At 41.3% G+C, this 67056-nt stretch overlaps 1 protein-coding gene across 1 annotated transcript; it reads left to right on the top strand.

The window, feature by feature from the left end:
• The first annotated feature begins 6682 nt into the window (after positions 1 to 6682).
• LOC120052627 (beta-1,4-galactosyltransferase 6-like) lies at positions 6683 to 48423 on the top strand. The gene is made up of 9 exons (XM_038999653.1): positions 6683 to 7481; positions 28943 to 29059; positions 36976 to 37089; positions 40444 to 40568; positions 40826 to 40942; positions 44305 to 44492; positions 45252 to 45374; positions 45472 to 45573; positions 47578 to 48423. Exons 1-9 carry the CDS (start codon positions 7367 to 7369, stop codon positions 47723 to 47725), a joined length of 1149 nt encoding a protein of 382 aa, XP_038855581.1. The 5' UTR covers positions 6683 to 7366; the 3' UTR covers positions 47726 to 48423.
• The last annotated feature ends 18633 nt before the right edge of the window (positions 48424 to 67056 follow it).

Here is a 67056-nt window from a genome sequence, read left to right as displayed (position 1 = left end):
GGGTAACGACGCTTCGTGGGTGACCGTTGTTGATGTGTGCAGAGGGTCCCTGGTTCGCGCCCGAGGTCGGGGCGAGGGGACGTACTAAAGTTATACTGTTACACGTACTCGATGAAGGAATAGAGGAGAACAAGGAGATGGAAATGTTAGATTCTTCAAAGTAGCCACACTTTGCCATGACGACAGCTTTGCGCACTCTTGGCATTCTCTCAACCAGCTTCATGAAGTAGTCACCTGGAATGCATTTCAATTAACAGGTGTGCCTTGTTAATTTGTGGAATTTATTTTCTTCTTAATGCGTTTGAGCCAATTAGTTGTATTGTGCCAATGTAGGGGTGGTATAGAGAAGATAGCCCTATTTTGTAAAAGACCATGTCCAGTTTATGGCAAGAATAGCTCAAAAAGGCAAAGAGAAATGACAGTACATCATTATTTCAAGACATGAAGGTCAGTCAATCTGGAAAACTTCAAGAACTTTCTTCAAGTGCAGTCGCAAAAACCATCAAGCGCTATGATGAAACTGGCTCTTATGAGGGCCACCAAAGGAAAGGAAGACCCAGAGTTACCTCTGCTGCAGAGGATAAGTTCATTCGAGTTACCAGCCTCAGAAACAGGCAATTAACTGCACCTCCAGATTGCAGCCCAAATAAATGCTTCACAGAGTTCGAGTAACAACATCAACTGATCAGAGAGACTGCTCCAACCCTACTGTAACACACCTAAATCAGCAAATCAAGATTCTGATATGCAGCTGATTAGATAGATCACACATTCATATTCACTGAGTAAGCTGTCGGTGTAATGATGGACAATCTTTCCATGAAAACTGTCATGGAAAGATGCCAGACTGCCAGTCTCGTTATAGCATCTGCCTGCCTGTGTGTCATAATATGAGTATGTGTGCTCGTCTCATGTATGCATCGTGCTGCATGCGCGAGCTGGAATGAGCCGGAGGCAGATGAAAGCGATGAAGAAGACACAAACTCATGTGGGTTTAAAGGAAACCAAGCTGTTTTTCTTTATATATAAAAAATAAATGGATGGATCAGGTTTAATATTGCAAATAGATTGCGGCTTCTATCAATGTAATTGTCTGCATAATTTCCAATCCTCCATATGTTCGTTTTTATAAATATAATTATTTTATTTTTTAAATATATTTTACTTTATTTTCCCCTAACCCAACCACCCCTCCCCTAATTGGAGTAAACTTATGGACAATAACACTTATGCTTCTACTTCCAACTTATACATACTATATACATTTTATGGACACAGTATATTTTACATTCGTTGTCTTTTTTTATCCCATCCTTCAGCTACACTCAACCCCTCCCATCTACCTCTGAAGACCCTCCAGTTTTGATTTTTATTTGACACAGTATATTTTTCAACTGCGCTGTGATGTTTAACAAAGTTCTGAACCTTTCTATTCTCAGATTCTACAGATTGTAAATTAAAGATCACAGTAGCAGTGCTACATGCAGAGTTAACAGGTAAATGTTGCAATTCTTCAGCCATTGCTGAACCTGCGACCAAAAACAAGCTTCATATGGACCAAAACAAAACAAATGATCTTATGATTCTGTCTCTTCGCAGCAAAATCTACAGAGCTGGGATGATTGTATCCCCCATATATATAACATTATATTGGTTGCAAGAATTTAGCATGATTTAAATAGAAAAACTCTGTTTTGAATCAGCCTTTGTTTTGTGTATGAGTTAATAAACCATGTGCCATGGGATAGGTATATCGAAAATCTATTTTGCAATCTGTATGGCACAGCTGTCAATTTTTTGGTCCTTAAATGAAACTAGTATACTTTTTTATTCATCACAGTTGTTTTTTAAAACAAATTTTGGTCTGTAATGCAGTGCCAAAAGACAAGTTTCTTACTTTCTGTCCTTCATACTTGCCTCTTCCATTTTTGCGGTAATGCTTCAATTATACTGAACAAAAATATAAACGCAATATGCCAAGTGTTCATCCCATGTTTCATGAGCTGAAATAAAATATCCCTGAAATGTTCTCTGTGCAAAAAAAGCTTATTTCTCTCAAATTTAGTGCACAAATTTGTTTACATCCCTGTTAGTGAACATTTCTCCTTTACCAAGATAATCCATCCACTTGACAAATATGTCATATCAAGAATCTGATTAAACAGCATGATTGTTACACTGGTGCACCTTGTGCTGGGGACAATAAAAGGCCATTCTAAATTGTGCAGTTTTGTCACACAACACAATGCCACAGATGTCTCAAGTTTTGAGGGAGCGTGCAATTGGCTTGCTGACTACAGGAATGTCCACCAGAGTTGTTACCAGAGAATTTAATGTTAATTTCTCTACCCTAAGCTGCCTCCCAATGTCATTTTAGAGAATTTGGCAGTACATCCAACCGGCCTCACAACCACAGGCCACGTGTATTGCATCGTGTGGGCGAGCAGTTTGCTGATGGCAATGTTGTGAACAGAGTGCCCCATGGTAGCAGTGGGGTTATGGTATGGGCAGGCATAAGCAACGGACAACAAACACAATTGCATTTTATTGATGGCACCTTGAATACACAGAAATACCATGACGAGTACCCGAGGCCCGTTGTGAGGCCCATTTCTTATAAGGTATTTTGTGACCAACAGATGCATATCTGTATTTCCAGTTATGTGAAATCCATTGTTAGGGCGTAATTTATTTATTTAAATGGATTGATTTCCTTGTATGAACTTATAACTCAGTGAAATCTGACAAATTGTTCTATGTTCCGTTTATATTTTTATTTAGTATAGTTGGTTGTAATTTTGAATAGAGCGGACATTTCCATATACAGTGGGGAGAACAAGTATTTGATACACTGCCGATTTTGCCTGTTTACCTGTATAAAAGACACCTGTCCACACACTCAAACAAACAGACTCCAACCTCTCCACAATGGCCAAGACCAGAGAGCTGTGTAAGGACATCAGGGATAAAATTGTAGACCTGCACAAGGCTGGGATGGGCTACAGGACAATAGGCAAGCAGCTTGGTGAGAAGAAAAAAAACTTTTGGTGCCAGCGAGAATGACATAAGAAAGTAGTCAAGATGACTAGCTTGACTGAGCCTCCGCTATGTACAGTTGAAGTAGGAAGTTTACATACACTTAGGTTGGAGTCATTAAAACTCGTTTTTCAACCACTCCACAAATTTCTTGTTAACAAACTATAGTTTTGGCAAGTCGGTTAGGACATCTACTTTGTTGGAAAATTCCAGAAAAAAAGCTTGGAAAATTCCAGAAAATGATGTCATGGCTTTAGAATCTTCTGATAGGCTAATTGACATAATTTGAGTCAATTTGAGGTGTACCTGTGGATGTATTTCAAGGCCTACCATCAAACTCAGTGTCTCTTTGATTGACATCATGGGGAAATCTAAAGAAATAAGCCAAGACCTCAGAAAAAAATTGTAGACCTCCACAAGTCTGGTTCATACTTGGGAGCAATTTCCAAATGCCTGAAGGTACCACGTTCATCTGTACAAACAATAGTGCGCAAGTATAAACACCATGGGACCACGCAGCTTTCATACAGCTCAGGAAGGAGATGCGTTCTGTCTCCTAGAGATGAACGTACTTCGGTGCAAAAAGGGCAAATCAATCCCAGAACAACAGCAAAGGACCTTGTGAAGATGCTGGAGGAAACGGGTACAAAAGTATCTATATCCACAGTAAAACGAGTCCTATATCGACATAACCTGAAAGGCCGCTCAGCAAGGAAGAAGCGACTGCTCCAAAACCGCCATAAAAAACGCAGACTACGTTTTGCAACCTCACATGGGGACAAAGATCGTACTTTTTGGAGAAATGTCCTCTTGTCTGAGGAAACAAAAATAGAACTGTTTGGCCATAATGACCATCGTTAAGTTTGGAGAAAAAATGGGGATGCTTGCAAGCCGAAGAACACCATCCCAACCGTAAAGCACGGGGGTGGCAACAACATGTTGTGGCGGTGCTTTGCTGCAGGAAGGACTGGTGCACTTCACAAAATAGATGGCATCATGAGGCAGGTAAATTACGTGGATATATTGAAGCAACATCTCAAGACATCAGTCAGGAAGTTAAAGCTTGGTCGCAAATGGGTCTTCCAAATGGACAATGACCCCAAGCATACTTCCAAAGTTGTGGCAAAATGGCTTAAGGACAACAAAGTCAAGGTATTGGAATGGCCATCACAAAGCCCTGACCTCAATCCTATACAAACCTGACTCAGTTACACCAGCTCTGTCAGGAGGAATGGGACAAAATTCACCCAACTTATTGTGGGAAGCTTGTGGAAGGCTACCCGAAACATTTGACCCAAGTTAAACAATTTAAAGGCAATGCTACCAAATACTAATTGAGTGTATGTAAACTTCTGATCCACTGGGAATGTGATGAAATAAAAGCTGAAATAAATCATTCTCTCTTCTATTATTCTGACAGTTCACATTCTTAAAATAAAGTGGTGATCCTAACTGACCTTAGACAGTGAATTTTTACTAGGATTAAATGTCAAGAATTGTGAAAAACTGAGTTTAAATGTATTTGGCTAAGGTGTATGTATACTTAAGACTTCAACTGTATTTCTCAGGATATTTAAGCCTCCATATATCCACTAGTTCCAATTCATCCATTATATTCGTGATTTCCTTAAGTGCATGAGGGGGATAGTTTGTAATGTGATTTCCTTTGCGATCCATTGAGGTATTTAAAACCGTATTATACAATGGGTGGGTCTAATCCTGAATGTTTAAAACCGCATTCCAGCCGATATCTATTCCACAAGTTACCACCGGCTAAATCTATGACATTAAAATGCCTATTTACTCAGTTCCATCTGACTGCGCAATCCACTGTCTCATCAGCCCAGTCAAGCAATTTATAAACTATAGACATTATCTCACATTTCTTTTAGACTAAAATTTAGTTTTCAACAGCAGAGATTTGTTTAAACCTTGCTGCCAGGACACTTCCCGAAAATCGGTCTTCTCACAAAAACGTCTGTAGCGTCCGAACGGTTTCGGCTAGACACAATGGTGTTCTCCGTTTTGCTCTACAACCCCCACAAGTGTCACGGGACTTGTCTGAAGGTAACCCAAGTTAAACAATTTAAAGGCAATGCTACCAAATACTAATTGAGTGCATGTAAACTTTTGACCCACTGGGAATGTGATGAAAGAAATAAAAAGCTGAAATAAATCATTCTCTCTACTATTATTCTGACATTTCACATTCTTAAAATAAAGTGGTGATCCTAACTGACCTAAGACAGGGAATTTGTACTAGGATTAAATATCAGAAATTGTGAAAAACTGAGTTTAAATGTATTTGGCTAAGGTGTATGTGTAACAGTATAAATCCGGGTCACGGCACCAATGTAACAGTATAACTTTAGACCGTCCCCTCGTCCCGACCCGGGCGCGAACCAGGGACCTTCTGAACACATCAACAACAGTCACCCACGAAGCATCGTTACCCATCGCTCCACAAAAGCCACGGCCCTTGCAGAGCAAGGGGAACCACTACTTCAACGTCTCAAAGCAAGTGATGTAACCGATTGAAACGCTATTAGCGCGCACCACCGCTAACTAGCTAGCCGTTTCACATCCGTTACATATGTAAACTTCCGACTTCAACTGTAGGTCTGCTGTTAGAACCAGTAAAGGCCGCTTTATCACTCTTGGGTAGTGGAGTTACTTTTTAAAATACAACATTGCCCATTTTGGACAAAAAAAGCTCTTTACCTGACTCGCTTTTCAAAGATGTCTGGAAATGCACACATTTCGTAGGAAGCAATCACTCCCGCATTGCTGACTACAAATGATCTATAACTGGGCTAACAACTCACTATCTAGTAAAAGATATGAACAAATGTAAAAATGTGCACAAATCCAGGCTGTATCACATCTGGCCGTGATTGGGAGTCCCATAGGGTGGTGCACAATTGGCCCAGCATCGTCTGGGTTTGGCCGGAGTAGACTGTCATTGTAAATAAGAATTTGTTCTTAACTGACTTGCCTAGTTAAATTAAATAAAAAATACAACAAAATCTCTTGCATAGTTCGTTTTGTTTCGGTATGTTGCATTTAAAGTGGCTAATATGGTGTTGATTTGATCACAATTCTCAGTAAATTTAAACATTGATAGTGTTAACTAATGGGGAAAAAGCTAGATAGTTGAGTGAAGTTCAATCGGGGGGGGGCATCGCACCCTGCAGCTTAGAGGGAACATTGGTTATAGGCCTAATAATTATGATTTATTGGTAATAAAAAAAATGTGGTAGACTATTAAGTAGGCTATAAGTGAGTTGTTAGTGTGTTTTGTTAACATTCAAATGGCACGGTATGATTCTCTATCAAGACCTGAGCTAGTGCTTTTAGCACTCTCTTATTTCACACGGTAGGGAATTTAACAACAACAACGTGATAAGAAATGAAAAACAACACGCTCAATCAAAACCGTCTAACCAATTACAGAGCGCTGGTGTAACACCTATCGCTGTTGATCCTCCCACTTCTGTTGACCCACCTACTTTCAGACACACACATAATAAATTATTTGAGAGAAGCAGCGACCCCATGAACCCAAAGGCCCTTACTGCAGCCCCACGGTGTCCATGGCGACAAAATATAAGGGGGTTGGGCGGACGGAAAGAGACCACTTACACCCACCGGAAACCATGTCTGCAGCACCAGCAGAAATGAAATTGAACGAATCCAAATTTATTTATGTGATCACTCTAAAACCCCCGCACAAATGTATATTTGGTGCAATGAGAATCGCCCGATATACCTGCTAAACCGCTCGCCGTTATTGGATTCCGTTCAGCGATTTGGTGAAGTAGGTAGCTAAGTGTGAGTGTTTTAGAAACATCGTTGAGATTTGTATGAGAGGCAGCGGTGCAGACCCGCTCCCATGGTCTTTTTTTTTTAAACCTTCGTCGCCGGGCGAGAAAATACATATCTAACTAGCAAGCTAAACATGGATCAGTATCACGAGTATTCTTAAGAAATTAGCCAGTATTATTTGTCTACTCATGTCAGTAACTACAGTAGTTAACGGTTTCAGTATGAGTATGCCCGATCGATGGTTTCGTTGAGGCTTGACAGTGCCTGATGCAGGCCTGCTTTTTTCTATCTGGAAATTTCTTGACTGGGGAAAGCCGCCCATACGGGATTTCATGACTTCCTAGCATTAGCCTTTTTCGCTGCATCCCCGACTCAAATGATGCGTGTTGTGTCGTTGCATTGATTTTGGATGATAATATCATCTACTTTTAGCATATCAATTTAATATTTTTTTTTTATCCAAACGGTATATTTTTATGGGATTATCGGTAAATTCGAAGCAAATATGGTGAATTGGAAGCGGCTCCTGCGGGTGTCGAACCGCTCATTTTTGGCCTTCATTTTTTTCTTCTCCATGTCTACGACTGGTCTCTACTTCATATATGTGGCTCCTGGAATAGGTGAGTTTATTATCTTAACATGAACACCTAATTTTATGTTACTATCCAAGCTTGTGCCAAGCAAGCTACATTGACATCAACAGAGATGCCATAGACAGTACAGTGTGAAACTGTGGGGATGCTTCCTGCCGGTTAATACTACGGTAGCTTCCTGCTAGCCTAGTTAGGTTAGCCATTTAACGTTAGCTATTTAACTCACGTTAGTTAGCTGGATAGCTAGCCATCCGATCCGCTTGCCTACAGCTGCAGTATTCCTGTGTATATTAAGACACAGCGGAGCCGGCGGGAGATATGGCTAGGAAAACGTCCCTCAATCCAGGGATGAGAAATGCCTTGTACTCCGAACTGTCCCATTATATCAACTGTCACACCGATTAGATTGAACGACTAATTTAACTAGCAGTCTTTCAATCTTCGTGGTGTATCAGTTGTGATAATGGGAAAATTCGGAGTATAACGTATTTCTCATCCTTGAGTTGAGGTAGGTTTGTTCTACAAGCCATATCTCGCGTCGTGTCCCCGGTCTCTTAATATACACGGGAATGTTGTCTGACCCTAGTTAAGATGTAAGGAAGCTGGTTGGATCTGCTGGCTAGCTAACTAAATAAACTAGCTAATCGTCCAGGGATCAGTTTACAACCTATTAGGCTTAACTAGTGAACCGATTATTTATCTTCTCGATATAGCTAGATAATCATTTGGATGATTGCATGATAAATTACCTACTTTGGCCGCCTTTCCTTCCAGTTCTCCGCTGCCAATGACTGGAACGAATTGCAAAAATCGCTGAAGACTTGTATTTCCCTCACTAACTTTAAATATCTGCTACCTGAACAGCTAACTGATCGCTGCAGCTGTACATAGCTCATCTGTAAATAGCCCATCCAATCTTACTACCTCATCCCCATATTGTTTTTATTTACTTTTCTGCTCTTTTGCACACCAGTATTTCTACTTGCACATCATCATCTGCACATCTATCACTCCAGTGTTAATTTGCTAAATTGTAATTACTTGCTACTATGGCCTATTTATTGCCTTACCACCTCATGCCATTTGCACACAATGTATATATACTTTTTTTTCCTCTATTGTGTTATTGACTGTACCCTTGTTTATTCCATGTGTAACTCTGTGTTGTTGGTGGGTCACACTGCTTTGCTTTATCTTGGCCAGGTTGCAGTTGTAAATGAGAACTTGTTCTCAACTAGCCTACCTGGTTAAATAAAGGTGATATTATTTTTTAAATGTAAGGTAACTAGGCAGCTCAATATAACGTCATCTGGTTGCTGTAACGTTAGTCAACATTGAACAATCATGCGCTGTCTCTTCTACAAAGTGTGCTTGCTCAGAAACAAGCTAGTTTAACTAATTGAGTTATTCATTTTCTTACACGGATTTCAGAAAGGAACATTTAACTAATTATTCACTAGGTCTAACTTAGTAACTTAACACATAGCAGCATTCTCGTATGAATATCTGCCATGCTGTTGAACCATGCCATGGTGGGAAGGGATATGGAGTTGCTGACAGAGCCAGCAAGTAGAGCCACATGACCAACACTGCTAACTACCTAGTTGTGTGGTTTAGTAGCTAGGTAGTGTACATCTGATAGGCCTATATGTATTTCACATGAACAGAGTGAGCAAGGTAACCTAGAATAAGATCCATGTTTATGCCATTAATCCAATCAGCCAATGTTTAGTAAGATGGCAAATATGTCAGCTTTTCCCAAGTAAGTCATGTCTTGAAACAGTTTGTTTCTTTGATGAGCATATTAGTGGTCCCAGGGGTAAAATCCCTACAGCATATCAGTAGCTAAAAATAATTGGGCCTTTGTCTGAAGCAACACAGGAAAAGGGTGTTAGCTTTTATTTACACATGGGTAACCAGCTGGTTGGTTTATATCTGTAGTTACAACACTGTCACTATGAATGGTACAGTGTTTTGGCTACTGCTAGGCCATAAGGATCACGCTATGGACATAGTGCTGATCAAAGGAGGCTGGTGGGATCAGTTATAGGAGGATGGGCTCATTGTAATGGCTGGAATATAATCAATGGAACAGTATCAAACATGTAAACCACATGTTTGACTCCGGTCCAATGATTTTAGTCCAGCCATTACAATGAGGAAGTCCTCCTATAGCTCCTCCCACCAGCTGCCACTGGTGCTGATATAATATACAATATTCTGCAGCACTATTTTGAACAGGATAACACAGACAGCCAGGCGACTATCCTGGTCCCAGATTTGTTTGTGCTGTTAAGTCAACTCATATGTCCTACAATGATAACGGTAAGACTGTAATAATAATTTATTGAATGTATTAACAGAAATTACCGTTACCAAACAAACATTGTATATTAGAAAATGTAAATATACTGGTGTAACATCCCCGCGGCCTCTGCAATGGATTAGTCCACTCAGACAGGTGTGAATCAGACAAAATCATAAATAATTTTTATATATTTTCCACTGCTCCAAAAAAAATAAAAAAATCTAGGTTGACCAAAAGCCTATCGATCAAACAATCGACTAAATGGGGTCAGCCCTACTGTATATACAATAGTATGTGGACACCCCTGTAAATTAGTGTATAAAATCGAACACACCGCCATGCAATCTCCATTGACAAACATTTGCAGTAGAATGGCCTTACTGAAGAGCTCAGTGACTTTCAACGTGGCACCGTCATAGGATGCCTCCTTTACAACAAGTCAGTTCGTCACATTTCTGCCATGCTAGAGCTACCCCGTTCAACTGTAAGTGCTGTTATTGTAACGTGGAAACGTCTAGGAGCACCAACTGCTCAGCCGCAAAGTGGTAGGCCACACAAGCTCACAGAACTGGACCGTCAGGTGCTGAAGCGAGTATCAGATAAAAATAGTTGGTCCTCGGTGGCAACACTCCCTACCAAGTTCCAAACTGCCTCTGGAAGCAATGTCAGCACAATAACTGTTAGTTGGGATCTTCATGAAATGGGTTTCCATGGCCGAGTAGCCGCACACAAACCTAAGATCACCATGCACAATGCCAAGCGTTGGCTGGAGTGGTGTAAAGCTCGCTGCCATTGGACTCTGGAGCATTGGAAACAATTTCTCTAGAGTGATGAATCACGCTTCACAATTTGGCAGTCCGAAGGATGAATCTGGGTTTGGAGGATGCCAGGAGAATGCTACCTGTCTGAATGCATAGTGTAAACTCTGAAGATTAGTGGAGGAATACAATTCTGGAGCTGTTTTTCATGGTTCGGGCTAGGCCCTTTAGTTCCAGTGAAGGGAAATCTTAACGCTACAGCATACAATGTCATTTTAAATGATTCTGTGATTCCAACTTTTGTGGCAACAGTTTGGAGAAGGCCCTTTCCTGTTTCAGCATGACAATACCCCTGTGCGAGGTCCATACAGAAATGGTTTGTCTAGATCTATTTGGAAGAACTTGCCTAACCTCAACCCAATCGAACACCTTTGGGATGAATTGGAAAGCCGACTGCGAGCCAGGCCTAATTGCTCGACCACACTAATGCTATTGTGACTGAATGGAAGGAAGTCCCTGCATCAATGTTCCAACATCCAGTGGAAAGCCTTTCCAGAAGAGTAGTCGCTGTTATAGCTCCAAAGTGGGGACCAAATCCATAATAATGCCCATTATTTAATTCTCTTATGAGATGTTCGACAAACATGTGTCCTCATACTTTTGGTCATTTAGTGTATTTATGTAGTTGGTGCTGTGTATTAACAAATATATTGGTTTTAACTAGGGATGCAAGATATATATCGGTGAGCATATTTAGGAATCGGACGATTTTAGCTAAAAATGCCAAAATCGCATCGGCCCGATGTGTAGTTTAACGCTGATGCGCAAAACCGATGTCAAAGCTGACGTGCATACGTATATGACGTAATGACGCCACGTAAAATACAGCGCTACACAGAACAAAAGCAGAAAAATACTAAGCGCAGTCTTCCAACAACTAAACAAGTTGAGCAGTCATTTGAAAGAGTAAGAACATTTCAGCAAGGCAACTCGAAGGCGAAATACATTAACGCCAAGATAATGGAATTCATTATGCTATGGGCGTCACGACTGACATTTGGACCAGCGATGTCAGCCCCATAAGCATGCCGAGTCTGACGGCACAGTGGGTTGACGAGGATTTCGTACTGAGGAAAGCCGTATTGCATGCTCAAGAATGTGCTGGTTCTCATACTGCTGCTGCCATTTCAATGGCATTTGAGAGCATGTTTGAAACTTGGAGACATGAACACACTCCTAGCGCCATTCGAACAACTGACTTGAGAAATAAGCTAATCAACTGCATCTGCAGCAGACTTGATTCCGTTTGTCATGGCATTGAAACGCCTGCTCAACCAAACTGCCCGACACTTCGAAATGTACTCGAGGCTGTGAACAAGCGATTCGGTGGTATTCTCTCTGAGCCTCTTTACTGTGCTCGATGCTAGGTACAAGGACCGCTACTTCGATGCAGACAAGAAACACGGTTTACGTGAAATGTTACATACACAGCTGGACAAGATGGAAACGGACACAGTGCTCACCGAGGAAGAGAGGCCACGGACAGACAGAGCTGAAACTTCACTGCTTGACAGGTATGATGAAATCCTGGTTGAGAATGAAACGACGAAACCGCACAGCAAGTAAGTGAAAGAAATAGGTTTTGATTATGTTTTACTGGTATTTGGTATTTTATTAGGATCCCCATTTAGCTGTTGCAAAAGCAGCAGCTACTCTTCCTGTGGTCCACACAAAACATGAAACATAATACAGAATATCATTAGACAAGAACAGCTCAAGGACAGAACTACATTTTTAAAAAGGCACACGTAGCCTACATATCAATGCACACACAAACTATCTAGGTCAAATAGGGGGGAGGCGTTGTGCCACGAGGTGTTGCTTTCTCTGTTTTTTGAATCTAGGTTTGCTGTTTATTTGAGCAATATGAGATGGAAGGAAGTTCCATGCAATAAGGGCTCTATATAATGCTGTACGTTTTCTTGAATTTGTTCTGGACTTGGGGACTATGAAAAGACCACTTGTGGCATGTCTTGTGGGATAAGTGTGTCAGTTGTCTGTAAGTTGACTATGCAAACAATTTGGGGTTTTCAACATATTAGTTTCTTGCAGTCAGTCTCTCCTCAACTCTTAGCCAAGAGAGACTGGCATGCATAGTATTAATATTAGCCCTCTGATTACAATTAAGAGCAAAACGTGCCGCTCTGTTCTGGGCCAGCTGCAGCTTAACTAGGTCTTTCCTTGCAGCACTGGACCACACGACTGGACAATAATCATGCTTTGTTTAATGCCAGTGGCAGGTCATTGGTACAAATAGAAAAGAGGGCCTAGAGAGCTGCCCTCCGGTACACCACACTTTACATGTTTGACATTAGAGACGCTTCCATTAAAGAAAACCCTTTGAGTTATATTAGATGGATAGCTCTGAATCCACAATATGGCAGAGGTTGAAAACCCATAACATGTTTTTTCAACAGCAGTTTATGGTCAAGAATATCAAAGGCTGCACTGAAATCTAACAGTACAGCTCCCACAATCTTCTTCTTATCAATTTCTTTCAACCAATCATCAGTCATTTGTGTCAGTGCAGTACATGTTGAGTGCCCTTCTCTATAAGCATTCTGAAAGTCTTGTTAATTTTTTTACAGAGAAATAGCATTGTATTTGGTCAAACACAATTTTCCCCAACACTTTGCTAAGAGCTGGCAGCAAGTTTATTGGTCTGCTGTTAGAACCAATAAAGGCCACTTTACCACTCTTGGTTAGCAGAATTACTTTGGCTTCCCTCCAGTCCCGAGGACAAAGATTTTCCTCTAGGCTCAGATAAAAAATATGACAGATAGGAGTGGCTGTAGAGTCGGCCACCAACCTCAGTAGCTTTCCTTCTAAGTTGTCAATGCCAGGAGGTTTGTCATTATTGATCGTTAACAATAATTGTTCCACCTCTCCCACACTAACTTTACAAAATTCAAACTTGCAATATTATTATTTTTTATACATGATATAAATGCTCACTGTTTGTCATGGGCATTTCCTGCCTACGTTTGCCCACTTTGCCACTGAAATCATCATTAAAATAATTGGCAACATCAAATGGTTTTGTGATGAATTATCCATCTGATTCGATGAAAGATGGAATTAAATTTGCCTTTCTGCCCATAATTTTATTTAAAGTACTGAAGTTTCTTTTCTCCATTATTCTTGATATCATTGATCTTGGCTTCATAATTAAGTTTCTTCTTTTTGTTGAGTTTAGTCACATAATTTCTCAATTTGCGTTAAGCCAGTCAGATGTACAGCCAGATTTATTAGCCAATCCTTTTGCCCCATCTCTTTCAACCATACAGTTTTTAATTTCCTCAAATCCATGGAGCCTTAACAGTTATAACAATCAGTTTCTTAACATGTGCATGTTTATTCATAATTGGAAGAAGACATTTCATAAATTCATCATGTGCAGCGTCTCGATGCTCCTCATTAATCACATCAGACCAACAAATATTTTTAACATCCACGTAAAAGTCACAGCAAAATCTTTTGTATGATCTCTTGTACACTATTTTAGGCCCAGCTGTTGGAACTTTGGCTTTCCTGGATATAGCCACTATATTGTGATCACTGCATCCAATGGGTACGGATATACAGTTGAAGTCGGAAGTTTACATACACTTAGGTTGGAGTCATTAAAACTCGTTTTTCAACCACAACACATTTCTTGTTATCAAACTATAGTTTTGGCAAGTCGGTTAGGACATCTACTTTGTGCACGTGTAACCGATGTGAAATGGCTAGCTAGTTAGCGGTGGTGCGCGCTAATAGCCTTTCAAACGGTGACGTCACTCTTTGAGACCTTGAAGTAGTGGTTCCCCTTGCTCTGCAAGAGCCGCGGACTTTGTGGAGAGATGGGTAACGATGCTTCGTGGGTGACTGTTGTTGATATGTGCAGAGGGTCCCTGGTTCGCGCACGGGTCGGGGCGAGGGGACGGACTAAAGTTAAACTGTTACACACGACACAAGGCATTTTTCCAACAATTGTTTACAGATTATTTCACTTACAATGATTTATATCACAATTCCAGTGGGTAAGAAGTTTACATACACTAAGTTGACTGTGCCTTTAAACAGCTTGGAAGATTCCAGAAAATGTCATGACTTTAGAAGCTTCTGATAGGCTAATTGACACAATTTGTGTCAATTGGAGGTGAACCTGTGGATGTATTTCAAGGCCTACCTTCCAACTCAGTGCCTCTTTACTTGACATCATGGGAAAATCCAAAGAAATCAGCCAGGACCTCAGAAAACAATGGTAGACCTCCACAAGTCTGGTTCGTTTTTGGGAGCAATTAACAAACGTCTGAAGGTACCACGTTCATCTGTACAAACAATAGTACGCAAGTATAAACACCATGGGACCACACAGCCATCATACAGCTCAGGAAGGAGATGCGTTCTGTCTTCTAGAGATGAACGTACTTTGGTGCGTAAAGTGCAAATCAATCCCAGAACAACAGCAAAGGACATTGTGAAGTTGCTGGAGGAAACGGGTACAAAAGTATCTATATCCACAGTAAAACGAGTCCTATATCGACATAACCTGAAAGGCCGCTTGGCAAGGAAGAAGCGACTGCTCCAAAACCGCCATAAAAAAAAGCCAGACTGGTTTACTTTTTGGAGAAATGTCCTCTGGTCTGATGAAACAAAAATAAACACTGTTTGGCCATAATGACCATTGTTTTGTTTGGAGGAAAAAGGGGTGATCTTGCAAGCCGAAGAACACCATCCCAACCGTGAAGCACGGGGGTGGCAGAATCATGTTGTGGGGGTGCTTTGCTGCAGGAGGGACTGGTGCACTTCACAAAATAGATGGCATCATGGAATAGGAAAATGGTGGATATGTTGAAGCAACATCTCAAGACATCAGTCAGGAAGTTAAAGCTTGGTCGCAAAGGGGTCTTCCAAATGGACAATGACCCCAAGCATACTTCCAAAGTTGTGGCAAAATGGCTTAACTTTTTATGGCTGCAGGGGCAGTATTGAGTAGCTCTGTTTAAGGTGCCCATTTCAAACGGCCTCGTACTCAATTCTTGCTCGTACAATATGCATATTATTGTTATTATTGGATAGAAAACACTCTCTAGTTTCTATAGCCGTTTGAATTATGTCTCTGAGTGGAACAGAACTCATTCTACAGCACTTTTCCTGATATGGTGTGAGATTTCAGACATCTTGGCCCCTGCTCCCAGGTCAGTTCATAGGTCCCTGTGAAGGCTATGATGCTACAAACACTGCCTACGCCTTCCTCTAGATGTCAGTAAGAGGTGACAATTTGAATGGAGTCGATTGCACAATCAGGGCCTGTATAAAACGACAAAGACCGGATGTACCGTTCTTTTCCTGCTGCGCCTGACGCACGATGTACATTGGACCTGCTCTCTTTCCAAGCTTGGGTTTAGCCAGTAATATTTCGCCGGTCATGTTTTTACTCGTTATAGGTGTTAAAGACATCATAAGGTAGTTAATTTAAACCGTTTTATAGCAATTTATATCCGTTTAGTGCGATTTTGAGGCAATTCTTGGTGATGCACTTTGAAGCTTTGGGCACGTTTCCAGTACCGGTCGAACGTTAGTGGGCATTTCGACGGACAAGCGGACATCTTTCGACCAAAAGAAGATTAGACCCAAGAAAGGATACATTGCCCAAGATTCTGATGGAAGATCACCTCATAGTAAGAAATATTTAAGATGATAAATCGTTGTTCTGTCGAGAAATTTTAAACGCATATTCCGCCATTTTGTTTGGTATAGCTTCGCTTGGCGAACCCTGTATTGCACAGTAAGGATAATTTTAGAAATGTAATTCAGCGATTGCATTAAGAACTAATTTGTCTTTCGATAGCTGTCCAACTTATATTTTTTTAGTCAAGTTTATGAATAGTTATCCATGAGACAAGATCACTGTGAAAGATGGCGTCCGACATTTTCAGGCTAGTTTTGCTAGTATTGTCATTGTATAACCACGGTTGTTTGTGGCTAAATATGCACATTTTCGAACAAACTCTATATGTATGTTGTAATATGATGTTACAGGAGTGTCATCGGAAGAATTCTGAGAAGGTTAGTGAAAAAATTAATATATTTTGGCGATGATAACGATATCGCTCTCTTTGGCTTGAATCAATGGTCGGGTAACGTTTGCATATGTGGTATGCTAATATAACGATTTATTGTGTTTTCGCTGTAAAACACTTAGAACATCTGAAATATTGTCTGAATTCACAAGATCTGTGTCTGTCCATTGCTGTGAGCTGTGTATTTTTAAGAAATGTTTTATGATTAGTAATTAGGTAATACACGTTGCTCTGTGTATTTATTCTAGTCGAGTTGTGATGGTTGGTGCAATTGTAAACTATGATTTATACCTGAAATATGCACATTTTTCTAACAAAACCTATCCTATACAATAAATATGTTATCAGACTGTCATCTGATGAGGTTTTTTCTTGGTTAGTGGCTATCAATATCTTTATTTGGCCGAATTGGTGATAGCTGCTGGTGGAGAGAAAAAATGGTGGACAAAGAAAAATGGTGTCTTTTGCTAACGTGGTTAGCTAATAGATTTACATATTTTGTCTTCCCTGTAAAACATTTAAAAAATCTGATGGTGGCTTTATTCACAAGATCTGTATCTTTCATTTGGTGTCTTGGACTTGTGATTTAATGATATTTAGATGCTACTATTTTAATTGTGACGCTATGCTAGCGATGCTAATCAGTGTGGGGGGGGTGGGGGATGTTGTCATAGGTGTACCGACCTCGGGCTTGCAGCCATAAGAGGTTTTTAAGGACAAAGTCAAGGTATTGGAGTGACCTTCACAAAGCTCTGACCTCAAGCCTATAGAAAATTTGTGGGCAGAACTGAAAAAGCGTGTACGAGCAAGGAGGCCTACAAACCGGACTCAGTTACACCAGCTCTGTCAGGAGGAATGGGACAAAATTCATCCAACTTATTGTGGGAAGCTTGTGGAAGGCTACCCAAAACGTTTGACCCAAGTTAAACAATTTAATGGTAATGCTACCAAATACTAATTGAGTGTATGTAAACTTCTGACTTCAACTGTCGCTTTAGAACGAAGTTCTACAGTATTAGTAAAAATGTGATCGACTCATGTGAATGATCTTGTTCCTGTTGTGTTTGTAAACACCCTGGTAGGTTGATTTAATAACCTGAACCTGATTACAGACGCTTGGGACATACGTACATGCCAACAAAATAATTTTGGGTGTGTGTAACCTTTTTTTTAACTAGGCAAGTCAGTTAAGAACAAATTCTTATTTACCATTACGGCCTACCCCGGCCAAACCCTGACGATGCTGGGCCAATTGTGCACCGCCCTATGGGACTCCCAATCACGGCCCGGATGTGACATTGCATCTCAGTGCCTTAGACCGCTGTATGTGTGTGTAACTATTTAACTGTACTCGAATGCTTAAGGCCTAAGGTTTTATTTATTTTTGGCAAGAAAATATCGGTATTGGGGTAAAAATGTCATCGGTGCATCCCTAGTTTTAACTTGGACAATTTATGCTCCCCACATAACAACCACAGAGTGATGGAATGCCTCGAACGCAAGATCATAATTTCTGTCCCGCAATGTGGAGGAACATATTGCCTCTAGCCTACTGCACATGGTAAGCTGTAAGTGGCACTTCACTTTTTTAGTATGGTAAATGGCTGTGAGGATTTTTATACAATTTTCACAACATATTGACACAATTAGTCTTTATAGAATAAAAATCGAATTTCATCAATTACATGTGGTAATATGTATTTGTGTGAATATTTAGCTAGCAAGCGAGCAGTAAATTAAACAAAGTGAATTATCTCCTCCCTCTCTCCCCGGTTTTAGCTTACGGCTATCAGTTTAGCTGGCTAGGTTTAGGATACTAATACTAGCTCTCAAGTGATAAACTTTGCTAGCTACAGTGCTTTTAGAATGTATTCATACCCCTAGACCTATTCCACATTTTGTTACAGCCTGATTCAATAAAATAAAACATGTATAAAAAAAATTCTCACCCATTGACACACAGTACCCCCTAATGACAATGTAAAAACATGTTTTTAGACATTTTTACAAATTTACTGATAATGGGAACTAATTTACATAAGTATTCACAACCCTTAGTCAATACATGTTACAATCACCTTTGGCAGCGATTACAGCTATGAGTCTTTCTGGGTAAGTCTCGAAGAGCTTTCCACACAAGACCTTTCAACATTCTTCAAGCTCTGTCAAGTTGGTTGTTGATCATTGCTAGACAGCCATTTTTAAGTCTTGCCATAGATTTTCAAGTAGATTTTAAGTCAAAATTTACTAGACCAATATTCAATATCATCTTGGTTAGCAGCTCCAGTGTATATTTGGCCACATGTTTTAGGTTATTGTCCTGCTGAAAAGTGAATTGGTCTCCCATTGTCTGTCAGAAAGCAGACTGAACCAGGTTTTCCTCTAGAATTTTGCCTGTGCTTAGCTCCATTCCGTTGATGTATATATTTTTATGACGTGGTACTCGGTGTGTGGTTGGATTTGCCCCAAACATAACGCTTTGAGTTCAGGACATGAAGCTAAACAGTTTTGTCACATTTTTAGCACTTTCACTTTAGCGCCTCATTGCAAACAGGATGCATGTATTCTGGTAAGGCTTGCTTCTTTTCACTGTCATTTAGGTAGTCATACACCATCCAAGTGTAATGAATAACTTCTCCATCCTCAAAGAGATATTTCATGTTTTACCAATCTACCAGAAGATGCCCTTCTTTGCGAGGCATTAGAGAACTTCCCTGGTCTTTGTGGTCGAGTCTGTGTTTTAAATTCAGTGCTTGACTAAAGGGCCTTACAGAACATTGTATGTGTGGGTTACAGAAATGAGGTAGTCATTAAAAAAAAATCATGTTAAAGACTTTTGTTGCACACAGTGAGTCCATGCAACTTATGTGACTTGGTAAGCACATTTTTACTCCTGAACTTATTTAGGCTTGCAATACCGAAGGGGTTGAATACTTACACCTTCAATATATTTCAGCTTTTTAATTAATTAGTAAAAAATTCTAAAAACCACTGACATTGTGTGTAGACCACAACATCTGTTTAATCCTTTTTAAAATTCAAGCTGTAACACAACACAAGGTGGAAAAGTGTAAATACTTTCTGAAGGCACCTTATGCTATTGACATACACAAACAAAATCAATCTAGTTGACTTATTTTGCTAGCTAGAAATAAATTGCCACATTAATTCAGAAAGGAAGAGGATAGCTAGCTATATAGCAAGAAGGTTAGCAGCTGCATCATCAGCAAGAAGCAACTGTGACAACATTGATCCTAAGATCACAGAATAAACTTTCCAATTGAGCAAAATCCACAATCCACCCCTCCAAAGAAAGCATGGCTCTGGGGCTTCTCCGATATGTCCCCAGCCTGGCCGCAAAGCGCAGCCCCTTAAACTTGCTCTATACAGTGACCTCTGTTGCAGCCAGGCTTGGAATTTCATGATTTGAGGGGCATGGCCATTTGGCCTTTAAGAAGTGCCCAGTCTGTCCATTTAACAAAAATAGGCCATCTTAAATTGATTTGAAATCTGAAAAAAAAGCAATTCTGTTAAGGGAAAAACATCAGTATATGTGAATGTACATGAATAATTGACCTACATGTCGAGTTGTAGGTGATAGCCGATGCTGACATGAAGAAGGTGCCTGAAAATCCACACTTTAATGAGACTTAATTACACGTGTGTGTATACATTTGAAGTCGGAAGTTTACATTCACCTTAGCCAAATACCTTTAAACTCAGTGTTTCACAATTCCTGACATTTAATCCTAGTAAAAAGTCCCTGTCAGTTAGGATCACCACTTTATTTTAAGAAAGTGAAATGTCAGAATAATAGTAGAGTGATTTATTTCATCACATTCCCAGTGGGTAAGAAGTTTACATACTCAATTAGTATTTGGTAGCATTGCCTTTTTAACTTGGGTCAAAAGTTTCGGGTAGCCTTCCACAAGCTTCCCACAATAAGTTGGGTGAATTTTGGCCCATTCCTCCTGACAGAGCTGGTGTAACTGAGTCAGGTGTATAGGCCTCCTTGCTCGCAAACGCTTTTCAGTTCTGCCCACACATTTTCTATAGGTTTGAGGTCAGGGCTTTGTGATGGCCACTCCAGTACCTTGACTTTGTTGTCCTTAAGCCATTTTGCCACAACTTTGGAAGTATGCTTGGGGTCATTGTCCATTTGGAAGACCCCTTTGCGACCAAGCTTTAACTTTCTGACTGATGTCTTGAGATGTTGCTTCAATATATCCACATAATTTTCCACCTTCATGATGCCATCTATCTTGTGAAGTGCACCAGTCCCTCTTGCACCAAAGCACCCCCACAACATGATGCTGCAACCCCTGTGCTTCACGGTTGGGATGGTGTTCTTCGGCTTGCAAGCCTCCCCCTCTTTCCTCCAAACATAACGTTGGGCATTATGGCCAAACAGTTCTATTTTTGTTTCATCAGACCAGAGGACATTTCTCCAAAAAGTACAATATTTGTCCCCATGTGCAGTTGCAAACCGTAGTCTGGCTTTTTTATGGAGGTTTTGGAGCAGTCGCTTCTTCTTTGCTGAGCGGCCTTTCAGGTTATGTCGATATAGGACTCATTTTGCTGTGGATATAGATACCTTTGTGCCTGTTTCCTCCAGCATCTTCACAAGGTCCTTTGCTGTTGTTCTGGGATTGATTTGTCCTTTTCGCACCAAAGTACATTCATCTCTAGGAGACAGAATGCGTCTCCTTCCTGAGCGGTATGACGGCTGCATGGTCCCATGGTGTTTATACTTGCGTACTATTGTTTGTACAGGTGAACGTGGTACCTTCAGGCATTTGGAAATTGCTCACAAGGATGAACCTGACTTGTGTACCATTTCTGAGGTCTTGGCTGATTTATTTTGATTTTCCCATGATGTCAAGCAAAGAGGCACTGATTTTTGATGGTAGGCCTTGAAATACATCCACAGGTACACCGCCAATAGGCTAATTGACATAATTTGAGTCAATCAGAAGCTTCTAAAGTCATGGTATTATTTTCTGGAATCTTCCAAGCTGTTTAAAGGCACAGTCAACTTAGTGTATGTAAACTTCTGACCCACCGGAATTGTGATAATTGTTGGAAAAATTACTTGTCATGCACTAAGTAGATGTCCTAACCGACTTGCCGAAACTTTAGTTGTTTGAAAAAACAAGTGTTGAAAAACAAGTTTTAATGACTCCAACCTAAGTGTATGTAAACTTCCTACTTCAACTGTATATGTATCTCTATCTCAGGGAGAATTCTTTTTTGGGGCCAGAAACAAAGCACTTTCTTCTGAAACTCGTCAGTCTATTCTTGTTCTGAGAAATTAAGGCTATTCCATGTGAGAAATTGCCAAGAAACTGAAGATCTCGTACAACACTGTGTACTACTCCCCTTACAGAACAACACATACTGACTCTAACCAGAATAGAAAAGAGTGGGAGGCCCCGGGGCACAACTGAGCAAGAGGACAAGTACATTAGAGTCTAGTTTGAGAAACAGATGCCTCACAAGTCCTCAACTGGCACCTTCATTAAATAGTAACCATAGACAGGTTCCAAACTGTCTCAACGTCAACAGTGAAGAGGCGACTCCGGGATACTGGCCTTCTAGGCAGAGTTGCAAAGAAAAAGCCATATCTCGGACTGTCCAATAAAAAGAAAACACTAAGATGGGCAAAAGAACAGACACTGGACAGAGGATCTCTGCCTAGAAGGCCAGCATCCCGGAGTCGCCTCTTCACTGTTGACGTTGAGACAGTTTGGAACCTGTCTATGTTTAGGGGGGTAATAGCCTAGTCTAACCACTTTTTAAACGGCACTAGCAGGTCGCAAAGTAGCTTAAGCGACAGGTTTACTGGACGCAATTTTTCCAAAACGGCAGCTCGTTGTTGGAACATATATTTTCCTACTTCAATCAGTCCATTTTGAATTTGTGATAAAATTGTCGTCATTTTGCAAGGAATGTAAATTGTGTATCCCACCGTTTTTATAGTCTGTTATTTTTGTAGGTCTAACAGGAGCTTGTGTGTGCACTCAGCACGGGTGTGTAGAGGGAGCGGCAGAACACAATTTAGTGTGTGGCATGGGGAATTTAGGGAAAAGTGATGCTTTGTTTCTTTTTTGTTGTGCCCCGCAAAAGAACATGTAATGGAACAATCAAAAAAAAAAAAATTCAGGACAAGCCACAAAACACATCTACCAAATAGTTTTACAGTATTTGGTTAAAAATTTAGTTTTGAGTACTCGAACAGACATTTATTTGCATTCTGTACGTTTAATTAACATTGCCTTGTGCCTTGTAATTCCGTTACCAAAAGCCCACGTATCTTTATGATATTTTCTCATTTCTCTTTGTCATGAGGGACGATACTGAAAGTTCACAGAAGTAGCAAGTAAAGGTAGACCTACCAATTTAGTGTTTTTACTGATATCAAGTTTGTTTATTAAGTGATGATTAAAACCTGTAATTCTGTTACCGTAATTGAATTATGGAAAACTGCAATGTAATTACTGCAATTAAGCTACAATGGGAAATCCTAGTACTGACAAAACAGTTGGGTCACCTGCTACTGTCCTCCACTGGCATACTGTTATGTTCAGCTCATAATGTTTTTTTTCTCTTTTTGTGGTCAAAGCAAGACTGATAGTCTGGACAACCCCTCACGCTTCCTCTCTCTCTTTGACGCTTTCTCTCGAATGTCTCCTGGCTCTTACTGACTCATACCACCTATCCTCTTTCCATTTACTGTAACAAGCATCCTCAACCACTGAGCACTGACCAACATCAAATTATATTAGTCACATGCGCTGAATACAACAGGTGTAGACCTTACAGTGAAATGCTTACTTACGAGCCCCTAACCAACAATTCAGTTAAAAAAAGAAAATACGAATAAGAAAAAGAAGTAACAGGTAACTAACAATAGCGAGACTATTTACAGGGAGGTACCGGTACAGAGTCAATGTGCGGGGGAACCTGTTAGTTGAGGTAATATGTACATGTAGGTAGAGTTATTAAAGTGACTGCATAGATGAAAACAACAGAGTAGCAGTGGTTTAAAAGAGGGGGGTGGGCAATAGTCTGGGTGGCCATTTGATTAGATGTTCAGGAGTCTTATGGCTTTGGGGGTAGAAGCTGTTTAGAAGCCTCTTGGACCTAGACTTGGTGCTCCGGTACCGCTTGCCGTGCGGTAGCAGAGAGAACAGTCTATAACTAGGGTAGCTGGAGTCTTTGACAATTTTTAGGGCCTTCCTTTGACACCACCTGGTGTAGAGATCCTGGATGGCAGGAAGCTTGGCCCCAGTGATGTACTGGACCGTTCACTCTACCCTCTGTAGTGCCTTGCCGTCGGAGGCCGAGCAGTTGCCATTCCAGGCAGTGATGCAACCAGTCAGGATGCTCAACGTCCATGGATGTTGAAATTTGGTCAGTCCGCCCTGGCAGGACCAAATCTGAACCAATCATAGATGTCTGTTTTGCAAGTTTGGAAAGTACAATACAGTAAAGCACACGAGTGCAGTATAATGCACTGTGTGTTCAAACTTGTGAAACATAGACGTCCATGATTGGTTTCAGATTTGGTCTGGTCCAGACCAAACAAATGTGATCTTTTGTATATTTCTACCTTTGTGTAGCTATTCAGGATGCATCACAATGAAGATTTTTTTAATTCATATCAATAATAATGCTTTTCTCTATAGTACTGATCAGGGACACATGATGTAATTCCGTTACCGGATGTAAGTCCACTTCATATAATGTAGTTCAATAACCAAAACACCACATTCTTTCTGCAGATATCTTTGAATCTTAATTCAGAGCAGATTTTCTTTGGAAAATGTGATCTCATAAATAATTTTATCATAATTCTGTTACCCGACTTTGCATATGCGCAGTTCTTCCAGTAGAGATTTCTGTGTGAAATTTTCTGTTGAGATTGTTCAAAGCAGTCCTCATGCATAGAGTTGTATGGTTTGTTAAGCTTTTAAATCAATCAGTGAAATATCTGAGTCAAAGCGCAGTTCCGTTAGCATGAATTGCCCTTATGCAACGACTATTTTATAAAATGTTTATTTATTAGTAAACATTTGTAGGCTTTTCAATTCACTTTGACATTATGGAGCATTTTGTGTAGATCGATGACCCCAAAAAATCTCAAATCGATCTTATTTCAATCTGACTTTGTAATACAACCAAATGTGGGAAAAATTCAGGGGGTGAATACTTATGACACCCACTGTACAAATAAACACATTTCAAAGTGCTTGAAAAGCAAAACAAACATCAGTTGAAGTATGAATGACATGTGTATAGGTTTGGACTTAAGAAGTTTTGAGTAGTGTAGTCCTCCAACAGATGACACGACAGTCAAGCACAAGGCTTGAGCAGAGGGAGGTTCAGGTGGTCAACAGGGGGAGCTGAGCAGCCAGAGCAGGTCTTCTGGGCGCGGGCAGGTACAGAACTACCAAACACCAACATTATGTCTGAATAGGGTATTGGGCCACCACGAACCAGAACAGCTTCAATGCACCGTGGCATAGATTCTACAAGTGTCTGGAACTCTATTGGAGGGATGCGACACCATTCTTCCACGAGAAATTCCATAATTTGGTGTTTTGTTGATGGTGGTGGAAAACACTGTCTCGGGCACCGCTCCAGAATCTCCCATAAGTGTTCAATTTGGTTGATATCTGGGGACTGAGACGGCCATTGCATATGGTTTACATTGTTTTTGTGCTCATCAAACCGTTCATTGACCACTCGTGCCCTGTGGATGGGGGCATTGTCATCCTATGGGGGTATAGCCACTATAGCCAAAATAATGGCCTGCCGAGCATTTTATACATGACCCTAAGCATGATGGGATGTTAATTGCTTAATTTACTCAGGAACCACATCTGTGTGAAGCACCTGCTTTCAATACACTTTGTATCCCTCATTTACTCAAGTGTTTCCCTTATTTTGGCAGTTACCTGTCGCTCAAGGCATCTCGCTGTCCACATCTCCACAGCGTAGCTATGTGACACAACTGTCTGGTTGAGAACAAAAACAAATTTCAAATGTATGTTCTTCAACCAGTACTAGAAAGATTAGGCCTAGATTGTTTTGATAGCATCAAAAAGGTACACTGCCAGCTAATATGTATAGTAGACAGACATTGGAAAATACCATTTAATATAGGCCTAGTAATATCTGAAAAGGTCAGTAGGTCTGGAGAATGCGTTTTCATCCTCTGAGCCATCGAACACCAGCTTTCTTTTTCATATCCTATGGAAGTCCCATAGGTTATCCGCTATGTTCTGTTTAATATCACATCTTATTCCTGAGTTCTTTTAAATATCAGATGTGTATGTCCAGTCAGGGATTACTGTGTGTACATTATCTGAGACAGTGTCAGGATGTAGGCTAACAAGATGATAATGCTGGATTATATGGTCAATTGGTCAGTCATTATTAGTCAGATATGGTCAGCACAGAGAGTGTGGTGTATGATGGCACACACACACTGTCGTGGCAATTTCCTGTATTACCAAATGAGGAGAGTTACAAACCACACACCAGTCAGAGTTATACTTAAACTTCACCTTTTAATAATAATTAAGCTTTGCAATAGCATTTGACTTTCAACAATTCACTATCTCCAATGAATAGTTGAGTCTCAACATAATGGCAACTGAGATCTTTTATAGCAAAGATACACCCCTCTCAACTTACATGACGAACCACATATCTTAGGAAAACTTCACAAAGGGCTTTTTACTTGAGAAAGGAGTATCCCATAGCCAGATAGCATTAGCTATAAATTATCGTTCAGTTTGGTCTCTAAGACGAGGTTCTAATCTCGTTCCTGGTTCTTCATAGTACCAAAACATTACCTCATTCAAGGCATAACTCAATTGTCAACTCTATATTCTCCTATCTCAAGTAAACCCCCTCTTCTCCCCACTCCTGGACAAGCTCACTGAGGGGAGTGACTTGCGCTGGACATGGTTTAACAGATACATTCACATATGAAGACAATGTTCCATTCTGACCTCCCTCTCTGGGCCCCAAGTGACTTTTCCCTAGCTGAGAAGGGAAAAGTGCAACTGCCAACAGTGTAGTCCAAAGGGAGACATTCTAATGACAAGTATCTCACAAGCATATTATGTAAATAAAACATCTTATTTATCTATGTTACCCAACTAATTCTGATTCATCCTCCACAACACACACACCTTCTCATCGGGAGTGTGTGTCACAGTGGACTGTGCTTTTGCGTTGCTTTACATAAGTGTGGTACCACCCAAGTTGTGGTGAAAGGGCACAGCACTGACCCTGATATGCAAATGTTTGGTGATTCAGACTCTGAGATTGGCCTACCTGTCCAATCTAATGATTTAATTATATTGTAATACTCTCTTGATAAACCTGAATCAGTCTCTAATAACAATAACAGGTGATATTTGCTTTATGCTGTTGCTGGGATACAGGCTAGTCAGATATGTTGGTTGAAATCTGGTTATTTAGCCTCAGAAGGCTTCTCAAAACTAGGCTTCTTTGAATTAGTTGGTAGAGCTGGGCAATATGGACATATCATATTACAATTTGTTTACACATGTTTGACAGTATGACACTATTTAGTTGTTAAATAACACAATTTATAAATATGCTTTGAGTAGTTCATGTCCCTAGGGTGGCAACGCACATTATGTGATTTCAATTAGGGCTTTCTCCATTTATACTCCCAACAAAAATAATTTTCTTATCATTTCCACACTGTGCCACTCATCATGATATGGGCAAACTCTAGTCCTAGTTTAATTGGTGAACTGTTGGAATCATAACAATTCTAATTATATAGTTGGAATATAGTGGGCAGGACCTAAAATACATTGTTGTTTGACATGACAATTAATTAATAAGCCAGGAAGGAATTGACAGGGTAGGAACCAAATAGTTGGTCAGTGTTTCCAGGGGACCCTAATTAGATGTTAGATCACAAGTTTTGTTGGCTCGCTAGCTAGACAACATAATCATGCTTTGCCTATTCCTCTCAGATAAGCATGTTTGTGCAATGGTATCTTATCTAGGTAATGGTACCAGGCAGTATTAGCTAGCTAGTTACGGCTACTCTGACTCTTAGCTGGCTAGCTAGCTTGCTAAATGTACTAACTAGCGATTAGCATTAGCGGCTAACTAAGTTATTTTAGCAACACATTGCTAAGAAAAAACAAAACTAGCAGACACTAGTTACACAAACGAATAGTGTAATTATATAAGACTTGTGGAAGCAGCATGTCATCAACATCGTTGCATCCATCTGACCATTCAGAGTGAAAGGCAAGTGGCCGAGCAACTACTATCTCCTTGAGTGTCAGGGCTTGGTGTGGTTAGCGGCATGCAGGAGGATAGGGAGAGAGATTACTCATAGAAAACGGGGTGAACTATAAAAAAAAATGTATTATACACGCCGATGTTGCACATCACATTTAACAAAGCAAACATTAAATACCATTATAGAAGGTAAAGTAAAAACTCATACCGGTCTGTGCATCAGTACCGGTATATAGTAAAATGCGGTATACCGCCCAGACCTATTAGTTGGTGTTTCAGAGTAAAGGACTCTTAGTGCTTGACCGGTCCTCTGTAATGGGTGATAGATCAGATGGAGTGCGGGGCTGGGAGTGTGTGGTGTCTGTGTGAGTTGGTAATTTATTTGGTGCCTGTGTTCGTAATTGATGAGATGGGTGTGTAAGTTGATGAGATGCGTGAGTGTGTAAACTGATGAGGTGTGTAACCTTAGCTGATGAAGTGTGTGTGTGCCCTGGCTGTTTTGCTGCATTAGTGGTAAATGTTAAATGATTCAGAGCCCCTAGCAGCCTCTAGGCTGGGAGTGGGACTGCGACTGCGTTCCGAATAGACGCACTACTTTTGACTGGGGCCTATAGGGTGAGGTGCACTATATAAGGAATAGGTCTCTATTTAGGATGTAGCCAGGGACAGGGATTTCCTGCCACTTATCTCGCCACCCTGTGTCTCATCACTGTTAGCTGCTGGTACAGAGTTAAACTGTGGCATTGGGTGACCGCTGAGGTTCTTCCTTTATGGCCAAGAGACTGGGGGAGGGAAAGCTTTTACGCAGGCGACTTAAGCAGTCAGGAAATTTACTGTCGTGGACTGGTACGTGAGTGGGGTGTAATTGAACCAGTCAGACTAAAGTGATTGCACTCTTTCCTTTTGTCCCTCTTTCCTATGTCTCTCTCCCTCCTTTTCCTCACCCTCCCCTCCCGCTCTCCCTCTCCCTGTCTCAATCCCTCTCTCTAGCCAACACCTACTTCTTCATGGTGCAAGCCCAGGGCATCATGTTGAGGGATAATGTGAGGACCATTGGTCAGATGATCAGACTCTACACCAATAAGAACAGTACTCTCAACGGCACAGGTGAGTTTGATAGGAGGTGAGCCAGACGGGGTCTCCAATCTTAGGAGGGTAGTAGACCAGACCAACATGACACGATGGGCAGCCAAAAATCACAAGATTGGCCCTCGCTCAAATTCTGAAAATAAAATAAAATGTTATTGTTCACATACACATGGTTAGCAGATGTTAATGCGAGTGTAGCGAAATGCTTGTGCTTCTAGTTCCGACAGTGCATTAATATCTAACAAGTCATCTTAACAATTCCACAACAACTACCTAATACACACAAATCTAAAGGGATGAAATAAGAATATGTACATATAAATATATGGATGATTGATGGCTGAACGGCATAGGCAAGATGCAATAGATGGTATAACATACATTACTCATCTGTATATGAGAATATACTGTAAGATGCATTGTTAAAGTGGCATTATTTAAAGTGACTAGTGATCCATTTATTAAAGTGGCCAATGATTTGAGTCTGTAGCAGCCTCTGAGTTAGTGATGGCCGTTTAACAGTCTAATGCCCTTGAGATGGAAGCTGTTTTTCAGTCTCTCGGTCCCAGCTTTGATGCACCTGTACTGACCTCACCTTCTGGATGGCAGCGGGGTGAACAGGGAGTGGCTCGGGAGGTTGTTGTCCTTGATGATCTTTTTGGCCTTCCTGTGACATCGGGTGCTGTAGGTGTCCTGGAAGGCAGGTAGTTTGCCCCAGTGATGCGTTGTGCAGACCGCACCACCCTCTGGAGAGCCTTGCAGTTGAGGGCGGTGCAGTTGCCGTACCAGGCTGTGATACAGCCCGACAGAATGTCCTCAATTGTGCATCTGTCAAAGTTTCAGGTTTTTAGGTGACAAGCCACATTTCTTCAGCCTCATGAGGTTGAAGAGGCACTGTTGCGCCTTCTTCACCACACAGTCTGTGTGGGTGGACCATTTGTTTGTCTGTAATGTGTACGCTGAGGAACTTAACTTTCCACTGCTGTCCCGTCGATGTGGATAGTGAGGTGCTTCCTCTGCTGTCCACTGTCATCTCCTTTGTTTTGTTGACGTTGAGTGAGCGGTTGTTTTCCTGACCCCACACTCCGTGTGCCCTCACCTCCTCTCTATAGGCTGTCTCGTTGTTGATGGTAATCAAGCCCACTACTGTAGTGTCGTCTGCAAACTTGATGATTGAGTTGGAGGCGTGCATGGCCACGCAGTATTTGGTGAACAGGGAGTACACTCGGGGCCTGAGCACGCACCCTTGTGGGGCCCCAGTGTTGAGGATCATCGAAGTGGAGATGTTGTTTCCTACCTTCACTACCTGGGGGTGGCCCGTCAAAGTCAAGGAACCAATTGCACAGGGCGGGTTTGAGACCCATGGCCTCAAGCTGAATGATGAGCTTTGAGGGTATTATGGTGTTGAATGCTGAGCTGTAGTCAATTAACAGCATTCTAACATAGGTATTCCTCTTATCCAGATGGGATAGGGCAGTGTGCTGTGATGGCGATTGCATCGTCTGTGGAACTATTGGGGCAGTAAGCAAATTGAAGTGGGTCTAGGGTGGCCGGTAAGGTGGAGGTGATATGATCCTTGACTAGCCTCTCAAAGCAATTAATGATGACAGAAGGGAGTGCTACGGGGCGATGGTGGCCATCTTGAAGCATGTGGGGACAGCAGACTTGGATAGGGAGCGATTTGAATATGTCCGTAAACACACCAGCCAGCTTGTCTGTGCATGCTCTGAGGACGTGGCTAGGGATGCCTTCTGGGCCGGCAGCCTTGTCAGGGTTAACACGTTTAAATGTCTTACTCACATCGACCACGGAGAAGGAGAGTGGCACTGTATTATTCTCAAAGCGGGCAAAGAAGGTGTTTAGTTTTTCTGGAAGCAAGACGTGGCTGGTTGTCTTTTTGTTGCTTGTAAACCCTGCCACATACGTCTTGTATTTGACCCTTTGAATTACGACTCCACTTTGTCCCTATACTGACATTTCGCTTGTTTGATTGCCTTGCAGAGGGTAGAACTACACTGTTGATATTTGGCCATATTCCCAGTCATCTTTCCATGGTTAAATGCTGTGGTTTGCGCTTCCAGTTTTGCGCTAATGTCGCCATCTATCCACGGTTTCTGGTTAGGGTAGGTTTTAATAGACACAGTGGGTACAACATCTCCAATGCACTTCCTTATAAACTCACCGAGTCAGCGTATAAATCAATTTTATTCTCTAAGGCTGCCCAGAACATTTCAGTCTGCGTGATCAAAACAATCTTGAAGCGTGGATTCCGATTGGTCAGACCAGCGTTGAATAGTTCTAGTCACGGGTACATCCTGTTTGAGTTTCTGCCTATAGGACGGCAGGAGCAAAATGGGGTCGTGGTTGGACTTGCCGAAGGGAGGGCGGGGGAGGGCATTGTATGCATCGCGGAAGTTAGAGTAGCAGTGGTCCAGTGTACTACCCACACGAGTGCTGCAATCATTATGTTGATAGAATTTAGGTAGCCTTGTTCTCAAATTTGCTTTGTTAAAATCCCAAGCTACAATAAATGCAGTATCAGGATATATGTTTTCCAATTTACATAGAGTCCAGTGATGTTCCTTGAGGGCCGTCGTGGTATCTGCGTGAGTGGGGGATATGCACAGCTGGGATTATAACTGACAATAATTATCTTTGGAGATAATGGTCGGCATTTGATTGTAAGGAATTCTAGGTCAGGTGAACAGAAATACTTGAATACCTGTATGTTATTTGTATGTATTATGGATCCCCATTAGCTTCTGCCAAAGCAGCAGCTACTCTTCCTAGGGTCCAGCAAAATTAAGGCAGTTTATGATTACACCATGAGTTGTTAATCATGAAGCATACACCCCCGCCCTTCTTCTTACCAGAGAGATGTTTATTTCTGTTGGCGTGACGCATGAAGCTGTACCGATTCAAACAACATATTGAAAGTGAGACATGTTTCCGTGAAACAGAGAATGCTACAATCTCTGTCTCTGGAAGGCAACCCATGCCCTAATTTCGTCCACCTTGTTGCCTGGAGACTGGACATTGGCGAGTAATATACTCGAAAGCGGTGGGTGGTGTGCACGCCTTCGAAGTCTGACGAGGAGGCCGCTCCGTCTACTTCTTCTGCGGCGATGTTGTTTTGGGTCGCCCTCTGGTATTAGATCCAATGTCCAGGGTGGAGGTCCGAACAAAGGATCTGCTTCGGGAAAGTTGTATTCCTGGTTGTAATGTTGGTAAGTTGACGTCGCTCTTATATCCAATAGTTCTTCCTGGCTGTATGTAATAACACTTAAGATTTTCTGGGCTAACAATGTAAGTAATAATACATAAAACACTACTGCATAGTTTCCTAAGGACTCGAAGCGAGGTGACCATCTCTGTCGGCTCCGTCTTGCCAAATACTAAAGGGACTGCAGGTGCTGCTATTTTCCTTCTGAGGTTCTTGTGATTTTTGGCTGCACTTTGTCACGTTGGTCTAACTGCTGTCTACTCCCCTCCACCTCCTATCTTAACCAGCATTCCTCTCTTACCAAAAAATGGAAAGTCAATGTCCATTAAATACCCTACTAATTTATTCGGACAGTGAAGCTAAAACTTTTAATTTGGCTCTATTCACCAGCATTTTGGATTTGAGATCAAGTGTTTCATTTGAGGCAACATTACAGAATGTCACCTTTTATTTGAGGGTATTTTCACATCTGTTTTACTGTTTTAGAAATGAAAGCACTATATCTAATCCCCCCCATTTCAAGGTGTCATATGTATACTGAACAAAAATTATAAACGCAACATGCAACCATTTCAAATAATTTACTGAGTTACAGTACATATAAGGAAATCAGTCAGTTGAAATAAATTAATTTGGCCCTAATCTATGGATTTCACATGACTGGGTAGGGGTGCAGCCACAAAAGGGCTTTATTACAGAAAATACTCCTCTGTAGGCTACATCAAGCTTGTGACGACAAACTTGTTGGATGCAAAAAAAAGATGTTTAACCTGGCAAGTCAGTTAAGAGCTAATTCTTATTTACATTGACGGCATACCCCGGCCCAACCCGGACGACGCTGGGCCAATTGTGCGCCGCCCTGTGGGACTCCCAATCACTGCCGGATGTGATGCAGCCTGGATTCGAACCAGGTACTGCAGTGAAGCCTCTGCACTGAGATGTGGTCTTGGACCACTGCGCCACTCGGGAGCAATATAAATGAATGGAAAATAATATATTGTCATTTTGGAGACACTGTTATTGTAAATAAGAATAGAATGTGTTTCTGAGCACTTCTATATTGTGGATGCTACCATGCTAATCATTAATGAATTGTGGAGTGAGAAAGTCAGTGGCATAAATATAATACCCCCCCCAGAAAAATTATTTCTACACTCCCATGTTTTTGGTAATCGTGGGAGGTTAAGATGTCTTGGGGGTATGATCTTTGTACCTCTAACTTTCTCACTCATCATTCAAGATTATATGTAATAATGGTAGCATCCACATTAATGTAGAAATGTTCAGAAACATTATATTCTTATTTACAATAGAAATGACTCCAAAATGACAAAATACATGATTTTAACATTCATTTATATTGGCCACAACATAATCTTAAATACAACCAAAACAATCTGTAAATGCACCCAACAAGATTGTAGAGTCACAAGCTTGATGTAATCATTGTGCTAGGTATCCTGGATTCGAACCAGGTACTGCAGTGAAGCCTCTGCACTGAGATGTGGTCTTAGACCACTGCGCCACTCGGGAGCAATATAAATGAATGGAAAATAATATATTGTCATTTTGGAGACACTGTTATTGTAAATAAGAATAGAATGTGTTTCTGAGCACTTCTATATTGTGGATGCTACCATGCTAATCATTAATGAATTGTGGAGTGAGAAAGTCAGTGGCATAAATATAATACCCCCCCCAGAAAAATTATTTCTACACTCCCATGTTTTTGGTAATCGTGGGAGGTTAAGATGTCTTGGGGGTATGATCTTTGTACCTCTAACTTTCTCACTCATCATTCAAGATTATATGTAATAATGGTAGCATCCACATTAATGTAGAAATGTTCAGAAACATTATATTCTTATTTACAATAGAAATGACTCCAAAATGACAAAATACATGATTTTAACATTCATTTATATTGGCCACAACATAATCTTAAATACAACCAAAACAATCTGTAAATGCACCCAACAAGATTGTAGAGTCACAAGCTTGATGTAATCATTGTGCTAGGTATCCTGGATTCGAACCAGGTACTGCAGTGAAGCCTCTGCACTGAGATGTGGTCTTAGACCACTGCGCCACTCGGGAGCAATATAAATGAATGGAAAATAATATATTGTCATTTTGGAGACACTGTTATTGTAAATAAGAATAGAATGTGTTTCTGAGCACTTCTATATTGTGGATGCTACCATGCTAATCATTAATGAATTGTGGAGTGAGAAAGTCAGTGGCATAAATATAATACCCCCCCCAGAAAAATTATTTCTACACTCCCATGTTTTTGGTAATCGTGGGAGGTTAAGATGTCTTGGGGGTATGATCTTTGTACCTCTAACTTTCTCACTCATCATTCAAGATTATATGTAATAATGGTAGCATCCACATTAATGTAGAAATGTTCAGAAACATTATATTCTTATTTACAATAGAAATGACTCCAAAATGACAAAATACATGATTTAACATTCATTTATATTGGCCACAACATAATCTTAAATACAACCAAAACAATCTGTAAATGAACCCAACAAGATTGTAGAGTCACAAGCTTGATGTAATCATTGTGCTAGGTATTTGGGATCAAATACAATACTTTTGACTACTTAAACACACAAACAGTGCCTTCGGAAAGTATTCAGACCCCTTGACTTTTTCAACTTGTTACGTTATAGCCTTATTCTAAATTGGGTTAAATCAAGGTGTCTGAATTCTTTCCGAAGGAAATGAATAATTTAATTTGTCCAAATACTTAGTGCCTTCCTGAAATATCGGCACCCTAGGTAAATATGATCCAAAAAGGCTGCGAAAAAAAATTACTTGTTTATCAGCTTGATCTTACACTCAAAATATCATATGAATTTCACCTTTTTGAGTTAAAATTGTTCAGAAATAATAGTCATCAAGAAAAAAACATTTTATTCCAAAACATGCGTGTCACACTTGTTGGCACCCCTAGAAATTCTGATGAACAAAATCGAATTGATGTATATTCCGATTGATTTTACCTTTTGTTTTATTCTTTAGGAACTCTTAAGTGGTCAACCATGACTTCCTGTTTCACTGGGGTATAAATATGAGTTGACACACATGCTAAACTTCCTTAGTCATATCCATGAACATGGGAAAGGCCAGAGAACAAACGCATGAAATTAGACAAAAGTTTGACCTTCACAAGTCAAGCAATTGCTATAAAAAGATAGGTACATGCCTGAAAATACCCATCTCCACTATTAGGGAAATAATTAAGAAATGTACAAAAAAAATGGAACTGTGATGAACTTGCCTGGAAGGGAACTCAAGTGTATTTTGCCTCCACACAGTGAGAAGGATGGTTCAAGTGGCAAAAAAATCTCTAATGATTAGTTGGAGAATTGCAGAAGTTGGTTACATCTTGCGGTCCCAAAGTCTCCAAAACTACAATTAGACGCCACCTCCATGCCAACAAGTTATTTGGATGGGTTGCCAGAAAGCCTCTGCTGTCACCAAACCACAAATGTAAGTGCCTGGAGTTTGCTAAATGACATTGGAACGTTGATTGGAACCAGGTTCTATTGTCTGATGAGACTAAAATAGAGCTTTTTGGCAACAAACACCTGAGGTGTGTTTGGTGTAAAAAGAGCCATGGTCATACAGAAAATAACTTAATCCCCACTGTGAATTATGGTGGTGGGGCTGTTTTACTTCCAGAGGCCCTGGGAACCTTGTTAGGATACATAGGATCACGGACTCCATCAAATACCAGGAGATTTTAGGACAAAACCTATCAGCCTCTGCCAGGAGGCTAAAACTGGGTCGTTGTTGGATCTTCCAGCAGGATAACGATCCAAAGCATACCTCCAAATCCACACACAAATGGTTCACTGACCATAGAATCAAGCTTTTGCAATGGCCATCCCGGTGAGCTGAAGAGGAGAGTCTACAAGTGAGGACCAATGACTGTGAAGGACCTGGAGAGTTTCTGTATGGAGGAACGGTCTCAAATATCTTCCTATGTGTTCTCCCACCTCATCAAACATTATAGGAGATGACTCAGAGCTGTTATCTTGGCAAAGGGAGGGTGCACAAAGTACTAAATGCTGGGGTGCCAATAATTGTGTTATTTACAATTTTAAATCAAAGGTAAGATTCATATGACATTTTTCTATGACATTTTTGTTCATCTTTACCTAGGGTGCACAAATTCCGTAGGGCACTGTTTGACAAGGGGGGACTAGATACGTAAATCGCTAAACTTTAAAACGTATCTATGAAATTGTTGCATGATGTACTGTCGCCTTATGAAACATTTTGTATAGCCTAATTAAAAGTTGTAGCTTCATTGTCCAATTATTTATGTAGGGGAGTGTATAAATGACATCTCAATCATCTCCCTTTTAGGTAGATCTTACTGATTTGAATAGGTAGTGGAGGGGAGTAGGCAGTGCTTCAGCCAATATAAGACGAGGGGCAGCCAAAAATCCCAAGAATGACCCTCACTCTAGCTGCAAGAGAGCTAGAGTCGGTCAGGCTTAGGCCTATTTTTCTTCCAATATGTTTGTGATTTTTGGCTTTACTTCGTCTAATGTTGGTTGAGACACCGTCTACTCCCCTCCACTACCTATTAATCAGCATGATCCAGCTCTAAGCTACCTACAAGGGGAATATAGAAAAGTAATTTATACAATCAATCAAAAAATAAATGTCTTGTGTGTTCCTGTAGATTACCCAGATGGCAGTAACTCCAGTGAATACATGTCCCATCCAACCGCATACCTCCCTGAGAACTTCACATACGCCCAGAACCTCCCCTGCCCAGAACGCTTACCTTCTATGAGTAAGTAATATGAACGCTTGTCTTCAAACCATCAGTTTGCCTACTGAGAGGATTTTATCAAACGCATGATACTTACGGGAATGCATTGCGACGCAGACTCGACAGACCAGGCTGGGAGGAGTGAAAAATGTGTCCTTAGTAGTATTTTTTTCTCTCAAAATAAAGACAACACAGATTCGAGCCAATGTCTTAAGTAGCTAAAACTGTCATTACTACAAACTTTTGAAAGTGACAAAAAGGACATGTTAAAATTGTCAACAACTTTATATCGAGCGGGTGCCTTTTTGATTTGTCAGGCCTGCTGCATAAGCTCAGTTCTGCTCGACACGACCATTAGACCCGATGCCGTGTTTCTGCGCATGAGCTGTGCTAGCTAACATCGTGAGAAGCAGTTTCTGCCTATATTGAATTTTACTATGATCAGGTCGTGTTATTATGGAACTCATGAGAGAAGCTACTCTTGGCTGTCTCTGTGCATCCTCTTTCTCTTACTATTTCTCAATCTCTTGCTCCTCATTCTGTCCCACTCGCTCCCCCTGTAGGATGTGTGTGGCTTATCATGCCGGTTATATCTACATAGGCACTTTAGCTACAGTTAAACGTATTGCATTACCCATTTCACCTCTGCTATCAATGAAATCTGAAGATAAACGGTAGGAGAGTGCCATGACACATACAGTGCATTCGGAAAGTATTCAGATCCCCACATTTTGTAATGTTACAGCCTTATTCTAAAAATGATGAAATCGTTTTTTCCCCTCAATCTACACACAATACCCCATAATGACAAAGCAAAAACAGGTTTTTAGGAATGTTTGCAAATGTATGAAAAACATAACTGATATCACATTTACATAAAAGTATTCAGACCCTTTACTCAGTACTTTGTTGAAGCACCTTTAGCAGCGATTACAGCTCCAAGTCTTCTTGGGTATGACGCTACAAGCTTGGCACACCAATATTTGGGGAGTTTCTCCTATTATTCTTTGCAGATCCTCTCCAGCTCTGGCAGGTTGGATGGGGATCGTTGCTGCACAGCTATTTTCAGGTCTCTCCAGAGATGTTTGATCGGGTTCACGTCCGGGCTCTGGCTGGGCCACTCGGACGTTCAGAGACTTGTCCCGAAGCCACTTCTGGTATGTCTTGGCTGTGTGCATAGGGTCATTGTCTTAATGGAAGGTGAACCTTCACCCCAGTCTGAGGACCTGAGCGCTCTGGAGCAGGTTTTCCTCATGGATCTCTCTGTACTTTGCTCTGTTCATATTTTCCTCGATCCTGACTAATTTCACAGTCCCTGCTGCTGAAAAACATCCCCACAGCATGATGCTGCCACCACCATGCTTCACCGTAGGGATGGTGCCAGGTTTCTTCCAGACGTGACGCTTGGCATTCAGGCAAAAACACTTAAGAAATCGGAAATATTTGCTGGATTCACAAGATGCTTGTCTTTCATTTGCTGTACACTATGTATTTTTCAGAAATGTTTTATGATGAGTATTTAGGTATTTGACGTTGGTGTCTGTAATTATTCTGGCTGCTTTCGGTGCAATTTCTGATTGTAGCTGCAATGTAAACTATGATTTATACCTGAAATATGCACATTTTTCGAACAAAACAGATTTATTGAATAACATGTTATAAGACTGTCATCTGAAGTTGTTTGTTGGTTAGTTTGGTTGGTTCTTGGTTAGTTAGGTTGGCTTTGTGCATGCTACCTGTGCTGTGAAAAATGTCTGTCCTTTTTTGTATTTGGTGGTGAGCTAACATAAATATACGTGCTGTTTTCGCTGTAAAACATTTTAAAAATCAGACATGTTGGCTGGATTCACAAGATGTGTACCTTTTCATATGCTGTATTGGACTTGTTAATGTGTGAAAGTTAAATATTTCTAAAAAATATATTTTGAATTTCGCGCTCTGCCTTTTCAGTGGAATGTGGGAGGAGTTCCGCTGGCGGAACGCCTGAGCAGTAAAGGTTAACACAGGTGGACCCCAAACAAGTTGTAAAAACATCTCAAAGATGATCAATGGAAACAGGATGCACCGGCACTCAATTTTGTCTCAGGCATTCAGACCCTTTGCTATATGTAAATAGGGTATTTCTGTTTTTTGATAATACATTTGCTAATATTTCAAAAAATCTGTTTTTAGCTTTGTCAGTATGTGGTATTGTGGGTTGATTTGAGAATTTTTTTATTTAACACATTTTAAAATACGGCTGTAACTTAACAAAAAGGGAAGGGGTCGGAATACTTTTCCGAATGCACTGTACATGCTTCGGCCTCGTAATTCAATTTTAGTTCAAATTTAGTTCAAATCTTCCCCGCGCTTGGAAACACTACAGCCAAAATGGGAGCCACCTAGAAAAACTACAATTTCTGGCTCATTTTTCCAAAAACCATCATGAAACTCTTTCTAAAACTGTTGACATCTAGTGGAAGCCCTAGGAACTGCAATCTGGGAGGATTTCGCCTCATAATAAAAGTGACAGCTGTTGAAAACAGTGGTAGGCTGAACATATTTTGGGGGGGGATGGTTTGTCCTCGAGGTTTCGCCTGCCATATCAGTTCTGTTATACTCACAGACATAATTTTATCAGTTTTAGAAACGTTAGAGTGTTTTCTATCCAAATTATATGCATATCCTAGCTTCTGGGCCTGAGTAACAGGCAGTTTACTTTGGGCACGCTTTTCATCCGGACGTGAAAATACTGCCCCCTACCCAAGAGAGGTTAAACAGGTGTGTGTGTATTTACTGAAATTGTGTTGTGTGTGTGTGTGTGATCAGTGAGTTCTATGGATGTCAACATGACTTTGTAACAGGTGTGTGTGTGTGTGTGTATTGACTGAAGGTGTGTGTATTGTGTGTTCTCAGAGTGTGTCCTATGGATGTGAATATGACTAAACAGTCCCTCCAGGATTTTTCGACTCTACGCTCAACTTATTTGGTGCAAAATCAACAATTCCCCCATATTACACAAACTTGACATCACTGCACTTGTTTCTATATTAAACAGTTAAATCAAAGCTATTTTACCGCATTAAACTGTCAAATCACTGCAATACAAAAAGAGAGCTTGTAATGAACTATTCATCACACTTTTACTGCATAAAATGTTTCAGTCAAGCCACATGTCAATAAACTTTTTCTGCATAAGTGCATTTTTGTGGCAAATTGGACAAAAAACATTGAAAACAGGCCATGCAAAATGTCAGAATTGCCGCAGAAAAATCCAGCAGTTTTGCCTGCAACTATTTTCTTTTTAGAGCAACGCAGTGAAATCCTGGATGGACTGACTAAGATCCCACAGTGTGTGTGTGTGTGTGTACTGAAGGTTTATGTGTATGTTCTCAGAGGGTCCTATGGATGTCAATATGACTGAGATCCCTATGGAGGAGATTGATCTGAAGTTCTCTAAGTATCTGGATGTTCACTTTGGAGGACACTGGAAACCCAAGGACTGTAAACCACGCTGGAAGGTATGACTGTTAACATGTATGACTGAGGAAATGTGTGTGCTTGTGCGGTTCAGTTATTTTACTACTTTTATTCTCATCTCTATTAGAAAATGAAATTGAACTGTAGCCATATTTGTATACACCGGTGTCTTTCCTCTATTAGAAGCATTTGATTTTCTACTTCTGGTCTGTCTGCCCTGCTCCCTCTGTATTAGATGTACAGGAGCGTATACATGCTGTGTGTGTCTGACTGTCCACTCCTCCTGCTCCCGGTGTAGGTGGCCATCCTGATCCCGTTCCGTAACCGCTACGAGCACCTTCCCATCCTGTTCCAGCACCTCACCCCCATGCTGCAGAGACAGAGACTGCAGTTTGCATATTACGTCATCGAGCAGGTAACACAGCTTTAAACAAGTTCTGTTGTTATTGCACACATTTAGTCTCCCTTCATCCTATTCAGCCTCACTAGTTTGTCAACTCTGCCACCCACTGGTGAGAAATGTGGAATCTATGATGATGAGCTGTAGACAGATTAGCTCACATTGCTCTTTCTTCGACCTCTCTTTCTCCCCCCCTTATCAGTTTGGAACCCAGCCAGTGTTCATTTTGGCACTTTTTTGTCTAGTCTTAGTCACATTTTTGTTATTTGAATACTGATTTAGTCTAGTTATTGTCAACTAAATGCCGTATTATTGACGTCACATTTTAGTCATCACATTTTTATTGCCTCATTAACTTATAGTAAACAAATCACTGACTTCGATGTGCACAAACATACACAGCTTTATCCTACCAACACATTTTTCGGCATAACATCCTATCGCATGATTCTCTTCCCTTGGCAGAAGAACACATTACTCTGCAGCAGCTTTAAAATCACACCCCTTGACAATTCTCCAGATTTTCCCCGTGTCACTGGTTCCACTACCTTTTTCAGTTGGTGGCACCAGCCCATGATTTGGTCGCATAAATGTTTTTCCCCACAGTGTCACACACTATATATACAGTACCAGTCAGAAGTCTGGACACACCTACTCATTCCAGAGTTTTTCTTTATTTTTTACAATTTTCTACATCGCAGAATAATAGTGAAGACATCAAAACTATGACATAACATATATGGAATCATGTAGTAACCAAAAAAGTGTTAATCAAATCAAAATATATTTTATATTTGAGATCCTTCAAATAGCCACCATTTGCCTTGATGACAGCTTTGCACACTCTTGGCATTCTCTCAACCATCTTCATGAGGTAGTCAACTGGAATGTATTTAAATTAACAGGTGTGCCTTGTTAAAGGTTCCTTTGTAGGGGTGGTATACAGAAGCTAACCCTATTTGGTAAAAGACCAAGTCAATATTATGGTAAGAACAGCTCCATCATTACTTTAAGACATGAAGGTCAGTCAATATGGAAAATTTCAAGAACTTTGGAAGTTTCTTCAAGTGCAGTCGCAAAAACCATTAAGCGCTATGATGAAACTGGCTCTCATGAGTTACATCTGCTGGAGAGGATAAGTTCATTAGAGTTAATTTCACCTCAGATTGCAGCCCAAATAAATGATTCACGGAGTTCAAGTAACACACACATCTCAACATCAACTGTTCAAAGGAGACTGTGTGAATCAGGCCTTCATGGTCGAATTGCTGCAAAGAAACCACTACTAAAGGACACCAATAAGAAAGACACTTGCTTGGGCCAAGAAACACGAGTAATGGATGTTAGACCGGTGGAAATCTGTCCTTTGATCTTATGAGTCCAAATTTGAGATTTTTGTCATTGTGAAACGCCGAGTAGGTGAACAGATGATCTCCGCATGTGTGGTTCCCACCGTGAAGCATAGAGGAGGTGTGATGGTGTGGGGGTGCTTTGCTGGTGACACTGTCTGTGATTTATTTAGAATTCAAGGTAAACTTAACCAGCATGGCTAACACAGCATTCTGCAGTGACATGGCATCCCATCTGGTTTGCTCTTAGTGGGACTATCATTTGTTTTTCAACAGGACAATGACCCAACACACCTCCAGGCTGTGTACGGGCTATTTTGACCAAGAGAGTGATGAAGTGTTGTATCGGATGACCTGGCCTCCACGATCACCTGACATCAACCCAATTGAGATGGTTTGGGATGAGTTGGACCGCAGAGTGAAGGAAAAGCAGCCAACAAGTGCTCAGCATATGTGGGAACTCCTTCAAGACTGTTGGAAAAGCATTCCTCATGAAGCTGATTGAGAGAATGCCAAGAGTGTACAAAGCTGTTCAGGCAAAGGGTGGCAACTTTGAAGAATCTAAAATATATTTTGATATGTTTAACACTTTTTCGGTTACTACATGATTCTGTATGTGTTATTCACAGGAAGAAAAGTTATAAAGAACAATGAACACAAAAGCTGAAATATTTACCACACAACAAACTTAAAGACTAAAAGCACCCTCAGGAAAATATGTTTTAATTATGTCCACATTTTCGGCCCCCTCAGGTTCTCTGGCAGGCTATTCCAGAGGCTGTGGGCATAATAACTAAAGGCTGCCTCTCCATGCCTCTTAGTCCTAGGCTTTGGGATAGTTAAAATGCCAGTGCCAGAGGACCTGAGGGACCTGCTGGGTACATAACTTAAAAGCATGTCTGACATGCATTTGGGTGCACAATCATGGATTGATTTAAAAACCAATACAATAATCTTAAACTTAATTCTAAAACTCACAGGCAGCCAGTGCAGAGATCTTAAAACCGGTGTAATGTGTGCTGCTCTCTGTCTGGTCTAGGGCAGTACCCATGCTGCAACATTCTGCAGGTTCTGCGGTTGAGCAATGGCTTTCTTGGTACACCAGACAGGATAAATGTTTTTAGTGAAGTGACCATGTAATGAATGTTCAGCTCGCACTGATGCGATCAATAAAAAAATGTGACTCGCACAGCTAAGTCAAAGGGTCGTGAAATGTGACACTGGTTGCAGTGTGGAGCCCTGCCCCTTGACATACTGTAGCTATATTCTAATTAAAGTTCTGTCGTAAGTAGTGGTCTGATAGGTTGCACCAAGCTAATTAGCAAGCATTATCAATCTCCTATTTCCTGAGAGTATATGTTGGAATAATGTGCTTTCAGATGTCTCTTGAGGTTGGCAGTATATTTCCCCGTCATCTTGTAGGTGCTAACACTGTCTTCTCCCATGGAAACATTGCATTAGGGCTTGTTTGAATCGACATAAGTAAAGTGACTCAAAACATTGACCCTTTTTTCTACCGGGAGCTTATACCATCAGGAGAGTAGCCATGGCGTGTGCCTTATTTGCATCAATGATTTGTTGCCGCCAGATTGGAGAACGGTTGCTGGGCAGAGAGGTGACTCATGAATGACCTGGGCATGGTATTTATTTTCTACCGCATTGCGATAAGAAAGCCTTACAATTCTGCTTATGTCATGCATGCTTTTGATTGGACCAAACAAAGGACACTGAAAAGCTCTCCAAAAACTCTTGTACAGCCCACTTACTAGTCAGATTTTAGTCACAGACATACTTTAGTCTTGTCTCATTTTCCTCAAGCAAAGTGAAACATTTATTTTTCTTTAGTTTTTTTTCTGGGTCTCTTTAGTCTGTTTTATCGTCTTGTCAATTGCCACTGATAAATAGGTGTTTGACAAATATTTCTGTCACTATTTTTGTTGACAAAATGTTACACTGGACCAGCCCTTCAATAGGGCCATGTTTAACTTGGGTTAGGGTTAGTCTAACTCTTCTTTCTCCCTCCATCAGTCTGGTACCCAGCCGTTCAACAGAGCAATGTTGTTTAATGTGGGTTTCCTGGAAGCCATGAAGGATCTGGACTGGGACTGTTTGGTGTTCCACGATGTCGACCACATCCCAGAGAACGACCGTAACTACTACGGCTGTGGTCAGATGCCTCGCCACTTCGCAGCCAAACTGGACAAATACATGTACCTGTAAGTCACGACTTGAATCAGTCCGGAATTGGCGGAAAATAGCAAAATGCTGTTTTTCAGCTAATTTCCTACAAATCTATATATTTATCAATGTAGTTTTTGTTGTTGTCATGGTTAGTTTGTGTTCTTATGCACAAACATTTTAATTTTTTTTAAATAAATTGGTACCTCTGGACATGTACCCTGCACGCACCATCAGTAATCCATGATTATATAATAAAAAAATATATAGGTCAATCATTTTTTTTCTACATACTTTAGTCATTTTAAGTTTATACTTAAAGTGTTTTTACAATCCCGAAAATGTATTTCTAAAAATTATAATTATTTTTCATTTTCTGGTGTTGCGGCAACATTTTAGCAGTGGCGGTGCGCTGCTGCTAAATGAATACAGAGAAAACTCTGTGGTCCTGGACTAAGGCTTAATGTATGAACAGATTTTCCAGTCTGGTTGTGTGTCTCTTCTACATTTGCAGACTGTATGGTAAATTGTCTGAACATAATTGTGGGTCTGTGTTGTATCACAGCCAAACTTATTCTTTGTTACCTGTTTGCTTTCCTGTGATACTGACTGGTAAGGTTTCTCCTTTTTTCTTTTTCCTTTCTGTCGTTTTGTTCAAAAGTCAAATCTTTCCCCAGGCAAAGCTAGGCTATGTTGTTGTCTGTGTCTGTCCTCTGTCTGTGTTGAATGTGTGTTGCGTGTGTTACAGGTGTGTGTGTCCTGTGTGTTGTGGGTAATGCTGTGTGTGTTGTCCACAGACTACCATATGGTGAGTTCTTTGGGGGTGTGAGTGGACTCACAGTGGAACAGTTCCGCAAGATTAATGGCTTTCCCAATGCATTCTGGGGCTGGGGAGGAGAGGACGATGACCTCTGGAACAGGTCAGTTAGTGTGTGTCTGTGTGTGTTTGAGAGAGACAAATCTGTTATCTGATTGGGTAACTTAATGAAAGGCTTTGTTTGTCCCTCTCTCTCATAGAGTACATTATGCTGGTCTGAACATCACAAGGCCGGAGGGAGAAGTGGGTAAATACAAGTCCATCCCACACCACCACCGGGGAGAGGTGCAGTTCCTGGGCAGGTCAGTAGATGCATGCTAGCAGTTCATAGCAGGCGCTGTAACCATGTCAAAGAATGTTTACCTAACTTTACCTCAAACATCACATTAGCTTAGCTCTCAATACAGCGTTGCTCCAGGAAGTCCTCGTTATATGTGGTATTCATGAAAATACACTACATGACCAACAGTATGTGGACACCTTGCAGGGGTGGAAACTCCAGTCCTCCGGGGCCTGATTGGTGTCACACTTTTTCTCTAGCAAACAGCTGATTTAATTAAATTGCATTCTAAACTGAAGATCATGATTAGGTGATTGTTGGAGGCAGGTTTGTTAGTTGGGGCTAGGGCAAAACTGTGACCACAATCAGGCTCCCGAGGGCTGAAATTGCCCACCCCCTAGTTGAACATCTCGTTCCAAAATCATGGGCATTAATATATGGAGTTGGTCGCTCCTTTGCTGATATAACAGCCTCCACTCTTCTGGGAAGATGTTGGAACATTGCTGCTGGGACTTTCTTCCATTCAGCCACGAGCATTAGTGAGGTCGTGACAGACTATTTTTTACGCGCTTCAGTACTCGGCAGTCCCGTTCTGTGAGCTTGAGGGCCTACCACTTCGAGGCTGAGTCGTTGGTGCGCCTAGACGTTTCCACTGTACAATAACAGCACTTACAGTTGACCGGGACAGTTCTAGCAGGGCAGAAATTAGACGAACTGACTTGTTGGGAAGGTGGCATTCTATGACGGTGCCGCGTTGAAAGTCACTGAGCTCTTGAGTAAGGCCATTCTACTGCCAATGTTTGTCTATGGAGCTTGCATGGCTGTGTGCTCAATTTTATACTCCTGTGAACAACGGGTGTGGCTGAAATAGCCAAATCCACTCATTTAAAGGGGTGTACACATACTTTTCTATATATAATGTACCTAAAACAGTCCCTTGCTTTAAAAATCTCAAGGTAGTGAACACTGTTAATCCTACTACTTGAGTGCAGCTGTTCCTCATCTCTATCGCCCTTTGTGGACAGGAGTAAATAACTTAATTTCTATTTTATTTCAATACCTTCAACTTTTCACTATATCCAGCCATCTGCACTTTCTCATGTTTTACTTCACATGTTATGTACTTAAAGCAGTGGGCTATATAGGGAATTGAATGTCATTTGGGATGTATCCCAGGTACTGGAATATTCATGTTTATATATTTAAAAAAAAAAAAGGAAATAATTGTTTATTTATTTCAACACAATTCTGTGCTCACTCTAGCCTTGGTGCAACCACAGAGCTATGATTGATAGAATGAGAGTTGCTTACCTTCCAGGCCTAGTGTCAGTGGTTTGTGGTACTGTATGTGCGTGGGTGTTTTCTGTGCCAGCATTGAGTTGTTAACTCCCCATCCGCTGGCCAAGTCCCTTTCGCCGTGTTGACAGTCGTCAGTCCCTTTTTAACATAAGTCAACCAGGTCTCATCCGCATTACAGTCCTCATCGTAACTCTGCACTAGAGAGCTATGTTCAGCGTTCAGATGCAGGGAGGGACAGAGGAGGAGAGAGGGCAGAAGAGTTTCTCTCTTTGGGTAAGGGTTTTCCTTCTGCAACCAGAGCACAAGTTCCTCCAGACAGTGTAAGCTAATTCATTAGCGTTAAAGCTAACTAAAGGATCCTCCTGGTTTCATTATGCAAATGCTAACTATGGATCTCCCTAATGTCATTAGCATTAATGCTAACTAAGGATCCCTGTGGTGGTGTGTATAATTGGATTCATTACTGTCAATGCTAACCTGGCTAATTCCCTTTCATCTCCTCTCGCTGTGACTCCAGCTATAAATGCCAACTGCTAGCTTATCCTCCTCTCCCTGTGACTGCACCTGAAATGGCACCCTATTTCCTACACAGTGACCTACTTTTGATCAGGTCCCCTGGAATAAATATTTATATGTAGGTAATAGGGTGGTATTTTGAGCTGTGACTGCTGGTATGAATGCTAACTGCTAGCTAATCCTCCTTCCCCTTCCTTTCCTCTCTCTGCAGGTACAAGCTGCTGAGGTATTCCAAAGAGAGGCAGCACCTGGATGGCCTGAACAACCTCAACTACACCCCTGAGATCTCCCTGAGCTCCCTGTATAAGAACATCACCGTGGACCTGCACCCTGATCTGGCCCCCATCGCAGACTACTGAACTCTTGACTCCCACCTGACCCCTTAAACCCTTCACACTCCCTCAAGCATCAAACGGTACCCCAAAGCTGGGCAAAGAGGGGCTGGGGGTGGGGTCGGAGGCACACCATGTAACGCTGCCAAGAAACCTTACTCAAAAAAACAAAAAAAACATGAAAGAGGAAGGGGCATATAGGGTCTGTTTAATCGAACAATTGATTGTGTATGTTTCTGTGATGATTGCGAATGGTGTGTGTGTGTGTATCTGACTTTTTGTGTCCGTGTGTCACTGCATGTCAGTGTGTTCATGCCGGCTTTAGCTACTAAGCTACTTCACATCAACACTTCATAATACATTGAGGGAAGGACAGCATTAGTTTTTCCCACATCTGATGTTTACTGCAACGCCTTAAAGTGTCAGGCTCAGCCTCAGAACCACGGCTCTCTGGCCGCCTCCCAAATGGTACCCTACTCCCTATAGGGCTGGAATTGCCAAGGACCCCACAATATGATAATGTCACGATACTTAGGTGCCGATATGTATTGCTATTCGATACTGCCATTTTTTTTTCATTTTTTTGGGATTGCCATTTGATATTCCAAATATATTCCTCACTAATATACTGAGTGTACAAAACATTAGGACCACATTCCTAATATTGAGTTGCACCCCCTTTTTGCCACCAGAAAAGCCTAAATTCGTCAGGGCATGGACTCTACAAGGTGTCAAAAGCGTTCCACAAGGATGCCGCCCCATGTTGACTCCAATGCTGCCCACAGTTGTGTCAAGTTGGCTGGATGTGTTTTAGGTGATGGACCGTTCTTGATACACACGGGTAACTGTTGAGAGTGAAAAAACCCGCCAGCGTTGCTGTGACATTCTCAAACCGGTGCGCCTGGCACCTACTACCATACCCCTTTCAAAGGCACTTAAATCTTTTGTCTTGCCCATTCACCCTCTGAATGGCCCGCACAATACATGTCTTAAGATCTAAAATATCCTTCTTTAATGTCTCCTCCCTTCATCTACACTGATTTTGAAGTGGATTTAACAAGTGAAATCAATAAGGGATCATAGCTTTCACCTGGATTCACCTGGTCATTCTGTCATGGAAAGAGCAGGTGTTCCTAATGATTTGTACACTCAGTCTGTCTGCTGCAGAGATGAGAGAGCATGAGAAGATGAATAAAAGTGCTAAAACATTTTGGATCACTATTTAAAAAGATGGAGAACAAGCTATGGTATTTTTCATCCAATAGGTTTGGCGCAGGTACAGCCGACTAGCACTAGCTACAGTTACGAGAGGGGGGAAAAAGTTATATTTTTCTTTTACAAATCGATTCGTAGAATCAGGTATTGATATTGTCCAAAAATAATACTGCTATATGTAACTTGATTTAGTTTTTTCCCCCCATCACAAATTCCCTATATACTGTAGTGCACTACTTTTGATCAGAGGCTTAATGCACTACTTTTGACCAGGGCCCTTAGGGCTCGGGTCAAAAGTAGGGCACTATATAGGGAATAGGGTGCCATTTGGGACTCTGACTTTATCTCACAGCACCGCTCAGCACAGCTTTAACTTCTAACGTCTCAGTATCACCTTACGAGCCAACAGACATTTTTGTCTTCATGTTATATCATTTTTTTTACACATTGTTCGTTTTTTAAAGATGAAACATGTATTCAAACATATTCCTTAAAGAGGAGGAAATAGGAGAGGAGCTAAGCGAAGGCGACTTGTGTGTTTATTGTGATGTACATTTTCTGATATGATCTATTTTCTTAGTATTTATTCTTTCCTTTTTTAACGGATGTTTTAGATCACTCGATCCTACTTCTCTGTGTGTCACATGATGAGCGTTTTGCTGTTTCTTTGCTGCACTGCCGACACGCATGATGCACAGAACATGTGTAAATACTGGCCACTTAAAAGCTTGAGCACAGAACACGTATGTACATATTTGGCCAATTAAACGCTCAGAGCCTGTTAGTAGTTATTCCAGTGGATTTGAATTTTGTTTTGGCAGCTACCTTCTTCCTGACGACTTAAAGGACTTTACAGAGTGAGTGGTTCTTCCATTTCACTGGGAAGATGTAACAATAGATGGACATTTGGCTTTAAAAGAATGAGAATCTCTTAGGTTGACTATCTTTTGCATGCCTTGATTTATTTTGTTACTAGATGTTTTTTTAAGCATAATTTATTTGATCATTTCAAGATGTTTACTTTTTCAGTTTTGCCTTTTTAGAGTTTTTTTTTTTCTCTCGAGGCGCACAGTGTGAAAATAGACTAACTGACGTTATGGAGCGTGTTCCTGTACAGAAAGACAGATGGGGGCCAGGGTTCAAAGGACTGTAGTAGCTCTGGTCCAGGGTGTTATGTGTAGTTTGCTGATGCTGAGCCTTCAACAGCAAGCCACATGTAACGCCCTGGACCAGAGCTAAGGACTGTTGCTGCTAAGTGGTAAGCTGAGATGTCATTCTATCTTCCTCTGGTGTGTGTAGTTTGCTATTCTGGAGGAGGAGTGTATACAGTGCGAATAGCGTGTTTGGCACAGGATTATGTTTCAGCTTGTGGTTTGGGCTGGTGTGTGTGTGTGTGTGTGTGTGTGTGAGCTGTGATGTGATGTGGTCCTAATAGGCTTGCGAGGTATTTAGGGGCCAGAATGAAAGAACAGTAGCTAAAGCTAACAGTTAACCCTGTTCTTGAATGGCACAGACTGAAATCTTGGCCATGAATAGCGAAGATTAGCAAGGAAAAAATGTAGGCAGTTGATTTCTTTGTACCTATTAGCGGTTTTTCTCTTGTACATATATTTTACCCATACAGTTCATATTTAAATTGTCTGGGTGTTTTGCTAGTGATGAGTTGATTTATCAAATGTATGTCTCAAGTAGAACCGCTCTATTCAAACTACCCATGTTTTCTCCATCACAGTATTGCAGTACTGGGAACCTCCTGTCCTGCTCCAAACATGGTGTTTGTCCAAAATGGCACCCTGTGTCCTATATAGTGCACTTCTTTTGACTGGAGTCCTATGCGTCCTGGTCAAAGTAGTACACTATATAGGGAGTAGGGTAATTTGGAACGTAGCCTAGCTCTCTCTGTCCCGTCACGCTTGTAGTGCTGTGGAGGAGCGGCCTGAAGATGTTTACAGTCATTTTCGCTCCAAAGCTAAAGTGGCTAACGAAGTGCCAGGCTAAAGTATGTTTTGGTTAACAGACATTAGCTACGGTTACATAAGACCTCAATGGTGTATTTCTGACCAATCGGGTGAGGTGAGACGGAATCAAAGAAGACACGGTAGTGATAAGACATTCTGTTGGAGGTGGTCAACTGTGCCAAAGTTCCACTTCTGATACCTACCCATCCTAATTCTTCCACCTGCCTCTTCTTCTACACTTCTTATCTCTACTCGTCTTTCCTTCCTTCCCTTTTTAAATGAATTCTCCTCCCATGAGCTCCTCTATGGTGTCTCAGCATCCAGATAGACTAGTGTTGATAGTAGCCATCAGGGTGTAAGTGTTAAAAGAGCCATATATATATGACATATACAACATACAGGTAACTACTAAAATAAAGGAAACACCAACATAGTGTCTTAATAGGGCGTTGGGCCGCCAGAACAGCTTCAATGCGCCTTGGCATAGATTCTACAAGTGTCTGATAATGGGCAACTGGGCATTTTTATACATGACCCTAACATTGATGGGATGTTAATTGCTTAATTAACTCAGGAACCACACCTGCATGGAAGCATCTGCTTTCTATACTTTGTAGCCCCCATTTATTCAAGTGTTTATTTTATTTTGGAAGTTACCTATATATCTCTGTATATGTCTCTGGGTATTGGGTATAGGTCAGTGTTAGGGACTGGGTTGGGGGCTTCTCTTTTGCGATGCCTTTTGCTCAGTAACGGGTTTTTGCATAAGAGGATAAACGCTGTCGTTGTTTTTATATACATTGTAGAAGTTATGGGCAGCCTAGCTGTCCCCCCACTTGAGGGCGCTATGAGTTACTGTAGCAGAGAGATGCACTCTGAGTCAGTAGCTTCTTTCTCTGGATCCCGTCATCTCACTCGCTGGAAGGGATCCGCTTCTTCACATTCTCTCTTCCTGTCATCGTGTCTGGCTTTCAATCTGTTCAGGGAACAGTGTGAAAAGTATTAAAGAGATGAGTTAGAGAAAGCACCCGTCACTGAAGATTATCTAGGGTCAGTATTCTCGTTGTGTCCCAAATGGCACCCTATTCCCTATATAGTGCACTACTGGCTCTGGTCAGAAGTAGTACACTATATAGAGAATAGGGTGCCATTTGGGACTTCACTCAGAGTTGTACATATTGTTATTGCCTCTGAGAGGAGTAGGGGGTGATGTATGGAAGGAAGGGTAGTTTAGGGGGCGGCTGGGCAGTGTGCTGGCTACACCCGGTCGCTAGTGGTTTGGTTTACACCCCCAGCCCAATTGGGAGGGGGGTCAAGGGACCCCCCTCCCAATTGGGAGGGGGGGTCAAGGGACCCCCCCTACTCTCCCCTCCTACTGCCTCTGTTGGTTGTACGAATATCCAAAAATAGATAACATTTTTCTAATGAGTATATTCACCATTACATAATTTGTAATGTAGAGTATGACATTTTTGCAGTATTCATATTTGTGCCTTGAGTTATTTTTTTTAATTCAACTTTTTTTTTTTTTTCATACTGTTTTCACTTTGGATTCTTGGTTGAAAGTTACAGTAACAGTTTGGATTGTTTTTAAACTGAAGTTAGTGTATTTGCTTTTTTATTTTCCAACTAGAATGGAGCTCTGGCACAAAGTTTCCATGACAACAGGCTGTGTAGGATTTCAAAAGGAATCCTACTCAAGTGTCTGTCTTGTGTTGGTGTATCAATGATTGACTGTATCCAATTTTTCCTGCTGTCCAATCAGAGGCCTGTTCTACTCTGGCCATGACGTGTACAATCGTCTTGGATCCTCAGCTCTCCGGTCTTCTCACTATACTCTGCTATGTCTGAACAAAGAGTCATAGCTGGAGCCTGAGTGCAGACTCTTGCATTACTACCATCCACCAGGAAGTGGAGGATGACACAGAGGAAGTAGTGACTTTTGAATGGAAATCTATGGGAATGAAGTGTCATCTGGTATACAAATAATATATTTGCTCATTCAATGTCAGGCATATTCATTTGACTTTATGGGTTTGTACTTAGATTGTTCGGAAGATGCATTTATAGAAATATGAACTTTAAACACATTGTCTATTTGGCCCAAAAAAACAAGCTTAATTCGATGTAGCGCCTACTAATGCGCCTCTTGCGTCTAGTTTAGCCATTTCATTTTGCTAGAGTTCCTGCCCCCCTCCGACAACGCAGACAACTTTCTACATGGTGAAGCTGAACGGTTAGCCATCTTGTCAATCTTCCACAATCTTTGGTATAACAGCCAGTAAAAGACTATATACAAGAGTTGAACTGTTGGACTTTGTAAAGTTTTTTTTTTTTTTTTTGTCAACAAAATATGAATAAAACACATTCATTGCCATGTTCTGGGAAACACCTCTGAAACCTCACGTCTTTTCTTTTCTTTGTCTTGTTTCTGCTTCTCTCGCCACTGCTTTCTATAGTGACTTTTGTCAGTAGGATACTGAAAAAGTAATACATAGTCCTACACAAATGAAATGCATAGACATCTTACAGGCTAATACATGCGTATAACAAGTTACATTATACAGTACCTGTAGGCTTCAGGTATGTGCTACCCACGGATTCACCTTCCCTACAATTATCCACTTTTATCACTATTAAACCTACACAGTAGCCTATAGAAGGGAGCTGAACTAAATCATTAATGTGCGTTCTCTTCCGACAGTTGGTGTTACTCCTACGAGACACTCATCCCTTCACTGACCAGTGCAGACAGTCGTCCCACTTTATCTAGTAATATGATGAATGTGTGTGGCAGTGTTCGTTAAACAAAGGCTCAGTCAGTCGTCTACCTGCTCGTTATTTGTTAAGCTTGGTCAGGTGTGTGCGTTTATCACGACAACCGTGGTAGTGTAGGAGAAGGGACTCCACAACAGGGCCGGGGTGTAGTAACGATGTCCTTCCGCGTGGGCCTCGAACACCACCTGTACACACACGGCACAGCAGTTTGTACTGCTTTTTCACCTCAATCCCACAGACCAACATTCAGGAAGGCAGATAACTTTTGGCCAACTAGGTCTGTGACCTCTTTTTTGTTTTCACTGAGGACAAACAAAATTGTAGGAAAGAAAAAGCTATTGAATCAAAGCCAGTATGCGGTCATAAGCCATTCATTCACAGAATGTCTCTGCACAAAATGTTCACACAACCGTTCAGTTGTACAACCTGTGTTAATAAGGAAACGGGACACCATAGTAAAACAAAACCGGATATAGTTACAGAGCATCACATCATGCTACATAACCTAAGTTTGTGTTCTAGGTCTCTGAGAGCAGTAAGCGGGTTAGGGATTGTACTCACTTCGGCAGTCTTGTGGAAAAGCGTGGTTCCCAGAGACTTCCAGTAGGCTTCAGAGTCAAACGCAACACGGTCCACCCCCGTCTGGAAGTCCTGCTCTGAGATCAAATGATGTACTTGTCACGTCTGTCATTCTGGAGAGAGAGTGCTGTCACAGTTTTTGAAAACTTTTCTAGGTTAGTAGAATACCATTTAATAATGCAGTTGGTTGAAAAATGTGTCCACATAGTAGAATGTACATTTTATATTAGTAATGAACAACATTTCACATGTACACACCAAACAGTAGTGCATCCTCATACGTACCTACTAGCAACCTGTGCCCAGATCGTTCCATTGGCGTCTCGTCGGGAGACACTCAGTGCCACGGGCATTGAGCGTCTGACTCGCCGTGCCTGTCCTGGACCACAAACCACAACCACAGCCATTGATATAACTAAAATACCAATCCATGAACAGTCACACAATACACACAGTAACACAGTCATAATCAACCATACACAGGGCCTGGTATACAACGACGAACACTACAAACTGACTACACCAATATAGACAAATAGTAACACTTTTCACCATCAGTTGGCGCCAATCATTGGCACATCTATGCCAGCCAGACACAACCATCAAGGTTAGAAATACAGACATGGCAACACACCAACTATGGTCCTAGAGAACGAAAGTAACCTACTGTAATGCATTCTCTCACAACCGTGCCATTTTTTGTAATGTCTGAGCTTTGGGTTTCGAGGATAGAAAATTGTAGGTAAGCCTAGGTAAGGAATAACAGGAAATGTGTCTGTTCCAGTGCTCCCATGTAAAATTGGAGTGGAAAGACCATTTTTCCCCCCCCTGATTTGAGTCAAATTTCTAGTGTAGTTGGAGGACAAAAAGGTCGAAGTGCGGATGTGGACCAGCATGAACAGGTGGTGATGTTACACTGATGGTCAACTACTGGCCGTGTAGCATTCCATCCCACACTGATGGTCAACTACTGACCGTGTAGCATTCCATCCCACACTGATGGTCAACTACTGACCGTGTAGCATTCCATCCCACACTGATGGTCAACTACTGGACGTGTAGCATTCCATCCCACACTGATGGTCAACTCCTGGACGTGTAGCATTCCATCCCACACTGATGGTGAACTACTGGCCGTGTAGCATTCCATCCCACACTGATGGTCAACTACTGACCGTGTAGCATTCCATCCCACACTGATGGTCAACTCCTGGCCGTGTAGCATTCCATCCCACACTGATGGTCAACTACTGGACGTGTAGCATTCCATCCCACACTGATGGTCAACTACTGACCGTGTAGCATTCCATCCCACACTGATGGTCAACTACTGGACGTGTAGCATTCCATCCCACACTGATGGTCAACTCCTGGACGTGTAGCATTCCATCCCACACTGATGGTGAACTACTGGCCGTGTAGCATTCCATCCCACACTGATGGTCAACTCCTGGACGTGTAGCATTCCATCCAACACTGATGGTCAACTACTGACCGTGTAGCATTCCATCCCACACTGATGGTCAACTCCTGGCCGTGTAGCGTTCCATCCCACACTGATGGTCAGCTCCTGGCCGTGTAGCATTCCATCCCACACTGATGGTCAACTACTGACCGTGTAGCATTCCATCCCACACTGATGGTGAACTACTGGCCGTGTAGCATTCCATCCCACACTGATGGTCAACTACTGGACGTGTAGCATTCCATCCCACACTGATGGTCAACTCCTGGACGTGTAGCATTCCATCCCACACTGATGGTGAAATACTGGCCGTGTAGCATTCCATCCCACACTGATGGTCAACTCCTGGACGTGTAGCATTCCATCCAACACTGATGGTCAACTACTGACCGTGTAGCATTCCATCCCACACTGATGGTCAACTCCTGGCCGTGTAGCGTTCCATCCCACACTGATGGTCAGCTCCTGGCCGTGTAGCATTCCATCCCACACTGATGGTCAACTACTGACCGTGTAGCATTCCATCCCACACTGATGGTGAACTACTGGCCGTGTAGCATTCCATCCCACACTGATGGTCAACTACTGACCGTGTAGCATTCCATCCCACACTGATGGTGAACTACTGGCCGTGTAGCATTCCATCCCACACTGATGGTCAACTACTGACCGTGTAGCATTCCATCCCACACTGATGGTCAGCTCCTGGCCGTGTAGCATTCCATCCCACACTGATGGTCAACTACTGACCGTAATACCCGTACACACATATACTAAGATGACGATAGCTTCTGATATCTCGACTTCAAACACAAACTGTGCAAATGTTTAATATTCTAAGTATTTTTTCCTTATCTGGTACTGTACATTTAAAACGGCTAATAAACCTTATCAGTTTACATAACAATATTCAATATATAAAAGCTATCTATGATATGCATTGCAAAAGTTATTACACGTTAACTATCCTAATTAAAGCCACAGAACAGTTATGTTAGCCAATTCTACTGTATGTACAGAACATTGCTCAGAGAACTCATATGCCGTTCCAGTATGATGAGGTCCAATCCGTGTATTGCCATAAGTTAGTCAGCCACCAGGCGGCAGATAGCCTAGTGGTTGGACCAGTAACCAAAAGGTGGCTGTTTCGAATCCCGAGCTGACTAGCTGAAAAATCTGTCAATTAACCCTAGTTGCTCTGGATAAGAGTGTCTGCTAAGTGACGTAAATATAAAATGTCAGCAAAAGTATCTGCTGTGTATCACTATACATGCCACTTCCAAAACAAACAGAGATTAATTGGCATGTATGCCCTCCATACCAAGCTCAAATAGGACACAAAACTCTAGGTCATTTAGTGTCATACGCCCTTTTTGTTCTAATACCCATAGGCACCTTGGCCTGCATGCTCTTTATACACACGTTAGACCTGTGTTCTGGAGGATACACAGAAGTACAAGTACGGTGTCCACCACCTGTATAGGATCAGTAAAGTGTAACCTTTACATCTGTCTGTACACACCTCTTTGGTTTAATATGCCCTGACAACATACCATGACAAGCCCACACAGAATGGCACTGTGACCCAATGATCTGTCCATTTGGAGTGATAACAGGTTGGCAGCTCTAACACAGGCAGACCTGTAGACAGACTGACTGACTGGCGTTGAATTGGGCAACACACCCCTCTCTGGTACCTTTATATCCCCCATTATTGACTAAGTCAATAATGAAGGAATCAGAAACTCTTGCACACAAACCACACTTTCTGGCCATTTTATAAAAATGGGATTAGGAAGAGGATAAAATGATTACGTGTGTGTACCTGTCTTCTCAGAGTACAGATTAGTCTAATCTGGAACAACAATGGATGGGTCCAGTAGCGTATATAAATGACACCTTCATTTCAGTTGATTATGATTTTTTCCCCCCCTCCTAAATATGTAATTGACAGATTGGCTCCTCAAGAATTAATTCAACGCCCTAGGTAACTGTTGACTATTCAGAGATCTGTTTGAGTTTATAAAATGGTCCTGTTCTAATAATTCCTCTCCTCTTGGCTATTGATGGAGGTTTACTGAATTTTAGTGTGCCAACCTACTGTAATACGATTTGTGAGATTCAGGTTTGGTTATCTTACATTTAGCCTGAAGATGGAGCCAAAGTATGTACAGTATATCTCATGTTGGTTAGTCATAAACCACCGAGGGTAGATTTTATATTCAGACACAGATCTCTATTCCCCATTTGCCAAGTTCTGAATGTTGGCTCATAAAGCATTGATTTTGACTGTTCACTACTCTGTGGAACACTGAAAATGTACTGAACAAAAATATAAAACGCAACATGTAAAGGGTTGGTACCATTTTTCAAGAGCTGAAATAAAGATCACAGAAATGTTCCATAAGCACAAAAAGCTTATTTCTCTCAAATGTTGTGCACAAATTTGTTTAAATCGCTGTTATTGAGCATTTCTCCTTTGCCAAGGTAATCCATCCACCTGACCGGTGTGCATGTCAAGAAGCTGATTAAACAGCATTGTCATTACATATGTGCACTTTGTGCTGGGAACAATAAAAGGCCACTCTAAAATGTGCAGTTTTGTCACACAACACAATGCCACAGATGTCTCAAGTTGAGGGAGTGTTCAATGCCAGAGAATGTAATGTTAATTTGGCAGTACGTCCAACCGGCCTCACAACAGTAGACCACGTGTAACAACCCCAGCCCAGGACCTCCACATCTAGCTTCTTCACCTGCGGGATCGTCTGAGGTGGGTAGGGGTGGGTGCTGAGGAGTATTTCTATCTGTAATAAAGCTATTTTTTGGGGGGGAAAAACACATTCTGATTGGCTGGACCTGGCTTCCCAGTGAGTGGTTGGGCATATGCCCTCCCAGGCCCTCACATGGCTGCGCCCTTGCCCAGTCATGTGAAATCCATAGATTAGGGCCTAATGAATTTATTTAAAATTGACTGATTTCCTTAAATGAACTGTAGCTCAGTCAAATCTTTGAAATTGTTGCATATTGCATTTATATTTTTGTTCAGTATAGATACATTTGGCTTCTTCAACCTGTCATGACATGTCTTAACCACTAGGTGAGCTGTAATAACAAGAGTAGGACAAATTTAAGAACAAACTGGAAAAGAGGGTGTGAAGTATAAAGGTGTTAAAATGTATGAATCAGAGTATTTGCACATAAAACAGGACATTCTTTGGCAACAGGTGCATGTGCTATTGTCTTGACTCATGACATGTTTTGTGGTGAGTGTGTGAAGTTACTGCAGGTCTCTGTGTTTCTTTTACTGCTTCTCTTTTGACAGCCATGATCTCTTATGACACCTTTGCATCTCCTTATTTTAGGGAGATAGTCATTTAGCAGACACTTTTATCCAGAGTGACTTTATGAGCAATTAGGGTCTTGCTGAAGGGGCACATTGACACATTTTTCACCTAGTCGGATTGAGGATTTGAACCAGCAACCTTGCGGTTACTGGCCCAACGCTCTTAACCGCTACGCTACCTGCCGCAGTCCACAGAGGATTGGAATTGCCCAGTGCCAGCCACGGGCAAGCCACTGTTACTGACAAGTACACGTTACTCATTCCGCACACAAGCTGACCTGAGTGGGGGCAGCCGGAGCATGCACCGCACCGAGACATACCAGCCAACAAAACCTGAGTAGCTTTTCAAGCCGAACCCGGCTTGTTAGCCTTCGTCATTTTGGTTGTGTTAGCCATATTACCTAGCCAGTTAGCCAGGCTAAATAGGCAGAAGAATAACTAAAATATTCAGCAGGAAACTCACAAAACCACTCACCAAGTTTTAACACACAACATGCAGAAGGATGAACACACCCTCATTAACTGGGACAGTTAAGTTGGAGTAAAGCCTGACAGCTTTTGCATTCCCATGTTTATTTGAAAGAATGCGTAACATTTTTCTACTCAGCTCGAGGTGAAGAGTGGAAGGAATTCATCCGTGCCTCTGGTTTATAACCTGTGGAAGGTGGGGCTTCCGGTGAGGCACAGTGTTCATTGGCCTTGTCATGAGTGATTCTAATGTTCTTCAAGAAAGGGTGCTACCGCTCTAATTCCCCATAGTAGTTGTACCGAGTTGACCGACTGATAGGGAACTGAAACCAGCTGTTGTTGGCAGAGGTCTGGAACTCACTTGGTTATTGGTCTATTAACCAATATTCTGCATGGTGATGTCAGCATGGAACGCCAAAACTCCCGCCCATGCAAACCTGCTGATTAGAAGCGTCTGTGTAGATTGTATTTTCAACTAGCAACTATCAGGAAATAAAACTGATCAAATTTGCTCACACTTTTATAGGTTCGTTTCATCAGCTGTTGTACTATATATATAAAATACAGGAAAACAGAATTTTGACTTTAAGCAGTTTGACAGGTACAGATCTCAGCTGTTTCCTCATCGATGGTCACCCAGTTATCTTGATCATAGGCTTTGGTACATCTGCAAAATTCAGTAAGGAATGTGGATTTATATGAAGGAAACAACTCACAGATGCATCTTTAAGAGTCTGAATCTGTTACTGTTATGTTTTTGGCATCTTAGCAGTTATTTAAAAACTAAATAATTTCACCTTTATTTAACCAGGTAAGGCAGTTGAGAACAAGTTCTCATTTACAACTGCGACCTGGCCAAGATAAAGCAAAGCAATGCGACACAAACAACAACATAGTTGCACATGGAATAAACAAACGTACAGTCAATAACACAATAGAAAAGTCTATATACAGTGTGTGCAAATGAGGTAAGATTAGGGAGGTAAGGCAATAAATAGGCCATAGTGGCGAAATAATTACAATTTAGCAGTTAAACACTGGAGTGATAGATGTGCAGAAGATGAATGTGCAAGTAGAGATACTGGGGTGCAAATGAGCAACAACAAAAAAAATGCCACAAAGAGACAGGCACAGGCTTGGTACTGGGCTTAAAGGCTGGGCCTTCCGGCATGTTGTTAACTGCGATCTGTAGGCTTCGGCTTTGGTTTCGGCTTCCCATCGCAACCAGACTTAACCCCAGACCCAACTCCTCGAGAAGCTCCAACCCCATGCATTCCCCAGCTCAAACACCTACCCCATCCCATGCCCAGCTCCTGCATCTACATCCACCCCAACATCTATCCCAACATCCTACTCCTACATCAATTCCCACATCTACCCCAACATCCACCCCAGCCCATGCCTCAGCTCCAACTCCCGGCTCTTCCCTCTCCCCCACCCATCACAGCACCACCCCCTACTGCAAAAGGAGCTACATTCTCAATGAGCAGTCCAAGCTCCAGTTTCTGGAGTTCCTCAATCTACTGCCTATGGATTTGAGATGAGGAAATAAGATGTATTTTTAATTCTTAGAAATACTGTATCAATAGGCATCTTCAGAACTTAGTCTCAAAACTCAAACCATTATGTGTAAATACAGTCATATAACATAAGGTCAGAAAGTCCAAACAACATTGAGTGTGGTCTCAGAGTCTAGAGTCTTGGTCAGCTTCAGAATGTCTCATAGTTTCAGGATCTGTTTCAATGTAGAAGATTCGGTTCTCTGCCATTGGTGATGTGAAAGATGGCCAGACAGTTATCTGTGTGTTCCAGATCTCCGTCCACCGCTTTGATGCTCATCACAATGACATTAGCAACGTTCTTGTCAACTTTCTCTGCAGAACAATGACAGGGCTACCGGTCAGTCACAGTAAGAGATGTGTTTTTACAGCATGTTTCTGCCATAAGAATGTAACAGGCTGAGTTTGCTTTATCAGTAAAATCTAGACGTTACATGGAGTTAGCGGGATTAGCTATTCATCATTTAATCCCCCACATTACAGGGGTACAGTACACATTTATACAACGGGTGGGTCTAATCCTGAATGCTGATTGGTTAAAACCGCATTCCATCCAGTGTCTATTCCACAAGTTGCCACCGGCTAAATCTATGACGTTAAAATCCCTTTTTACTCTGTTCCATCTGACTGCGCAATCCACTGCCTCATCAGCCCAGCCAGTCAATTTATAAACTTCTCACATTTCTTTTAGACTAACATTTAGTTTTCAACAGCGGAGATTTGTATAAACCTTGCTGTCTGTCTCTCCGACATATGCAACATTGTTTCAATATTCAAATTCGATCTCCTGCTGTCCCATAGTAATGAACTTGTCGGGAGTCAGAAACGAGACAGATAGGCAGCGTTTCCTCAACCAGTCGAAATCATGAATCAGCTGGCATCATTTTTATGGATATATATATTTTTTAAGTTAATTGAAAAAAGGTATGTTTGCAGTCGTTCCAGCTTCCGTTTGAAGTGATTATGTCACTGTATCTGTGTTGTTGGCTAGCTCCTCTGAACAACGGTATCCTAATGAGTGAGCACATTTTCTATGCCAGGCGAAATCGCGCCTCATTAGCTCATTGTTATGGATGTATCCAGATGAATGTCTTTAGAAAACAGCTTTTAACAAATGCAAATGAGACTAGCTGTTATTCTGGCTGCAATGATGACGTGACTGTAAATTAGCCGTAGTTGGCTAGCTAGCAAGCAAGGGTTAAGAACTTTGCCAGCCAGTATGGCAATGGAACATTTAGAACAAACGACTGGGTCGCGTCCATAGATACAAAAAGACTGAACGACTGGGTCGCGTCTCTGGCAATAGAACGAACGACCAGCCGTCTTTGGTAGCAACCGGCCCTCCACTTCGTCTCGGACCTAACAAGACTGGTACCAATATATTCCTCAAAAACATCGGCTTCTAGGGCATCATCACTTAAATAAATGATAAGCTATAGTTTGACCTATTCTGATTGTTATGGCTAAAATTGCTGCCAGATCTGTACGTGAAGGATAACTTGGGCAAAATGTATTTTTAACCAGAGGGAAAATAATTGGTAGGCTTTAAAAGTAATCATGAGAAAATTATTAAATCCATCATTCCTCATTATTATCATGCCCAGATTGTCACCCTCTGGCATGGAAAACACAGCATGGAAAGAAAGTTAAGGACAGGTTGAAACCTAGGCTGTAGTTTTTACCTGCTCCTTCTCCAGATGTTCATATACTGGTATTTCTCATCAGACCTGGGTTCAATTAGTATTTTCTTTCAAATACCTTAGCTGCTTTTGATTGAGCTTTGTGATTTTATTGTTTTAATATCTTCACTATTATTCTACAATGTAGAAAATAGTCAAAATAAAGAAAAACCCTTGAATGAGTAGACTAGTACGTTTCACGATCACAGTCGTCGTGGAAATGACCGGAGCAAGGTGCAGCATGGTGAGCGTACATTTCTTTATTTATAAATGTCGCCAACAAAACAAAGAACAAGGAAATGGCCGTGAAGCTTACTTAGGCTATAATACCACTAACAAAGACAACTACCCACAAATACCAAAGTAAAAAAGGCTGCCTAAGTATGATTCCCAATCAGAGACAACGATAGACAGCTGTCCCTGATTGAGAACCATACCCGGCCAAAACATAGAAACAAAGAACAGAGTTTCCCACCCGAGTCACACCCTGACCAACCAAACATAGAGAATAAAAAGATCTCTACGGTCAGGGCGTGACAGTACCCGCCCCCAAAGGTGGCAAACCTGACTATAGGGGAGGGTCCGGGTGGGCATCTACTTCGGTGGCGGCTCCGGTGCGGGACGCAGACCCCACTCCACCTCTGGCTCCCCCACTTTGGTGGCGCCTCTGGTGCGTGGACCCTCGTGGCCGACCCCGGACTGGGGACCCTCTCTGCAGGCCCCGGACTGGGGACCCTCGTTGCAGGCCCCGGACTGTGGCCCGTCGTTGGAGGTTCCGGACTGTGGCCCGTCGTTGAAGACGGAAGACGGAATTCACCTGGGTGAAAATGGCTCCCGGCTGTTGTCATCAAACATTGGAAAGGTTCTTGGTCAACTAAATTGATGTGAGGACAATATTAGCATTACGTGTAAGTCCGTTTTTACCATCCCCTCTTTGGTCTCTATGAGAGTTCCACATGTTGTGTCTGAAAGTGGTGACATGCCAAATGGTGCTAGCCGGAGAAATGTAATTGCTATTTCTACTTTGTTTTATTTTCCTTATAGGTTATATAATCCAATATTTGAGTCTCCTGCTGTTCTGAAATTTTAAAGTAATCTGACTTGTATTGAAACTCTGTATGATTTTAAATGCAGAAAATGTTTGACATTTTTCCATCTTAATATTCATAGTTCATTACCTAAAATGGATAATGTCAAGATCTGGGCCTCTCAGGCAGACCCTGATATTTGTTATTGTATCTGAGACCAGGTTAACTGACAAAACCCTGGACTCTGAGGTTTCTATGGATGGTTACAACGTGTTTGGGGCTGATAGGAAAGGCACAGGTGGTGGTGTTCCTATTTACACAAGGAATGTTCTTTCTGTGTCTCTGTTAAACCTCTTATGGCTGCAGTCCCGATATCGGGACCAATATGACAACAGCCAGTCCAAGTGCAGGGCGCCAAATTCAAAAACCAGAAATCTCATAATTAAAATTCCTCAAACATACATGTGTCTTATATCATTTTAAAGGTAATCTTGTTGTTAATCCCACCAAAGTGTCCGATTTCAAATAGGCTTTTCAGTGAAAGCACTACAAACGATTATGTTAGGTCACCACAAAACCAAAAATAATCACAGCCATTTTTCCCAGCTAAATATAGCTTCACAAAAACCAGAATAGAGATAAAATGAATCACTAACCTTCGATTATTTTCATCAGATGACACTCATAGGACTTCATGTTACACAATACATGCATGTTTTGTTTGATTAAATTCATATTTATATCAAAAAATCAGAGTTTACATTGAGGCTACAAGATTCACTAAATGCAAAAACATCAAGTGACTTTGCATAGCCCATCGTTTCAACATGAATACTCATCATAAATATAGATGATAATACAAGTTATACACATTGAATTATAGATATACCTCTCCTTAATGCAACCGCTATGTCAGATTTAAAAAAAACTTTACGGAAAAATAATTGCACGCTATAATCTGAGACGGCGCTCAAAGTAGCATACCACAGCTGCAAAGATAGCGTCACTATAAACAATAAAATACATGATAAATATTCCATTAACTTTGTTGATTAGGATCAGAAAGCACACCAGGAATCCCAGGTCCACAATAAATGTTTGTTTTGTTCGAAAAAATCAGTTATTTATGTCCAAATACCTTCTTTTGTTAGCGCGTCTGGTTTACATATCCAAACGCTAATTCTGGTCAGCGTTATATCGGACAAAAACTTCAAAATGTGATATTACCGGTCGAAGAAACATTTCAAACTAAGTACTGAATCAATCATTAGGATGTTTTTAACATATAGCTTCAATAAAGTTCCAACCGGAGTATTCCTTCTTGTCTGCGTGAGCAATGGAACGTCAGTGCCTTGCATGAGAAAAAGGCATGATCAGCGCATGGCTGCTTGATGGACACCTAACTGATTCTGCTCTCATTCTCTCCCACAACATCATAGAAGTCTCATTGGAATTTCTATTGATTGCTGACATCTAGTGGAACCCCTAGGCAGTGCAACATCAGTCATAACTCAATTGGATTTCTTAAAACCTCTACCGCTTCTCTCTCCCGGATCTGGGATCCCCCTCATAAAAAAAGGTGACCAGCATAGCCTAGCCTAACGCGACAGGGATATTATATAATATAATTTTCATGAAATCACAAGTCCAATACAGCAAATGAAAGATAAACATCTTGTGAATCCAGCCATCATTTCCGATTTTTAAGTGTTTTACAGCAAAAACACAATATAGCATTATATTAGCTTACCACAATAGCCAAACACACAAATGCATTTATCAGCAGCAAAAGGTAGCGATCGCAAAAACCAGCAAAAGATATAAAATTATTCACTAACCGTGACCAACTTCATCAGATGACAGTCCTATAACATCAGGTTATACAATACACTTATGTTTTGTTTGAAAATGTGCATATTTTGAGCTGCAAACCGTGGTTATACATTGTGAATATGTAGCATCGATTCACCAAATTGTCCGGAGATATTTTGGACACTCACCTAATCTGACCAAAGAACTCATCATAAACTTTACTAAAAAATACATGTTGGACAGCAAATGAAAGATACACTAGTTCTTAATGCAACCGCCGTGTTAGATTTTTAAAAATAACTTTACCATAACAAACAGCTTACGTTATAGCGAGACAGCGCCCGCAAAAAGGGCGGAAAATAGGACTCAACATTTTCCACAGAAATACGAAATAACATCATAAATTGTTCTTACTTTTGTTGAGCTTCCATCAGAATCTTGTACAAGGAGTCCTAGGTCCAGAATAAATCGTTGTTTGGTTTTAGAATGTCCTCTTCTCCTGTCGAATTAGCAACCTTAGCTAGCCATGTGGCGCGAACATGCCCATCTTCTCCTGACGCAAAGAAAGGAAAATGCCGAAAGTTGCAATAAACGTTGAATAAACTGATACAACTCGGTTGAAAAAAACGACTTTATGATGTTTTTATCACATCTATCAAATAAAATCAGAGCCGGAGATATCCACCGTCTATACCGAACGCTTTTCAGAAGCCAATGTCGATGTCCTTCCCGCGCCTAGGTAGAGAAAGGAAATTGTGGTCACGTCATTCCAAGAGCTCTTGTTCGACCTCAGATCAAGCTAGACACCCCATTCCACCTTCCACTGCCTGTTGACATCTAGTGGAAGGCGTATGCAGTGCATGCAAATCCATAGATATTAGGCAATTGAATAGGCAGGCCCTGGAACAGAGCATCGTTTTCTGATTTTTCACTTCCTGTCTGGAAGTTTGCTGCCAAATGAGTTCTGTTTTACTCACAGATATAATTCAAACAGTTTTAGAAACTTGAGTGTTTTCTATCCAATAGTAATAATAATATGCATATTGTACGATCTAGAATAGAGTACGAGGCAGTTTAAATTGGGCACGATTTTTCCCCAAAGTGAAAACAGCGCCCCCTATTCACAAAAGGTTTTAAAGGACTCTGGGGAATACAGACAAGCTCAGATTTCTGACTTCCTGTTTTGATTTCAACTCAGGATTTTGCCTGCCAATATGAGTTATGTTAATCTCACAGACATAATGCAAACAGTTTTAGAAACTTTGGAGTGTTTTCTATCCAATACTAATAATAATATGCAAATATTAGGAACTATGACTGAGGAGCAGGCCGTTTGAAATGGGCACCTTTCATCCAAGCTACTCAATACTGCCCCTGCAGCCATAAAAAGTTAAAGGCTACCAACAGTCCGAAACGGTTTGAATTGTTGGCTTTAAGTCTTCAGTTGGGTTCAAACTCAAAAATAGCAGTT

Source organism: Salvelinus namaycush, chromosome 8 (genome assembly GCF_016432855.1).
Source record: "Salvelinus namaycush isolate Seneca chromosome 8, SaNama_1.0, whole genome shotgun sequence".
Classification (NCBI taxonomy): Eukaryota; Metazoa; Chordata; class Actinopteri; order Salmoniformes; family Salmonidae; genus Salvelinus; species Salvelinus namaycush.
This window is presented reverse-complemented; position numbering and strand designations above follow the sequence as displayed.

Bases quoted from the DNA above. Each gene is read 5' to 3' on its own strand.
- LOC120052627 (XM_038999653.1), top strand. From the start codon at position 7,367: ATGGTGAATTGGAAGCGGCTCCTGCGGGTGTCGAACCGCTCATTTTTG. The intron at 44,493-45,251 runs GTAAGTCACGAC...TGTTGTCCACAG, and splicing joins CTGGACAAATACATGTACCT to ACTACCATATGGTGAGTTCT. The intron at 45,574-47,577 runs GTCAGTAGATGC...CTCTCTCTGCAG, and splicing joins GAGGTGCAGTTCCTGGGCAG to GTACAAGCTGCTGAGGTATT.